Source organism: Arachis ipaensis, chromosome B3 (genome assembly GCF_059453495.1).
Source record: "Arachis ipaensis isolate K30076 ecotype BB chromosome B3, ASM5945349v1, whole genome shotgun sequence".
NCBI lineage: Eukaryota > Viridiplantae > Streptophyta > Magnoliopsida > Fabales > Fabaceae > Arachis > Arachis ipaensis.
The window spans coordinates 129,421,778-129,493,866 of record NC_142438.1 but is presented as its reverse complement, the minus strand read 5'-3'; the positions used below and the strand labels follow the sequence as shown (position 1 = coordinate 129,493,866).

Here is a 72,089-nt window from a genome sequence, read left to right as displayed (position 1 = left end):
TATCGCCGCCGTTCAGAGGTCGTCAGCGCCGTCGCCGTCCTCAAGTCCTCAGGAGCCAGTAAGTCAACAGGTTTCTTCGTCTTCGCTGGCTTCTCGAACCCAGGTGAGTGCTCTTCGTCTTCATCTTCTCTGAGCTTATTCTTCAATTTTTGATCCATATTGCTTCAATTCTTCTTGGGTCTTGGCTTGAAGTTTGGTTCTTCTTCTTCTTCGGTCTTCAGTCTTCGTTCTTCGGACTTCAATCTTCATTCTTCGTTCTTTGTTCTTCGGTCTTCCTTGTATGTATGGTTCTGATTGCTGTGGAAATTCGTTCTTTGTTCTTCAATTCCTTGTATCTATGGTCTTCCTTGCATGTATGTTTGGGTTGGTTGATAATGCTAGAAACTGTCTCTGTTATGTGATTTGTATCCAGATTCCAGAACACCTAATAGGCTAATATTACTGTTTTAGTGTTTTGCTATTTTGTAATTCTAACTGTTACTCTGTTTTGGTCCAGAAGACCTAATATGCTGGAAAATTGTAATTGTTACTCTGTTTTGGTCCTGTTTTTAATTGCTGATGGCTCCTGCTTTAGGTTAAGAACATGGTTAATCATTGTGTTGTGGGTCCTGTTTTTAATTGCTGATGGCTCCTAACTTGTTATTGTTCATTGTGTTGTGGGGCTCTTTTTAATTTCATATCTATTTTTCATTGTGTTGTAGTTGCTGGTTTTGCTTTGATTTGTAGTTGCTGGTTATGTTAGTTTTGCTAGCTTTGTTTGTAATTGCTGGGTGAAGGTTTAGTGTTTTGTAATTGCTGACTTTGTTTTCTAATTGCTGGTTTTGCTGATGGCTCCTAATTTTTTTGTTCAAATTTGCTAATGGCTTTGATTTGTAGTTGCTGGTTTTGCTGGCTTTGTTTGTAATTGCTTGCTAAATTGCTTGTTGAATCTGAATTTGCATCGATTTTGGCCTCTCTTTTTTCTTGAATTTCTGTTGATGTTGCTGCGAGTCTTGTTCTGTTGATAGCTGAGATTTGGTTGCCGTTGTTGCCTTAGTCTAGCTTTAATCTCTTCCCACTCAATTTTCCAGCAGCAATTTCGAATGTTTCCAAATTGGCAAATGGATTGAGCGCCTTCCATAACTGAAACCATTTTAGAGCTTTCCCTTTCAAACCTCTTTCCACCTCTATGAATCTCTGCTCCTCAGGTGTCCATCCATAACCATCTTTCCTATTGTATATTGGAAATGTATTTTCAGATTGTTGAGTTATTTGTTTTCCCATGAAAAATGGAAGAAACCTCTCAGCGAGAGCACCAATGTTAGAACTCATTCTATGAATTAGGGAGAGAAACTCCAAATTGAACCAAGTTCAATATCAATTCATTAATTCCTTTAAGCTTTAATACATTGATAAAAGTCTCTTATCTATATTCTTAAAAGACTAAGTAATTCTATTGGGCATAACTAGTACCCTTCCTAATATTAAATAGTAACATGTAGTGGCCACATGAATATCAGAAGTATGCAAAATCAGCAGAGGATGCTGTTGTTGATGTTCTCAGAGCAGGTGTTTTATTTGCCATTTTCATTTCAAGTGGATAAATGGTTAACTGAATTCAATTTTTGTGCTGTTGAATAAGGCAAGGGATTATGAATATAAATGAATGTGATAAAATTGTGAATATGAATAAATATGATTGATGACAAACTTGGACGTTGGCATTTTATGTTTAGTTGGTTGTTTTTGTTATTTGACTTGAGTTTGTATTTGAATGAGATCATAATATTTTGGTTTTATTTTGGATGATATTTTAAAGTTTATATTAAACTATAATTATGTTTTAATGTATTTATTTATATTTTAATTATTATTTTATTACAAAACAGTTTTTTCGGTTCAACTACAGTCGAACCGGTTGAACCTATGAACCAGTGAACCAGTAACGAGAACGGTTCGATGACCGGTTCGGTTTTCAGAACCTTGCAATTAATTGCTTTCTTTAAAATTTCTGAACTTAAAACAAAACCCATTCACAACACTAATTATTAATCACTTTAATACATAAACTAATAGTACCAGAGACCCAATTGAACACAAGCAACGCAGAATAAGACAACCAGGATAATCATAGAGAAAATACAACAAGCAAAACACAACTAAACACAAATACGCAAACAATATGATGCATGTTTGTCCTAAGCAGGCCATGAGCTCACGCGTCGGTTGTCTATCCACAACGCAACGTTACTCGGGGCGAACCTTGAATATGGTTTCTTTACTGTGTCAGTCAGGCACAAGTATCATCATGGGTATGTCAGTTAGGATATCTTGGCATCACGGTAGAAATAGGCTATCAGTTAGACAAACATTCCCGCATTAGCAATCTCATGCTATTAATTAGGCGGGCCCTTTTCCATTATCAATTTGGCACAAGGCCCATTCACATTCCATATGCTATCAGTTAGGCAGACATTCCCGCATTAGCAATCTTAGGCTATCAGTCAGGCAGGCACTTCCACATTAACACTTTGGCACAAATCCCATTCAACATACAATTTTCACGATTCATTATCCGTTTCAGTTATCTCTTTTATACATAGCTTCTCATTTTCTTTCTCTTTATTATGCCTCCACATCACCAATTATATACACGTACTTCCTAGGGGTGTTCATGGCCTGGCCCGGCCCGAAGACCCAGCCCGGACCCAAACCTTTTAGGGGCTAATTTGGTGTGATTTCATTGGGTCTAGGGCCGGGTAAGGGTCTCAAAAATAGACCCAGTCATTATTTCGGGTCGGGTCTGGGCCATAGCTCGGGTCACCTAAACTCGGCCCGATGGCCCGGTCATCGTACACAATTAATATTTTGTGTTATTAGTGATGGATGATGACTATTCTTATGTGAAATTTAAGTATTATAAACCTTAATATTTTGTGTTATTAGTCATTATAAGACTATAAGTTAATGTTTTATGTTTAAAATGCATAAGACTTTAGACTAATGCATAATATTATGTTATTTATATTGATTTAAATATTTGGTGTTATTAGACAATATTAGTATTGATTGTGGTTATGCTTTAATTTTAGAGAATAGTTGGTTCTTGTTATATTTTTCTAAGTGAATTTTACTATGTGAATTGTGAAATCATGGTTGAAGATTAGGTGATTTTTACATGCTAAAGACCCGATTTTCACCCGATTTTTACCCAATTTTCACCCAGCCCGAAGATGCATAGGTTTCATCGGGTTTAGGGTCGGGTTAGGATCTAAAAATTAAGCCCGGTCTATATTTCGGGTCGGATCTGGGTTAGGCCAAACCCGGTGTGGCCCGACCCATGTACACCCCTAGTACTTCCCTATGACCTACATTATTAAACGTACCTCCACATCACCGCTTAATTACACATACCTCCGCATCACCAATTAACCTTAGGGTGAATCTGTGGTGCGAACTGTAGAAGTCAACATGTCAAGTTGACACTACATGGCGAGCTGTGATTTGGACGCATGGAAGTAATCTTTAGCTACGGTCATGGGTTTGAGAAAACAACTGTTACGGATGTATCTCATTTTCTGCTGGGGGAAGGAGGTTAATTAAGTGTGATTAGGTGATTAAGCTTAGGAAGGTTATGGGCTGAACTTTTGACACACTGATGGGCCAACAGTGATATGGCATGTCTTCCTTTTTGATAACTTTCATAAATTAGAATGCCATACCAAAAACATGGTTAGATAGGACGGAACCATGTATTATTAAAGAATTATCTTACCAAAAAAAATGTAATATATTATAGACGTTTGAATTAATTACCATTCATGAAACAATATAAAATAAATATCTATAGTAAGATGTAGTTGTTATTTAAAAAAAAAAAAAAACAACGATCATTACTCATTATATGTTTTTTGAATTAGTTACCATTCATTTATAAATTCATTTATTTATTTATCGTTGAGTAATAATTTATTATTTCAAAAAGATTATTATTCAAATAAATAAATAAATAAAATAATTTTTTATTATATTAAATTTACTTGAATAATAATTTATTTCTCTTGAAAGATTATTACCAAATAAATTAAAAAATGAAAAAGACATTTTTATTATAATTGATTTATTTGAGCCATAACTCAGCAAAAGTAATAAATTATTATTCAAATAAATTTATTGTAATAAATATTTATTTTTCTTTTTATTTATCTATTTGAGTAATAGTTTTTTAAAATAATAAATTATTATTTAAAAATAAATTAATAAATTATTGATTAATAAATAAATAAACAGTAATTAATTAAAAAATATATAATGATTAGAGCGAGTTATTTTCTTGAAAAATAATAAGTATATATTATAACAGATATTTATTGAAGTGCTAGGAAGAGTTAATATAATGGAACTCTGAAGTACCCGTTACAGGGATTTTAATTCAAAAAGTAGTTAAATACATGTTAAAATTAATTGAGAATTTAAGGCTTTACCACTGAATTATAATATAATTATAAGGTTAGTAAAATGTTTAGTAATAGATTATTATTTATATTCTTGGTGTATTCGTGGTCCATACGAATAATTGCAATATGATTATAAGGTTAGTAAATTTTTTGGCATGGCATATCACTCCTGGCCATCAACATGTCAAAAGTTCAGCCCATCAACGTTCTAAGCTTAATCGCCTAATCACACTTAATTAACCTTCTTTCCCCAATAGAAAATGGGATACATTTGGCTGCGTCAGAGTTGTTTCATCAACCCCATCGCTTTGGTTAAAGGTTACTTGCACGCGTCCAAATTACAGCTCGTCACGTAGTGTCAACTTCACATGTTGATTTTCGCGGTTGGTTTCAGTTGTGGAGACACAAAGCTTGAAATGGCCGTTGGTTTCAGTTGTGACTTGGTAGTTGGTGCTTCTGCAGTAAAGAAATAGAATTTTCTGCAGAAACCATCCATCTTCAAAAATTCGTTTCTCTCAAACTAGTTATCAATAAACTCTGAATTTTTTATGAAACGCTCAAAACACCTTAAAGTTTCATGGAAAAATAGTTTCATTCAAAATTATGACTGGGACTATTCCCAGAAACTGATTTACTATACTGTCAATTATACAGAATTTTTGCCTTGAACTTTTTCAACAACCTTACATACCATAATTCGTGTCCTATGAAACTAACATATCAATGGTTGCGTCTAAGGATTGCATGCGATGTCGAAATGAATTCAAATTGTCCGAAAGAATACCAGCTTAAAATAGAACAATTAACTTTGAAGGGTATTCGTAAGGAATTGAAAAGATGCATTGTACTGTGATCAGATAGGGTTGTAGAAATGAGAAAATGCACCAAAAATAGAACTAGAGTGCACCTCAGGAAAAGAAATTCCAAAAAAAAAAAAGATCTTTGAAAGAAATAATAAGACACATTGAATAATATGTCTCTGCTGATGATTTATCTCAATAGTAATGTCCCTCACACTTGATTAGGTCAAAGCAGATTTAGTCTCAGGTCAAGGAGTACGAGTTTCGTGAAAGGATACATGCAAGCAGGGTTTGATTTTGGAAACGTCCAATTTAATTATCAAGAAAGGTCACATAATAAGGTTCTTCAACGCGGATTACAAAAGAAAGATAGATCAAATCACAAGCATTTGTTTGTAATCTCTCTCACGTTTGGTCTCCCATTACTATCCTCCTTCACTCTAGCTCCTCGCAATTGATCCATTAAGTTATCTATCCTCGGCAGCAGATACTGGCTCTTCACAGTCACTTTGTTCAACCATCGGTAATCCCCGTAGAGTTGCATTCACCACCAAGCGTATATAACCCTTAGCTACACTATCCCTCTTTCCTTGAAGTGTTCTGCTACTTAATATTGCCAATCCTGACTCAAGTTGTTACAGCATTTCACCTTTCATAATTCTACCGTGTCAATGCTTCCTCACCCCTTCCACAGTGTCGCTCTATTTGTTTGTCATTAATAACTCAAATCGCTTGGTTGCGCCCACCAGACTTATCCTTTCCCATTAGTTCTTCTGACGCTAAGTTTGACCAGCCTTAACGGCAACGTCCCATAAAATAAAACTAAGCTAAACTCTGGTCCTAAGCCTGACGTTTAATCTAATCTTCCTAGTTCTAAATCCTTGTCTTCGTCACAAGTTATTAAGAAAAGTCAAATTACAACCCACTATAATGTGATTAAAATTCGGTTATCCAGTTTATCGTTACCTCAAGTTGGAGATACTTAACCATGTCACTGGGACCGGTCTGCACCTTGGTCCTTTTTGTAAAGACAACGCCTAGAGATATGCCCTGGCAATCCGCAGCGGTAACATCCACTGAACCCAGCCATGCACGACTTTTTCGGATGGTATCTTCCACACCTCGGGCACTTTAAGTCCTCTTGTTGATCCCATTCCTGCTTACCTCCTCCTCTCACCCGGTGATACTGGTCGGTTAATACCTCCGATATGTCCTTGAACTTGGGATTGCTGAGGGGCATGTCTACCGTTCTTGAAGTTCTGGCCTCTTGATGGGACATACTTCTCACGACCACTGCTACTAGTACCGCCATGCTCATCTCTCATCAAAACCGCCTCCTTGACATAATCTTCAACAGTTGTTGCCTTGTCCACTAATTCAGAAAATATTCTAATCTCTAATGGAGTCACATCATTCATAATATTTTCACTCAGACCTCCTTGGTACCTTTCACACTTTCAACCCTCATAGGACTCAGGGGCTCCTCGACATACCTTTGAGAACCTACAGAGCTCCTCGAACTTACTCGTATACTCATCCACATACATTGAACCTTTATTCAGCTGCATAAGCTCTAACTCTCTGGCCTCCCTTACCGATTCAAGAAAATACTTCTTGTAGAAGGCAGTCCGAAACAGCTCCCACGGAATATTCATATTTTGTAGTTGCAAAAATTGACACTCCCTTTGCCACCAATGCTGAGCTTCTCCCACTAATTGATAAGCCACATATTCCACGAACCGATTATTCGGGACTTGCTGAGTCTGTAATGCACCCTCCACAGCTTTGAACCAGTTGTATGCTTCAGCAGGATTTGTCGATCCATTGAAAGCCGGCGGGTCAACTTTCAGAAAAGCAGCTAGAGTTCTTGGAACACCACCTAAGCTGTCCTCCGCACCCTCTACATTTTTGTTTCCAACTGATGGCCTTATCCGCCACAAAGCATGAGTAGCCATAATAGTGCCCGCTTGAATCGTGTTAGACAAGTTAGTCATCGCCGCCACGAGTTCAGCGTGATTATCCATCGACGGGTTAACCTCATAATCTCTCCGTATACCTGACCGACCTTGTCCGCGAGTAGCCATTAGGGTTCCTATCTACACCAAACGGTCGATATCAAGGTGATTAGTCTCAATATCAAAGTCTAGTGCTTTAATTATCCCAAAAAGGTACTCACAAACAAGCATGCTATGAAATATCAAGTAGATAACCTAAATAACATGAAAGAAAAATGACCCAGAGTATGCAATGAAGCACAATCGGTCCATCCCTCAGGCTCACGAGGATGAACCGCTCTGATACCACTAAATATAACACCGTAATTAGCTTAAGCTTTACCTCGCGTCATAAAGCGAAAGTTAATTGGAGATTACGACAGTTCTAAGCTCATACATAATATATATATATATATAGAAAGAATAGTATAATCTAGAAGCCCGATGAAGGATATAGCTCAAAATCATAGATTTGAAAAGCGCAAAACATACTAACGAAGCTACTAGCTTAAGGTACAAGAAACAGATAAGATATAATAAGAAATAAATATATAATATCATAGGAAACTAGCCACGGCTCGCGAAGTTTAAGCCGACTAGCCACATACAGTTATACAGAACCATACAGAAATCTGACAGTTTAAAAACAGCTTATACAAGTTTTGTTCTCTCAAATGTAAGCCTCTAGGCAAAACAAAATACAAAAGGAGAGATGTATACACAAAATAAACGAAAAAGACTCTAAAAGAATCCAAGATCCTCCGCTTCTGTCACCATCCAAAGCAACTCACCGAGGTGGGTTGCGACCTGCATCTGAAAAACATAACAGAAATATGGTATGAGAACCAAAGGTTCTCAGTATGGTAACAGTGCTCAGTGATGTAGGATATAAGACCCCGGGATGCCAAAGGCAATCCTAAGCTCCATATCCATCACAAGATTCAACTTAAAGCATTTTAAAACAAATAAGCATAATTATATGAAACCTTAACATAACTAAACAAGGTACTCTATCTTAGGGGAAATACTATTCTAACCAAACACCGCTATCCCACAGCCTTTACCAACCTATCCTCCATGCGATCACATCGCCACCGCCTTCCGAACCTCCTCAATTCCAGTAGAAAGCACAAATAATAGCAGTATAAGTAATTCACAAGTAAAAGCATACAAGGCAAATAGATCAAGTAAGCAAATAGGCATGTTATTCAACTAGGCATACAATTACAAGTCGGCAAAGCAAACAAACAGATAGAAAATGCATATGATGAATGCCTGCCCTACTGGCTGTGATATCACATTGTTGGTTCAACTGCCAACCCGACACATCTCCATGGAGACGTCGCCCTTCGGATTTTTCATATGGGAACCCCCGAGATATAGTGCCTGGATCACTGTACAGGTACCGGCGCCTGCACGCCTATAGATCCGAAGGGATGCGAGCGGGATACTCTTGCCTCAGACCTCACATCTCAACACAAGCGGGACGAACCACCCCCTTACGCTGCCGCCGCTACCTCGACAGGCGGGATCCAACCGCCGTCCCTGCCGGGCGCATAGCGTCTTATATTCTCAGTAAAACAATATTTCAGTGGTTTTCAGAAAACATTTTCAGTATACATGGATCCATCATCTCATTCAGAGTCTGCGACTCATCTCAACTACTACCCATTCATAATTTAGTTTCCAAATATCAACAGTTCATCATTCCTTATCTCATATATCAATCATCCTTCACCTAACGTCAAACCATTCTCAGCATGCTAGAAACCTAGGTCTTCGTTTTCTAATTTATCATAAAATCTTCTACTAGAACCCTTAAGTTATATCCCATATTCTAATACTCAAAACTAGGCCCAAAAGTCTTAAAATGGTGTTATAGAAGCTTACAATCTTGTTGGGAAGGCAGAATAGTTGAAAAACCAGTAAAATTTGAGAAACAGGACGTCTGCGGCCGCACAGGGGTGTGTGCGTGCGCACGCCTAGGAGATTTTAAAATGTGTGCGTACGCACAGGAGTATGCGTATGCACAGGTGGCAAAACTTACAGAATTTGTTCACTCGCACAACCTGTGCCAGCGCCCCTAACAGACTGGCCTTCCCAACGTGTGCGTCCGCACAGGTTGAAATTCTTCCTTAGATATGTGCACGCACAAGCTGTGCTAGCACTGCAAACAGAACGCATTTTCCTGCCTGTGTGTGCGCACAGGTCAAAATTTTTGCAGGGTGTGCTCTCGCACATATCAGAAATCATGAAATTTTGCAACCTTGCAGAATTTTAGATTTTTAACACCGACTTTGAATGATCATAACTTCCTCTACAAAATTCTAATTTTTACAAATTTTATATCGATTTAAAGGGTTTTCAAAGATCTTTAATTCTAAACAAATTTCAATCAATTTTGAAAGCTGAGGCAAAAGTTATGATCGAACAAAGTTCACAAAAATTCTCTTTTTACCCAATTTTCATATGTACCCAAATTTACCAAATTCACAAGCCACATCTAACTAGATCAATACCAAAATTTCACGCACAATCTACCCTTTTAAATCATATTACACCATTCTCAATCATCAAACACAAAATATGTGACACTAAGCTCAATTGTTCCACCAACACATTTACCAACCATCAATTTATTCCTATCAATTCTCATCATCAATTTCATTCACACTTATATCAATATCCCACCATATACAATCATTCAAATCATCAAACATCTCAAATCAACATCGTCATTTCTCAACCAAACAACATCAATTTAGCATACAACTTCAACCAACTATCATCAACAACCATATAAATCCAACATATCCTATAGGTCACTAGCCTAAGTGTCCATGTATACTACATAGAGGAAACCAAAACCATACCTTGGCCGATTCTCTATATGCACCAAAACCCCAAATGAGTACAAGCAAGCTTTCAATCACAATCTAAGCCACCAAGAATCTTCAACAAGCATCAACAATCACCACAAGCTCCAATACTCAAGCTAATATCACATATAATTTACAATAATTCAACCTAGGGTTTCATATATACACAAAATCACAAGAGATCAAGTAGGCTCACCTTACCCAATGATGATTGGGACAAAATCCAATAATAATCAAGTATTAGAGTGTACCTAAATAATCAAAATCACAAGAACTATTCATTCACCATAGCAAAAAATCGAATCTGTAATGGAAGGAAAAACTGGGCAAGAAATTGGAAATCCCTTACCACTTTGTTTAGATTAAATTTAAGAGCTCGATGAGAGTTTCGCGTAGCAACTGACGGCACGCGAATCGGAGCTTCGTAGCTCAAGTTATAAGAGAAAGAAGGAGAAGATGAATAGTGAATGAACCCTCACCTCTCATCTCTTCTCTTTCACGTTGCTGCTACTAGAAAGGGGTGAAAATGGCTGAGTTTGCCACTTAAGTGGCTTTATATATGTTGGGCTTGGGCCCAATCCAACCCGTTAGCTTTTTAACCCGTTTAGCCCGACTTTGGGCCAAACCTTTAAAATTAACGCCCGGTTTTTGACTTCTAATATTTTTCTAAGGTTTTTGACTGTTTTAAATTTTTCTCACACAGTACCGGGCAGACTTAAACCGGTTCAATCGGTTCAACCGTTAGTTCGCGATTTTTCGCGGTTTTTCGCAGAAAACACATTTTCTGACTCAGAAAAACCTACTGAGTCCAAAAATCATATTTACATCCTCTAGTTCTCACTCTAATTTCTGAAACCTAATTTGGGCAATATTAATTACTTAATTAAATAGGTAATTAGTCGCGGTTCTTACAATAATTCATAATTCTCATCAGCAGACACAGCCACAGTTTCGACAATTCTCATTACAATCAGCTAGAAATCAGAATTTTTAGCATCCTCAAACATTTAAGGAACCAAACACATATTCATCAAATTCAGTTATTTTCACAGTCACAAATCCAACACAAATTCATCATTCAACTAGTCTAAACAGTTATAAATTATTTTCAATTACTCATTAAGCTTTTGAGCATTCATAAATTAAAAACTTGTAGTTTTAAAAATGAACTCCCTACCTCCGTACGAAATCAAAATTAACGAAAATTTTGGAGAAATTTTTTGACCAAGCTACTGAAGAGAAAAACGTCAGAAATCATCTGTGCCTCCTAGAACTTCAATTGGCCGAACTCAAGGAAAAGAGGAGCTACGTCACTATCAACTTCTACCGGATAAAAATAACGCCAATATATAAAAAAGAAGGATACGAACATTTTTATCAGATTAGATTTTTTATTAGAGTAACGAATTTTAAAAAATCGAAGTCAAAAGCTCTGGTGAGGGTCACGATTCTATGAAAGCTCACATTCTCTCTCTCGGTCTTTCTTTGTTTTTCTTGTCCGTGACAAAAATGAACAAATGAAAAGGATAAGTGAATGTTATGATTAATGGGGATTTATGATGTAAATCTTATTTGGTGGCATGGCCAATTAATGAAAGAAAGCATTTGATATGCTTATACATATATATTTTTATGCACTAAGCCACGTTTCCTAATTTTCTTTTCCTTTTGTGCATGATTCGGTGGTGATGATGATGAATGATTTAGAAATGACCAATTAATGTAATGAATGGTTATGTGTATATATATAAACCATGTTTAACTTTCTTTTTCCTTTGTTCCATTCAATGGTTTCCGCTGGTTGCTTGAAACCAAATAATAATAATAATAATAGTAGTAGTAGTATCATAAAAATGATTTAAAAATTCTAATAGATTTTAAACTTAAAATATCATAAAATTTAATTTAATTACTTTTAGAAAAATAATTTTTTAAATAAAATAATAAAACATGAATAATTCACTATTTAATTTTTAAAAATTTGGATTATTATATAGGACACCAGAACAAGCATAACTAGATCTCAATCTTTGCCATTTTGCTGGTGGCTATAGAAATTGCGTAATCAAAAAATCGTCACCTATGCTAGTAAGCGTCCACAAAATCCAGTGACTTTTATTAGGTAATATGTTGTTGAGAATGAAAAGACATTTGATAAAAATAGAATTTTTGGGAAGCAAAGAAAAAGAACAGAGATCCTTATAGCTTGGACGCCTTCCCCTGAGGGTGGGTCAAGTTCAATACGAATGGAATCTTTGCTGACAACACTGGAGATCATGGATGTGGTGACGTGATTAGAAATGAAGAGAAAAGATGGGTAGCAGGATTCATCATGAATATTGGACATTGCTCTGCTTTTGAAGCTGAGTTATGTAGAGTCTATCAAAACATAAAATTGGTGAAAGACTTGGAGTTTAGAAGGATAACAGTAAAAACAGATTCAAGGCCAGTTTGACAAGTGCTAAGAAAGAAAAAGTGGCGAAAATAGCAAACAACTTCTCTTGTTAGAAGTATAAAAACTCTGTTCGAAGACAATCAGCAGATAACACTTTCACATATCTATAGAGAAGGGAACTAAGTAGCTGATTGGCTATCTAAAGAAAGTATTAAGTGTATGTTTGGGCGTCATTATTTTGTTAAAAAAAGATCTTTTTTCAATGAAAAAAGATCTTTTTTTATTTTTTAACGTGTTTGGCAAATTTTTAGTAGTAAAAGTAAAAGCACTAGTAAAATCAAAAAAAGATCTTTTTTGAGAAGCTGTAATTTACATCTTTTTTTAAAAGATCTTTTTTCTTTAAAAAAAAGATGTTTTTCATGTAATAAATAAACAAAAAAGTACTTTTATATTGTTATACCCAAACATAATTGATTGATAAAAAGACCTTTTTACATGAGATATCCAAACATAAAATTACTTTTACTTCTCTATAAGATCTTTTAAAAAAAAATAATTCAAAAAAAGATCTTTTTTTAAAAGCTCACCCAAACAAGCCCTAAATATTCAATCGGCATTCATTTTTTAGATAACATTCTTAGAGAAATGAGATAATTTTTGGTTAATGATGCAAGAGCGGTCTTATTACCCGGTTCTATAATTGTTTAGCTTTTTTTCTTTTGGGCCTTAGGCCCCGTTTGTAAAAACAAAAGTTTAATAGTTCTAATTAATTTTTAATGAAATTTTTGTGTTAGGCCGGTTACTAAAATTTTTCGATTGAATTTGGAGACTAACCTTCTACGTTAGTTCAATTTTTTGTTGCCGTGATAAAAAATTTTATGTTTAAAAGTTATTATTAATTAATAAAATTATATTAATTTTTTAGAAATTTCGTTTTTTTTTTTTTTTTTTTCTCAAAGACATCTAATTTATTTTATTCATCAGAAGAGGAATAAATAAATATTGTCCAAAGTGAAGGACATAAGCGGACAAAAAAAGAGAAGGATTCTCCAAGATATTTCACTCACAGGTGAGATGAGGTAATTAAATAAACTAAAGAAGAAAGGGAAAGTTGAAGACGGAGCTAACGTTCGTTTTTATCAATTTGAATAATATAAATTTAATTTATCATGTGTAACAAAAAATACTATGCGTTTGGTAAATTTTTTTAATAAAATTATTTTTTTCTTCGTGCATAAATTTAATGTAATAGTAGAGAAAAAAATTTAAAAAAGATAGTAATAACTCTTTTGATATAGAAATATATATTAGCATTTAATTGAAGAAAATATCAAAATATATATTAGCATTTAATTGAAGAAAATTATAATAAGTCATGTAAAAGAGAATAGACATTATATTATTTCATGACTATTTCTATCATCTTTTAAATTTTTCTTATTATCACATTAAATTTATGTAACAAAAAATATTTTAAAGTTATAGTATATTTGTACCATTATTTTTTTAAAAAAAATAATGTAAAATGCTTCTCATTTTATTTTTTGTCACTCAGGATAAATTAAATTTATATTATTTGAAATTATAAAAAATTTGTCTTTGATAAATCAATCTAATTTTATTATATATATAATTAAAAAATTTTGTTCAGAACTTTTTTTTAAAGGTAATAGTATTTTGTAAATATTCATAATTACCATATAAATAAGAATAGTAAAAATATTATATAATAAAATTTTGTTTAACAAAATCAATACAAATAATAATTTTTAAACAAAAAAAAAGTTTTATACTAACATAGAAAGTATAACCTCAAGCTCAAGTCCAGAATTTAACTAATGTTATGGTCTAACACCAAAAAAAAAAAATATTAATACTAATCAAATCCATTTATCTAATTTAAAGGAGACAAAAACAGTAAATTAGTTAATATTTTTTAGGGCAAAAAACTAGAATAAGCCAAGAGAAGTTGCAAATTACCTAAATAAGCCAAAGTGAAATTCGTTTCAGCAATGAGCCAAACCATATATTTATATAAGGGAAATTCTATGGTGGCATAGAAAGTAGTGGCTAAGAATGGCTAAGAGTTGACTAGCCTATCAAAAGAGGACAAGTGATGATACAATGGATTGAAGGTGAATCTACAACGATCTAACTTTTTGCAAGTCTACCATGCTCTATATGCTTTCAAATTTACCACTAGACTAAGATGCTTCTTATTAGTATATATACAAATTATAATATATATATATATATATATTTTATTTTATTATATTCAATTTATTTTAATTTTAAAGTCACCCATTTTAAAATTAATTATATTTTATTTAACTATAAATTTTATTAAATATATACAAATTAAAAAGATAAACAAAAAATTTTATTAATCACAATTTATTTTTTTTTTATAATTATATGATATCTATTAATATTATTTTTTTAATAAATACTTGTAGTATATAATAATAGGTAAAGACTCACATGCAATTGTTTTCATATGAAATTAATAGTTGAAAAATTTTAGATGATATGTAGTCAAATTTGTCAAATTATCTAACGGTTCTTAAATATCAACTTCACATGAAAACAACTGTACATGAGTTTTCACCTATAATAATATAATAATACAATAAATATAAACTAATTAATAAAGTATTAAAATTTGAAAATGATAATTATTTTTATAAAAATAAAATAAAAGTACTTATAATAAAAAATAATTAAATTTTATATAATTGTTTCGGTTCGACCAGTGACTCACTGATTGAACCAATGACCCAATAACCTTACACCGGTTCAGTTCTGATGTCCATTAAGCTGATGTGGATTTCTTTTGATTATCGAAAAAAAAAATTGGTTTTCTAAAAATTTTAAGTTTGGTACTTTTCATGTTCTTGAGTTCTTTGAGTCTTTAAATTTTGTTCTTTGTGTTCTTGTAATGCAAGGTAGACTTGTAATTACGTTGCCCAAAAAATATTTTTTATGTTTGGACCTTGCAAGTAAGTGGACAAACTTTAATAAATTATTATAGTTTCTATTTTTTCTTTTCCTAATACTGGTCCAATATAAATGATTATAAATTTGTGAAACAAAACTTCTTCTCCATTTACTAAAATTAGCTATCTTTTGTGAAAAAAAATAATCTATTTAAAAAAAATTTATAATTTAATTCTAATAAATAAAAAATCATTTTTAAATTAGGATTCTTCCACGAAACACAATATAATATTGGAAGGGCTCTTGGATGATCATCCTTCTCGATACAAAGTTAGTCATTCTCTTTCTTTTGTGTGTTAAAATACACAACCAATCAGGAGATTATATAGTGGAGAAATATGTTTTAGAAGATGCACTTTCAAAAGCATAAAAATTTTATTGAAATAAAAAATTCGAATTCTAATTTATAAAAAGAAAAATTAAAATTATATTATTTTAAACAATTATATTAAGTATATACTAAAATCATTTATTAATATAAAATATATATTAAAATATAAAATATAGATATCATATAATTATAAAAGAAAAAAAATGAATTGTGATTAATAAAATTTTTTGTTTATCTTTTTAATTTGTATATATTTAATAAAATTTATAGTTAAATAAAATATAATTAATTTTAAAATGGGTGACTTTAAAATTAAAATAAGTTGAATATAAGTAAAATAAAATATTGTTATATATATATATATATATATATATTATAATTTGTAGCATCTTAGTCTAGTGGTAAATTATCTTTCTTGTAACCCTTAGGGTAAGGGTTCGAACCACTTAGGAAGCATTTTGGAAAATTTAAAAGCATATGGAGCATGGTAGACTTGCAGAAAGCTAGACTGTTGTAGATTCACCTTCAATTCATTGTATCATCACTTGTCCTCTTTTGATAGGCTAGTCAACTCTTGGCCATTCTTAGCCACTACTTTCTAAGCCACCATAGAACTTCCCTTTATATAATTCGAACCCCATAGAACTTCCCTTTATATAATTCGAACCAGCTTGGTTCGAATTACACACACAATAATTTATGGTATAATTCGAATTATGCTGTTAAAAAATTAATAATTTATTAAAAAAATTAATAATTTAAAAATTAAAAAATATATATTTTTATTTCATACGTTAAAAAAAACTAACAAAATATTTAATTACGATACTTCTTTAAAATATTAATGAGCTATCAATTCGAATTCCATACAATACTTTTCTGTCCATTTTTAATAGTTCATGAATATTTTTTAATAAATTTTTTAAATTATACTACAAAAAATATTTTATCCTATGCAAAACAATTTTAAAAAAATGGCTTAAAAAATGTTAGGAGTACTATAAAAATTTGTAATGTTATAATAACTTAGGTAAATACATGCATGTACTCAAATTTTAAATAAAATACTCTACATAGTCAATAATAATTTAGAAATAAAAGAAAATATTTTATTTCATACAAAATAATTAAAAAATATATTTTATTCTATAAAAAATAATTTTAAAAAATAGCTTAAAAGATGTTATGAGTACTATAAAAGTTTGTAATATTCTAGTGATTTAGATAAATACATGATAAAAATATTTTTTCTTTAATTTCTAAATTATTAGTGACTATGTGGAGTATTTCTTTAATATTTTTATAGTACTTCTAACATCTTTTAAGCTATTTTTTAAATTATTTTGCATAGAATAAAATATTTTTTTATGGTATAATTTAAATAAATTTATTAAAAAATATTCATGATAATTTTTTAATAAAATTATTTAAATTATATGGTGAGATATTACATGATTCGAATTACGCGTAGCGAAGTTCGAATTACTCTGATTCAAATTATATGGTAAGCAATTCGAATTCTATACAATACTCTTCTGCCCATTCTTGATAGCTCATGAATATTTTTTAATAAATTTATTTAAATTATACCACAAAAAATATTTTATTCTATGCAAAATAATTTAAAAAAATGGCTTAAAAGATGTTAGAAGTACTATAAAAATTTGTAATGTCCTGATGACTTAGGACATTAAAGAAATACTCCACATAGTCACTAATAATTTAGAAATTAAAGAAAAAATATTTTTATCATGTATTTACCTAAATCACTAGAATATTACAAACTTTTATAGTACTCATAACATCTTTTAAGCTATTTTTAAAATTATTTTTTATAGAATAAAATATATTTTTTAATTATTTTGTATGAAATAAAATATTTTCTTTTATTTCTAAATTATTATTGACTATGTAGAGTATTTTATTTAAAATTTGAGTACATGCATGTATTTACCTAAGTTATTATAACATTACAAATTTTTATAGTACTCCTAACATTTGTTAAGCCATTTTTTAAAAATTGTTTTGCATAGGATAAAATATTTTTTGTAGTATAATTTAAAAAATTTATTAAAAAATATTCATGAACTATTAAAAATGGACAGAAAAGTATTGTATGGAATTCGAATTGATAGCTCATTAATATTTTAAAGAAGTATCGTAATTAAATATTTTGTTAGTTTTTTTTAACGTATGAAATAAAAATATATATTTTTTAATTTTTAAATTATTAATTTTTTTAATAAATTTTTTTAATAAATTATTAATTTTTTAACAGCATAATTCAAATTATACCATAAATTATTGTGTGTAATTCGAATCAAGCTGGTTCGAATTAGTGTGTGTGTGTTTGTGTGTAATTCGAACCAAGCTGGTTCGAATTATGTGTGTGCTTGTGTTTGCGTGTAATTCGAACCAAGCTGGTTCGAATTATTAATGATTCGAATTCGAACCACATTGGTTCGAATTATATAAATATATGGTTTGGCTCATTGCTGAAACGAATTTCACTTTGGCTTATTTAGGTAATTTGTAACTTCTCTTGGCTTATTCTAGTTTTTTGCCCTATTTTTTACATGCATCCTATTTTTCGCTGCAATAATTCAGCTAGTGGGTCTAACTATAATAATTTGCAGATTTTGCTCATCAAAGTGGGTCTCATCACTACAGGCAAATTCCAATTTTATTTTAACACTTCAAATATATACATGTAAAAATTTTTGGCCATCTACACAGTAACATTGGCCAATGGATAAATCAGCTATATATGGATAGTTACTTTTCTATGGAGATTGAATCATTAGAAATGAAAGATGAGAGATGGGAAGTTATTTTTGCCAATCCACTTATCCACATTAGTAACGGCAAGAAGCCAACAAATGCACTCGCAGCCCCGTGTCACAGAGGGCAGTATCGGTATTACGGGAGATTTTCGTCCTCATGTCTGGATAAAACAAAGGGGTGGAACAAAAACCGCAAAAAACCGTGACTTATTACAAGTACAAGTACAACGCCCAACACAAGAGCCCTAGAACACAATTACACAAGCAACGAACAGCAACCAGAAAGAAAAAAGAAGGAAAAAAAAAATCAATCTCGCGCTTTTTTCAATTCCGTTATTTTATGATTGTCTCCCTCACCTGGACAAAACATTCTTTGGGATTGAATTTCAGTTTTATCCATTACTTTGTTGGTGTTGCTTTTTTTTTTTTTGTGTTTCAGGGAATGGGAAAAAATTAACGAGCTGGGAGCGAAGGGGCGAAGAGTATAGTGAGAGTGTAGATTGCGAAATCCACTCGTTCATTTTTGTTTTGGGGGTAGCTTCTCTTTCTCTCTTTCATTTCAACGTTGCTGCTTCTCTAATTCTCCCTCTTCTCTTCTGCAATTAGGGTTTCGCGCATTAAGCAGGACAAACTTTCATGTGAGTACTTTTTCATGTTCGAATCTATTTTTATAATTATTATTTGCTTACAAAATGTGTGCAACATATTTCAATTTTAATCTTATTTTGAAGTGCCCCAGAAGGCCCCTATAATGATCATCATCGCCACCACCACCACCACTATCATATTCAATTCAATTTGTAATGAGATGAAAATAAATGGAATTGGTAATATAATCTTTTGATTGACGTTTTATTTGTTTCCTTTGTTGATTGTTTGTGGAATATAGTTTGCCACTCCAGGTTAGGGAAGCTTAGTTGATTTGGTTATAATGTCATCGAAATATCCAATTCTTGCCAATCGACCAATTGACAAGTGGAAGGTTACGGAGCTGAAAGAGGAGTTGAAGAGAAGGAAACTACCGACCAAAGGTTTGAAGGATGATTTGATCAAACGTTTGGATGAAGCCCTTCGCGTTGAAAGGGAGACTGCCGAGGCTTCAGAGAAGGATGAGGCAAATGGTTTCAACAGTGATCTTTCTGTGCTAAAAGATTCGCAGACGGAGCCTGTAGTTGCTGAAGTTGTTGATACGATTATAAATGATGAAACAGTTGAAATGGCTGAAGAGGGCACTTCCAGTTTAACTAAACCAGTTGAAACCGTTGGTGCTGAAAATATTTCAGAGGTTGTGGATAATGATGCCAACAAGAGTGACAAGCTGGACAATGTTGCTGTCCCATTTGACATTAATAGTACTGCACCTGCTGTGAATGAAGAAGTTGAACACATGGATTCATCTGTCGATATAAATTCTACAAATGTGGAGTCCTCAGAAATTGTTCATGCACCTACCATGGAGATACCCACCACTACGGTCACTGAGAGTGTTTCAACAGAAGTAGTAGTCAGCAGTCGCGATTCATATAGTGCAGAACAACAGAAGGACTATGGTGACTCGGTAACCAACCAGGAGAATAATGAGTCAAAAGAACATCTGGATAATAAGGACTCAAACTCGCAGCTGGATAATCAGGACTCGAAGCCCCAGCTGGAGTGTGACCTAAAACCTCCCGGCGAGGATCTCATGGCCAACTATTCAGTTCCAGAAAATCAGGTATCTGAGGTCAGCTCTAGTTTAGGGTCTCAAGTAAAATCTGATTCTATTTCTACTAATTCCGTGTCAATTAATCAAAAGAATGAACTAAAGGATAATATAATTGCTGAAAATGTTAAATTAGAACAAGAGATTGTTAGGCCAGATATGGTGGAAGAACCATCATCCAGATATGATGTTGCTGTTTATGACGAAATACAACCAATGGATGTTGGAGAGCTACATGAGAAAAAGGCATCTGATGAGGATAATAACAAAAGTCCAGAGTTGAACAAGATCAATAGCAATAATGAAGATGTTGGGTATCCAGAGAAATTAAACTTCGATAGAAGCTCTGGTGATGACTCCATGGAGGAGGATTTGCCAGAGATTAAACAAGTTGATTCTAAGTCTGATGATGATGAACTAAAAGACAAGGGAGAGCATTTTGAAGTTCCTAATGTGAAGGTGGAAGGTAGTACTTTAGTTGAGGGAGATGGTCCATCTTTAGAAAAAGGTGATGATACCAGCCAAGACAATCATACTCCTCCAGTTTCTCTTGTCGAGAAACGAAAATTTCATGGTAATTTTTCTTTTTTGTTTTTAATCCCCATGATGATCTGTTGAACTTTGACCAAGTGTTTTAGATTCTTTGTATTACATCGTTGAGTGTTCTGAATGTTTTCTGCATTTTCTAACCATGGAGAAGCTCGATATTATTTAGTGGTGGTTCAGTTTCATGTGAGAATGGAGATTATCCATGGACTCTCTACTATACTTAACAAAGCCTTTTCCCACTAAGTGGGGTCGGCTACATCGATCAAAGACGTCATTATGTCATGTCCCATGGATTGGGATGCGACAGAATTTTACGTTGGCTGTCACAAGCTTAACACAACCCTTCATGGAGTGAGGAGTCTCTACTATACTGTGTAGAATTACTTATTTGGAAATTGTTTATTAAAAACCAATGCTATAAAAAATATTTAAAACTATGTTGTGAATAACTATTTATATGAAAAGTATTTCACAAAATCCACTTTTGGATCATCACCATTAACAGTTAAGTTAATCAAAGATTGTTTGGAATTTTCAACATAAACTGCACAAATGGGGCACCTGCCAATCTGCCATGCTAATATAACAGAAATATAAAAATCAATTTTCTCAGTCATAGCAGTCTTAGTTTTCCGTTTGAAATTTGAGAACTGAATATAACTTCAACCTGTGTTCCTTTGTGAATAACATTCTTCTATTTTTTTTCCCTAGCTTTTGGAAAAAATACAAAATTTCTTTGGAAAAGTGGTGGAGGAATCCTGTCTTTTGATAGAGATAATTGAATGTGAGATCCATGTTCAATCTATGCTGCACTCTGTGCATGTTGCTGTTATCAGTTTATGGTAGCATTTTTATATATTCTCAGTTCTAATATGGAAATTGCATCACAGAACAATCATCAGATGAGATTAATGAGCGTGCCAAGCGGCAACGAAGTTGGAACTCTGAAACAGTTAAAAGCTCAGATCCACAAAGTCTTGCGCTCAGCAGGCCTGTTACTGCACCAAAGGATGAGCCAGCTACTTTGAAGCACATCCTCTCCAGATCTGATTCCTCAGGGAAGGATGATTCACTCAAGGAGCGTATTGGTAAGTTGATATTCATTGTAATTGGATTATTAACTGAGAAGAGCTGGTGCTTTTACTTTTGGTGCTGAGTTAATTAATATCAATTTTAAACCCTTCTTGTAATCCAAATAAGTGAAATGAAAAAGGAATCAATACACTCAAAGTTTAGTTATGCACAGTTATCAAACCACAGCTCAGGCCTATGGGATACGCATTAACATAAATTTCAGTTCTTGAGTTTTCATTTTAGCATAAATGACCTTACTGATTTATGTTTATGGTTCCAAACATTAACTAGTATTATTTGTTTCTGTTTTTGTGTCCCTCTGTATCTTTTGGATTTAGCTTTGTTGTCATACCATTAGATATAGTGTTCCGGCTCTTTCCTAGCCTAAGTTGTGTTGCTTTGATCTATGGCAGTTCCACCATCACAAAGGGCACCAACTAATTCCCTCAGGATTGATCAATTCCTACGCCCTTTTACTCTAAAAGCGGTGCAAGAACTTCTTGGTAAAACTGGGAATGTTGTCAGTTTCTGGATGGACCAAATAAAGACCCATTGCTATGTCACTGTAAGATTTTATTCATAATCATACTCATCTTCCTGACATGGAGGTTCCCTTGCGATGTTATGGTTATTAGTCATCATATAAATGTAATCAATATTTTGTGTTGTGATGTAGTACTCATCTGTTGAAGAAGCCACTGAGACACGCAATGCTGTGTATAATCTGCAATGGCCTCCAAATGGTGGACGCCTTTTGGTTGCGGAGTATGTCGATCCGCAAGAAGTGAAAATGAAGTTAGAACCTCCTCCTGTTCCGGTTGCCTCTGTCAATGATGGTTCAGCAGTTCCTCCCGTAACACCGACACCCATTTCCTTACAGCCAGAGCCTGCCGTTCGTCGCTGCAGAGAGCAGCCACCTGCTCCAACCTTCCCTCCTCCACCAACACCACAGTCAAAAACCCCTCCAGCAGCAAGAGAACAGCTACCACCCCCACCACCCCTTCCAGAGGATGTTGACCAACCTATGGTCACACTGGATGATCTGTTTCGCAAAACCAGAGCAACTCCTCGAATTTACTATCTACCTTTATCTGAAGAGAAAGTTGCAGCAAAACTTGCGGCACGGGGCAGAAGCATCAAGAAGTAGGGATTTAGTGCAATGATTCTTCGCTGTCAGCTTTTATGATTTTTTTTTATTTCTTACCATTTTTTTAGTTAACATGTGTTTCGTAAATGCTCATCTTGGAACTGTAGGTATGTTGTTGTTGTTATACCAATGGTAAGTATATGGTAATTTATATTTGAATGGGTTGAAACTCGAAACCTAAATTTGTCCAAATGTCACACTAATGAACTTTGTAAGGTATCCTTGGCCAAATCGAATGAACTTCCATAAGAATTTGCTTTGCTTTTTCCTTGGAATTGAATTTTGAATAATTACCTGAATGCATTAATTGTGTGCTTGGACTTGGGAAAGATTATTTACGTCAGGAAATTTGGAACAGGCGAATCTGATAAACATAGAATTATGTAGCCTTAGCCCTTATCATACATACAGCAAGAGGTCACTCACAAAATTACTAGTACTTTGTAGTGTTATATTTGGTAGCGACGAATAAGATACTTTTGTAAAGCTATATTCATGAAATTTTGCCTTTTTTCCTCATATCTTCTTTTGATGTGTAAATATTTTCAAAATGTTCTACTTTGATCGTTGTAAAATTTTTAGTTTAGAATAGGTTTAAACATTTGAAAATATTTGGCTTAGTCCCCAAAGGACTTTGTTAAAAAAGATATTGTCGTTAATATAAAACCAAAAAAATGAAAAAAAAGAATTAAGAGAAAACAAAGAGAAATGATTAAGAGCGTGTTTGGTAAATGGCCAAATGCGTTGGAAGCATATTCAATTTTTTTGAACGTCACTATTTTTGTTTGGCCACCTTTTTTTTTTTTTTTTTTCTAAACCCGAACATGATTTTAGGTTTAAACTCGTATCGTTTAGCTTTTGCGTTGAATTGATAGATTGGAAAATTTATTTTTTTTACTAATTTTGTTATTCAATTTCATTTATAATAAGAAATACCAAAAAATAATTATCAGAATTCTTGAATTTTTTTATGGCTATGCTTTACAAATAAGTAAGTTTTAATATTATTATTAGTACTCTTTATTAAGTTTTGTTTTTTATCAATTATTTATTTATTTTTTTAATAATATGGATATTTTTGTTTAGAACTTTTTTGATGTTGACTGATGTATATTATTATATTTTTTTAATAGAATTTTTAGTACTTATTGTTTATATAAATTTTTTAATCATTTTTATTAATACATATTTTTTGTTTGACTTTGTAGTTTTTTACTATGTGTTTTAAAATTAGTATATATTTTCTTTATTATTGTTAATTTCTATGATATGAATTCCATTAGAAAAATATAATTAAATACAAAAAAAATACTAAAGAGGAGTACTAAAAAATTATAACCAAGAGTACTAAATTTTAACACATAAATTTAAATTATTTTAAAAAAAATTATAGTCAAAAAGCATTAAAATAATATAGCTTTGAATAATATAAATTTATATCTTTTTTAATAATTTTTGTATAAACGTAATTTTAAATAATATTTATTTATTATAATTTATTTTGATAAAAAATCACAAATATAAATCACATTAATACCAATTCATTTTTTTATTAAAATTAAATTTATAAAATTAATTTTATATAAGAAATAATTGTTTTTTTAATTCCTGCTAATTAAATTGTTTAATTTTACACGCAATAGTATTTATGTTTGATTGTCTCGTAGAAGAAAAATCCATATTAAGAAAACGAATAGGTTGACCTGGTAATAAACAAAGAAATTAGTCAGATTAATAATTAATGATCAAAGAGAATTTGACTGTATTTGTATCCATTCATCGTTGTTTATTGAAAAAGAAAAAGCTTATTATAAAACTTATGATAATTGTCTTTTTTTTTATTTATATTTTTAAATTAATGAATTTAATAAAAAATACATATATTTTTCTTTTATCTTTCCATCGGATTGAAGAAGAAACGTTCCTGATTTCTGGTGATAGAGGAAAATGGTTGATTTTGTAGGAAGAGTCGGTGATTTTAGATGAGTGCGTATCTAAGTACTCTGAACTAAGGTGCGCCGTTTTAAGACAAACTTGTTCCACAGTTTGCGCCAAATGGACAAAACATAAATCCTAAAAACGTAAACATTTTTCTTCTTTTTAAATAAATAAAACACACTCTTCTCTTCTCTTCTCTTCTATTCTTTTAAGGCACATTCCTTCCTTCCCTGCCTCCCTCCCTGCTTCCTTCATTCACTCTCAAGAGTCAAGCCTTCACCTTTTACGCCGCGTTACAACCTCTTCGGATTCATTTTGCATTGCTGCTCTTGCTTGGTATCTCAGCTCAATTCCTCTTTCTTCCCCTTATTCTGCATTTACTCAATTCTTCATATGAACCGTTTCATTTGGATTTAATTCTCCACTCTTGCTTTAGCTCAATTTGAATCTCTTTTCTTATTGCTTCCGTTTTTTTCAAACTTGCTTCTGCTTTTGTTTCTTCCACTTTTCAGTTTCCCCCCATTTTGGGTTTTTCAATTTTAATTCTGTTTTAGGGTTTTAGTGTTTTTAAATTTTTAAATTTTCGCCTTTATATTCGTTAAATTGGTTTTTGTTTCTAGGGTTTCGTTTAATGTCATTTTTCTTTTTTGTACCGCAGGTTGGTTAGCAGGGGAGCTATGAATAGCGTCTTCAGCGAGCAGATACTCGCTGACAAGCTGTCCAAGCTTAACAGCACCCAGCAATGTATTGAAAGTATCCTTTTTTTTCTTCTTTCATTGTGCTTGGTTGATGTTTCTTGATTGAATTCGCTTTTCAACCATATGAATTCTGAATTACTTTGCCAAGTCAGATTTGAATTTTGCGGTTTACGGAGAATATCATGACTGTATGACTCTTTCTGGATGAGTTCTTGTGTGGGGAAACTGCAAGTAGAAAGCTATGGAAAGTATTATTTAAAATGTAGATTTGTTTCAATGTTTCGTGTTATCTATATGTAACTAGAAGTTAATGAACGTTCCAATTTTAATTTTGCAATCACTGTATCGATGGATATTCACTTCTTTTTATATATTTATGAAGCTCTCAGTTTTGCATCAGCTTTGTTAAGTTGAATTAAGTCCATTCTGGTTTTGGGGCATTGAAAAATTTGATCTTGAATTTTCTGACGGCATCTATATTCTTCTTGCCCATATATATTTAATCATGTTCCTTTTTTGGCTTGTGTATTTTCTATTTAGGACCTGCACTCTAGTGACACAGTTGTTTCCTGAAAAGGGTAAAGCGCTGCAGCATCCCTAGTTTATGGAAGATTTATCTTTGTTCCTATATACCTATATAATAATTGTTGCCATACTTATTTCAGTTTTAAGATCAACATCAACATGTAAGTGCTTGGTGGTGTAACTTGGAGTGAGTGTTTGAATTAGTGTTTTTCATGGCTTTTCTTTTTGTCTTGCGAAGGTCAATTTAACCGCATATTTAGATTCAGTTAGTTCTATGAAGTACATGTTTTGGTTATAGGTTCAAGATAATTTGTTATCATTAACTCCATCTATAGCTTTATCACATTGGTGTATATTTCACCGGAGCAAAGCAGAACTGGTTGTAGAAACATGGAATAAACAATTCTTCAATTCAGAGACAGCTCAGAGGGTTCCTCTTCTGTATCTTGCAAATGACATCCTGCAGAACAGCAAACGCAAAGGAAATGAATTTGTAACTGAGTTTTGGAAGGTTATTCCTGCAGCACTTAAAGATGTTCTTGAGAAAGGTGATGATCAAGCAAAGCAGGTGGCATCTAGGGTGGTAAGTCCCTATTCCTGCATTGGAAGTTTGTACTTGTGAATACAACCTTTCCCAATCAAAATGGATGAAAAAGTACGGGGTGATATGGTCATGAAGTGTTTTACTCCATATTCTTCATGCATGAGTTTTGAACTTCGCATAGAATATTCACAAATGGTTTACATACTGAGATATTGATTTCATTGTATTTTACTTGGTGCTTGCCTAACTTTAGCTTGACATATGGGAGCAAAGGAGAGTGTTCAGATCTCAGGCACACAACCTTAAAGCTGTAGTACTTGGAGAAGATGCACCTCCACCATTGGAAATCAACAAAAAGCGATCCCGTAATGTGAAAATTGTGAAAAGGGATTCTCGCTCCATTAGAACGGTGAGGCTGAGTACCTTTGTGGCTCCCCTTCCCCAAATTTATACTATAGCATTTTATGCTTTCTACATTGTTGCTTCCTTCAAACTAAGTTGCAACTGACGTAATTTTATGGAATTCAGAAATTGTCCATTGGAGGTACAGCAGAAAAAATAGTCTCAGCATTTGATATGGTGCTCAATGAACCACCTGATGAAGACGCAGAGATGAGTAAATGCAAGTCTGCTGTTCATCGTGTGAGAAAGATGGAAAAAGATGTTGACACTGCATGTGCTGTTGGTAAGCTATCTACAGAACAGACGTAACAACTGAGTTTTGAAATCCAGGGTTCTTATGTTGTTTTCTCTTTTCAGCAAAGGATCCCAAGCGAGAAACTTTGTCTAAGGAACTAGAGCAGCAAGAAAATATTTTGAAACAGTGTGTTGAAAGTCTTAAATTAATTGAAGCAAGTAGAGCAGCACTTGTATCTCAGTTGAAAGAAGCTTTGCATGAGCAGGCAAGTTATCACTTCATATTCTCAATAGTTTGTGCTCAAATTCTGCTGTTACTAGGTTTCACATTGATATTTTCAGTTCCTGATACATCTTGCAATCCTCTGTATACATTTTCAGGAATCTGAACTGGAGAATGTTCGAACTCAAATTCAGGTATATATCATGATTGTTTAACTCAGAAAACTGTCCTATTTGGACTAGCTTTGTATTGGTAGTAAGTGTTATTTATTTGTCATCTATCTAGGTTTGTTACCGTTTAGTTACTTCTGTGTTTCTACCACATAATCTTAAGATTTTATGGGGCATCATGTTGAATTCAATAATGTAATCATAATTAGTGTAAGCTTCAAAAGATTTAGTAGAATAAAATGCAATGAATGGATGAACTTCCATTAAGTTAATGTAACTCCCGTAAGTCATAACAAATGCATTTTCTTAGGCAGTATTTGGTATCCCTTAAAAAGTTCAGATGGAAAAGGCAACACTAAATTTTCTTGGACCTAAACCAATTATATTGAATTTCAAAATATATGTTTCTTGAGCAAATTTAAACTGGTTAGCAGAGGCATTTGCCTGATTAAAAAGTTCAGCATACGGGAGTTCAGTAGTTAACAAAACTAGTGTGCTTGCATAATTTTAGTAAATCTCAAGTGTTTCCAGCTTATTTAAAAAGTAAAAGTTTGGTGGTATCATTAAAGAAAAATGTGCAAGTGTTGAGCATTGAATTCCATTCTAATTTCAGTATGCTTTCGATTCGAAACTTGAAGATGTTTTTGCTGCTAATGATGATACTTGCAAATTTGAACTTTATGCTCGTATGTCTCATTAAATGACTTTTAGGTAGCACAAGCACAGGTAGAAGAGGCTAGCTCCATGCGAAAGCGACTTGACAATGAAGATATTTTATATAAAGCATCAACTGCAATGACTTCAGTTACCAATGCAAATGTAAAATTAGAAGCAGCAACTAAGAGGTCAGCTGCTGCGATTGCTGCTGAGGTTGCCGATAAGCTAGCAGCTTCTTCATCCTCTCAATTGATCATGAGTTCTGTACTCTCATCATTTGCAGCAGAAGAGGCCAAAAATGCTGGTCTAGCTTCCGAGTCCACTCCACCTGAGAAATCAATACCTACATCAGATCGAAATGTATTTATGACCTCACAACAGTTACTCGCCACTCAAACTCAGTCATATCCTTCAGTTGTGGTACCACAACCCACCACCCTAAATCCAGCTACCGCATCACAAGGTCAATATCAGATGATACAAAATCCCCCCTCCCAGCAATATTTGCAGTCAACAGTAGGCATTGTCGCTCCTCCTTATGCCTATGGTAGCGTCCCACCATTGCCACCAGGACCACCCCCACCCCATATGATGGGGTCAATGGTTCCTATGTCGCATCAGACACTGCAAATAAGTCAGCAACCCCCAGCACCTATAACTCAGCATCTTCCCGTACATATGCCTCAGCAAGCCCCAGCACCACATGGTTTCCAACCACTTCAACCACCTGGAATGGTGTACTATGGTAATCATCAACATTCTATGTGAGAATAGCAATAGTAAAACTGTAATCAAAATTGATCTCTGAAATAAATTTGGATTCTTAATTTATTGATGGCTGGTGTTGAGCTGGCAAATAGTTGGGGGGAAATCTATGAAATGGCATTATGGCACCCTGGTCCCCGGGATTAGAAGGGAGTGTATCTAACTGCAACATTCTAAATTTGCTAAACAACTTCATCCAAGACTGATAGGAGACGCCCCATCATGAACAAAAAATATTTAAGAGATCTCAATACAAATTTTGATGATGATGTACTTTACTGTATATACTGATGAGGAGACCAATCAATCATGCCGCGGCCTTTGATTCAGCCATAGTAATCCCTTGATAAAATAATCCCCAGGTATAGATTTTTATTTGATTTGATCCCGTTCTCCTGTGTATTTGTTTAGCTATGTTATCAAGTTTTTCAATTTTGAAATGATGTATTTGACAAACATGAGCCAACTTTTTGCTATTCTACCACAAGAGATTAGAATTAGAATTAAAATTTATTAAATTCTGATGTTATTTTCTTATATATCTTTGGTAAGTAATGTGCACTTATTTAATTAATTAATTCTTTTTCTCTCTTGGGTTTCAACATACTTGAGTTTGCATAATCTTTATTTCGCTTGCTTTAAATATCCTAATAATCCTAATCTTTAGGGTTTAGGGTTTGCTATATATATATATAGATCGGGTAATACTAAATCGAAAGATTCTGCGGTGATAAAATTGTATGTGATTTTTGTTATTGACAAAATGATTCTCGAACGATTTTAAAATTTGATAAAAGTGACTAACCGTCAATTGAATTACCTGTAGTTAAAGTTTAAGGGGGACGTGTCAGTTTAACAATTATTTACAAAAATGATCCACTTTTAATTTTTATAATTTTAAAAATACCCCAATTTCAATTTTCCTTCTTCTCTTTTGTCACTCATCCCGATTTCCTTCGGCGGTACAAGGTGCCCCAGATGCAGACTCAGACTTGCTTCTTGGTTGCACTTCACTCCGTTCTTGCCTTCTATCACCGCTTTCTCCGAATTACCCTCGCACTCATGGATTTTCCTTTTACAATCCGTTTCATTGCTCAGGCTAGCGAGTTCAGTTGCGATTTCATCCTCCTCGGTTACGTTTCTATAATCTTCAACATCCTTGGTCTCGTCTTGATCCTCTTCACCTTCAAGATCTACCGCATCTCATCCTCATTTGAAGGCTCTCAAGCATTTCCCTCCATACTATCTCTGGTTACACAGAAAGTTTTGATTTTGATTCTTTAGACTTTGAAACTGATTATTGTTATTACTGCTGCTGCGGATTCCTATCGAAATTCTAAGTGGAACCTTCTGCGTGGCTAAGGATGGCAGATTTGAGGGCGAGGTTAGGGATCACGGTGGAGAAATTAGCGGTGGTCCCATTAGAGAGTCGAAGGGTAAAGTTGAGATCTTTGCATATGATTGTATGGACGCTCGTTTAAAGGATTTGTTAAGGTATTGGTGTTGGTGTTGTTAAGGTGAGGAATTTGAAAAGAACATGGACTCCATATTTCTATGGTTCTTAAATTTGTTAGAATTAAGGAGAGAAGATTAAGGAAATAATAAAACACAATAGGGGTAGTTTGATTTTTGAGGAAGGGATTGATTGAGTTTGGGTGAACGAACGAGGATGGAAGTGGGTTTTAGCCTTTCAAGGTTGGAAGTTGCAAAAAGTTTGAGGTGGTGGGGGTGATCAAGGTTTGACTGACACGTCACTCCTAAACGTTAACTCCAGGTAACTCAATTGATGGTTGGTTACTTTTGTCAAATTTTAAAATCTTTCAAGGATCATTTTGTCAATAACAAAAATCAAGTATTATTTTGTTAGCGTCAGAATTTTTTGGGTACCAATTTGGTATATATATATATATATAAACTCCGATAAGTAACCAACTAGCCAGCCAACTACACAATGGGTTGCAACAAAAGGCCCAATAACATAAAAAAATATCCCACAACCTTACCATTCCTCTCCCACTACCACTCACGTTGTTCACCCTCTCCTTCCTCTTCCGCTCTAATCTCGTTATTGCACTGCCTTCTAACCAGTGTCGATCACTCTCCGTTGCAGCAAGGAGCTGCGTCTCCTCCCGTTGAAGACGATGTCAACAACAAGTCTCCAGAGCCCGTCATTGTAGACACTCTTCCTCTTCCTTCCCACTCCCATAGCAGTGTCGTACACCGTTGTCTTCACTTGGCTCAGCCGCTGCGCCACCCCACCACCGTGTCGTTATGCCGCACACCTCGAGACTGCTGGTGAGTACTACCTCGCGTGAAGCAACAGTGTCTCCTCCGCCTCGAAGGACATGTGAAACTCGCTGCGACAACAACACCGCAAACGGCTCTCCAAATCAATGCCATTGCAACGCTAGGCCAACTGCCGAATGTCGATCAGAAGTCCTACGCTATAAAAGACGCAGAAGAACCATGCTGTTTTTTTTTTTTTTTGGTTACTCGATGCTTGTCTGAGATGGAATCAGATGTTTCTTTGTGGCTCATTCGAATGGTTCTTTTCTACATTGGTAGATGTTTCTTTTGTGGCTGTATCAGTTCGCAGGTCTGGCAATTAGCCACGATGGACGACTGGACGTCAAGGATCCAGCGGCGCGGCGAAAGGTGTTGCATGGAGAGCCGCACGCGTCGCCGCAATCAGGATTGGATGCGGAGGGGAATGGAGGAGAACGGTGATGCGGTGGCGCTGGGAGATGTTGCCTGGGTAGTAGCGCGTCGCAGCGATGAGGATTCGACGCAGAGGGACCGGCGCCATGCAGGGATCAGTTACTGTCTATGAATGAGGGCTTCAGGAAGCACCTTACTACAAAGCCAGTCTGGACAATGCAGGAGATCCAGTGCGTGGCTAAGGAGTATATCAACGACGAGGAAGTAAGCCGGGTCGTGGCTGCCAATAAACAGCAGCCTGCCTACAATCAAGCCCGGCACTACGAAGGCAGAGAAAAACCAAGGGAACACGCCAGGGACGGCGGCCCAAGAAAAGCCTCGAAGCCATTCCCCCGAGTCGGGAAATTCACCAATTACACCCCCCTCACGGCACCGATCACGGAAGTCTACCAACAGATAGCAGAGAAGGGGATACTGACGAAACCCCGACCTCTGAAGGGCAGGACGGGGGGAGACAAGAGCCTCTACTGCGAATATCATAAGGGATACGGACACAAAACCCAAGACTGCTTCGACCTAAAAGACGCCCTGGAGCAGGCAATCAGGGACGGAAAACTTGCCGACTTCTCCCATCTTATAAGGGAGCCGAGGAGACGCAATCGCGATCACGAAGGCGAGGACAGCTCCCGGGCGGCAAGACAACGCCGAGAACCAGAGGGGGACGACCACGGTCTCACGGTGGTGAACGTAGTAACAGCGAGAAAGTCCGCCCCAAGGTCGAAATCGGCACAGAAAAAAGATGCCAAGGTCCTCGCGGTCTCCTCCTCGTCTGCCAGAAGTTCCCGGGGACTCCCATCCATCTCCTTCGGCCCCGAAGACCAATGGTTCGACGAGATGCCGGAAAGTCCCCCATGGTCATCACGGCCAGGGTCGGAACCGGCCTCGTCAAGCGGATCCTGGTGGATACGGGGGCAGACTCGAACATCATGTTTCGAAACGTTTTTGATGCCCTGGGACTACGAGATGCCGATCTGGCGACCCACCAGCACGGTGTGGTAGGATTGGGAGACCACTTCATCAAGCCGGATGGAATCATCTCGCTCCCGACCTCCGTGGGGCAAGCGCAAAGGCGAAGGACTGTGATGGCCGATTTTGTAATCTTACGAGATTCCACAGCTTACAACATTATCTTGGGGAGGAAAACCATCAACGACCTGGGGGCTGCCATTAGTACGAAGCTGCTCGTGATGAAGTTTGTTGCTGATGACGGATCCGTAGGATCCATCAGAGGAGACTTGGAAACGGTGGTCGCCTGCGACCACGCCAGCCTCTCTCTCAGGAAAAAGTCCAAAGAAGCTTCAGGAGTTTTCCTCGCCGACCTAGACGCCAGGATAGAAGATAAGCCCAGACCTGAGCCAGAAGGGGATTTGGAAAAATTTAGGGTTGGTGATGGGGACGAGAAGTTCACGTTCATAAATAGAAACCTTCCCCATGAATTAAAGGAGCCTCTGATGTAGATGATCAGAGCCAATGCCGACATCTTCGCTTGGACGCCAGCCGACATGCCAGGGATAGATCCCCAGCTCATGTCACACCATCTGGCCGTCAAACCAGAAGCCAAGCCAGTGGCCCAGAGGAAGAGAAAGATGTCACAGGAAAGGGCAGAGGAGGTGGCCAGGCAGGCGGCCAGCCTCCTTGAAGCAGGGTTCATCCGGGAATTGGACTACTCGACCTGGCTGTCGAACGTAGTTTTGGTGAAGAAACACAATGGGAGGTGGAGAATGTGTGTAGACTACTCTGACCTCAATAAGGCATGTCCTAAGGACTGCTACCCCCTGCCCAACATTGACGCACTCGTCGACGCAGCGGCGGGGTACCGGTATCTGAGCTTCATGGATGCCTATTCTGGGTACAACCAGATACCGATGCACCGACCCGACGAGGAAAAAACGGCGTTCATAACGCCAGGAGGGACCTATTGCTACAAAGTACTGCCATTTGGTCTGAAAAATGCTGGCGCCACATACCAGAGATTGATGAACAAGATATTCAGTGAGCTTATAAGCAAGACAGTGGAAGTCTACGTGGACGACATTTTCGCAAAAACCACACGACCAGACGATCTCCTGAGCGACCTGGGGGGCGTATTTGCGTCCCTCTGGTAACACGGCATGAGGCTTAACCCGCTCAAATGCGCCTTTGCCATGGAGGCCGGAAAGTTCCTGGGATTCATGATCACCCAAAGAGGAGTAGAAGCCAACCCCGAGAAGTGCCAAGAGATTCTCCAGATGAAGAGCCCGGGTTGTATCAAAGATGTCCAACGATTGGCGGGGAGACTGACGGCATTATCCCGTTTCCTCGGTGCATCGGCAGCAAAAGCTCTGCCCTTCTTCAATCTGATGAAAAAGGGAATAGCATTCGAATGGACCCCGGCGTGCGAGGAGGCATTCAACCACTTCAAGGAGATCCTAGCAGCGCCTCCGGTGCTCAGGAAGCCCAAGGCCGGAGAATCACTCTACCTCTACCTGGCAGTAACAGAGGAAGCGCTTGCAGCGGTGCTTGTAAGAGAAGAAGGGAAAGCTCAGCAGCCGATCTACTTCGTGAGTAGGGCTCTACAAGGAGCCGAGCTGAGGTACAACAAACTGGAAAAACTGGCGTTGACACTCCTAACTTCCTCCCGAAGGTTAAGGCAATACTTCCAGGGTCACCGTATAGTCGTGAGGACGGACTAGGCAATTCGCCAAGTACTCCAAAAACCTGATTCGGCTGGTAGGATGATGACCTGGGCCATCGAGCTCTCCCAATATGACTTGCAGTATGAGCCCCGGCATGCAATCAAGGCCCAGGCAATGGCAGACTTTTTGGTTGAGGTCACGGGTGATCCCCCCGAGGAAACGGGCACACGGTGGAGGCTCCACGTGGACGGGGCCTCCAACCAAACGTCCGGGGGAGCCGGGGTCATCTTAGAAAGCCCGGCAGGAGTCATCTACGAGCAATCGACCAAGTTCGAGTTCCCTGTGTCGAACAATCAGGCGGAATATGAAGCTCTCCTAAGCGGACTAATACTAGCTCGGGAAGTCGGAGCAACGAAGATCGAAGTATGCAGTGACTCACAGGTCGTCACCTCGCAAGTAAACGGAAGCTACCAAGCCCGGGACCCCCTCCTGCAAAAATACTTGGAAAAGGTTAAAGAAATGACAAGTCAGTTCCAAGAGGTCACGATCCAACACGTCCCAAGAGAAAGGAACACACGGGCGGACCTCCTGTCCAAACTAGCGAGCACGAAGCCAAGAGCGGGTAACCGGTCTCTCATCCAGGGCATGGTGAAGGAGCCAACGGTCGCCCTCCATCTGACGGAGTCAAGCCCCTCGTGGTTGGACCCCATCATAAACTTCCTGGAATTCGGCAAGTTGCCTGACGATGAGAAGGCGGCCAAAACATTGAGAAGGGAGGTGGCCAGATATGCAATCATACAAGGGCAACTGTTCAGAAAGGGGCTCAGCCAGCCCCTATTGAAGTGCTTGCACCCCGACCAGACGGACTACGTACTTAGAGAAGTCCACGAGGGATGTTGCGGCCACCATATCGGGGGCAAAGCCCTAGCGAGGAAGCTCATTCGAGCTGGATACTACTGGCCATCAATGATGAAGGACTCCAGGGAATTCGTTAGAAAGTGCGTAAAGTGTCAACAAAACGCCAATTTCCACAAGGCGTCGGCCTCCGAGCTGAGCCTTCTGACGACTACACGACCTTTCGCTCAATGGGGAGTCGACCTTCTAGGACCCTTCCCGGTTGGCCCAGGACAGGTCAAATATCTCATAGTGGCCATCAATTACTACACCAAATGGATAGAGGCTGAGCCGCTGGCCAGCATATCTTCCTCTAATTGCAGGAAGTTCATGTGGAGACAGGTGATAACCCGGTTCGGCATCCCGGAGGTCGTCATCTCGGATAATGGAACACAATTCACTGACAAGAAATTCACGGAGTTCCTCACCGGCCTAGGGGTAAAGCAAAAATTTTCCTCAGTTGAACACCCCCAGACGAACGGACAGGTAGAGTCCGCAAACAAGGTCATCTTACTTGGCCTCAAGAAACGCCTAGACAACAAGAAAGGCGCATGGGCCGACGAGCTCGCTTCGGTCCTGTGGTCCTACCGAACAACCGAGCAAAGCACTACGGGGGAAACCCCTTTTCGCCTAACGTACGGGGTCGACACCGTGATACCCGTCGAAATCGGCGAACCGAGCCCGCGGCTACTGCTCGCAGGTGTGGACGAAGCGGTAGAAAAGGACCTGGTTGAGGAGACGAGGGAGATGGCCCATTTGTCAGAAACAGCATTGAAACAAAGAATAGCCCTGCGCTACAACGCTAAAGTCCTCAGGAGGGATTTTGGGGAAAGAGACCTCGTCCTGTGACGCAACGACGTCGGTCTGCCGACTCCTGGGGAAGGAAAGCTAGCGGCAAATTGGGAAGGTCCCTACAGAATTAGAGAGGTGCTTGGCAAGGGTGCCTACAAGCTCGAGAGACTTGACGGCAAAGAAATTCCTAGAACATGGAATGCAGGTAACCTGAGAAGGTTCTACTCCTGACTCGGGTAAACCGACCCGGAGGCCTAACGGACTTATGTATGCTTGCTCTGTTCACATGTTAATTTTTAGTCACTTTTTAGCTATTTACTCTTATTGAATACTTGCCATATTAACAAGCTTGCCTAGCTGATGATTAATTCTCACTTGTCAAAACATTCTCCTACTTATCTGTTGCTTCCCAATACGCATTTCACACGATTGCGTCCTAAAACGGCAGCCCGTGACTGATCACCCCGAGAGCCAAATGGACCATAGCCATAATTAACACGGCGACAACACGACCAAATCTGTCCGAATCGTTACCAACGTAAAAACAACAAAACGGGCACAAGCAATAAGCTCACCACGAAAAGGCGGTAACAAAAATAATACGACGAGCAAGGCGAAAGATAGTAACGGCCACTCGGCCAAACAACTAACCTATCACAAATGTTACGAAGTATCAAATTACAAAACACGCAACAAACATTCAACAAATCTACATCAAAATGTTTAAGTTACAAGAGGTCACTTCCTAGGCATGTCAACAATCTTGCCGTCTTGGATCGTTTTGAAGACCCCAATAGCCGATGTGTCGAAATCGGGTGCCATGATCTTCACCTGAGCCTTCAGGGCATCCTCAGTCATAGAGATCGCGTTCTTCCCTTGCTCTTTGGTCGCTTTCAGCTTCTTCCTGAGCTCCTTGACCTCAACTTTAGCGGCTTTAGCCGACGACACGGCTTGGTCCCGCTCCTTTTCCAAGGCCGCCACACGCCCCTGGGCGGCGTTCAGCTGGCTCTCCAAGTTCATCTCTCGCTCGGCCAAACGGGCCACCGTCTCGTCGGAAGCCTTCAATTTTTCCTCGGCAGACGTCGTCCTTTCCTCGGATGCCTTGAGCTTCTCCCCCATCTCAGACAGCTGACCCTGGAGCAGCTCAACCTGTGCCTTGAAGTCATTGTTTGCTTTGACAGAAGACTCGAGCTTCCTCCGGAGGGCCTGCATTCCCGACAACTCGAACTCAGCCTTTCGAGCTATCACGGCCCCCCGGAGCAAAGTCCGATACATCCATCTCGCCTGCCCGGCTAGGTCAGTCCCGTGGAAATGCTCCTCTGTCCCAGGGATCAGCTGCGAGTCAATAAAAGTTGTGGCATCGAAATTCCTCTCCATGATGGTAAGAGCCCCCTCCGGGCTCGAAGACGCCCTCCGCCTCTTAGGGGTGTGGATGAGTTCCACATCGTCATCCACCTGAGGAGCAGAGGGCGAATGACCGCCAACGATGACCTCGGGATGAGGAGAAGCTTGCACCCCCTCTGGGTTCACACCGGACATATCGGTATCCTGGGGAGGAGGCTCAGTCTGGTCCTCCTTCTCCCCAGAAGGTCCAACCGATTTTCCGGCATCCTTCTCCTCAGCTTTCTCGTCATCGCTTTTTTCGAAGAAGGTCTTCATCAGGTTCTCGAGACCCGTCACTGTAGCAGACATTTCCACTGCGGCAAACAAACAAACACATCAGCCGTTAGATCGCGTAAAGTAAACAATAATAAACAACACAAAAATAGAAAACAAGACGACTCACGGATATAGCTCCTGGCGGCCTCCCGTTCACCCATAAGGAGATGAGGATTCACAGGGTTCTTTTCAAAAAGAGCGAATAGCACATCGGCTATTTGCTTATCTACCGAGGACATCCTCTTATATGTTACCTTAATAAAAGGATTCGACCCCGCCCCAAAGCTCCAGTAAGTGGGGATGAGACGCTCCCCCTCTAAGGATAACCAAAAGGGATGGCGACCTCTAACGGGACGGACTTTGAAAAACTTATCTTTAAACCCATGGTAGGAGTCCTCAAACAGACCAAATATTCTCCTACCCTGGGCAGACCGGAAAGAAAGGAACCCTTTCCTCACTTTCCCTTGTTTGGAAGGGTTGGTAAGGTTGAAGAAGAAAAGGAAGACATCCACCGATACCGGCAGCTCGAGATACTCACAAACCATCTCAAAACAGCAGATAGAAGCCCAACTGTTTGGATGGAGCTGTGACGGAGACACGGATATCCGATTTAAGAGCGACATCTGGAATTCGAAAAATGGAAGGCAAACCCCAACCTGGGTGAACATGGATTTGTAAAACCAAATCCAGTCGGCAATCCGGGGAGAATGAAGATTGACCTCGTACAGCCGCTCATGGGGGGCAGGCACGAAGGTCTCATAATTGGCCTCTTCGTCTGTTCCCCCGCACAAGTACCCGGCCTGCCGGAACTCCGTCAACTCCGCCAGATCCATCTGGTTTGGCGAATCCTTTACATCCGAGGTTACCCAAGCGTACGGATCATAGCTCGCCGCGGAAGGGGAAGCCCGGGAGACAACACGAGGCATACCTACAGCGGGGTACCATTCCGTTAGTCTACGAGATCGGGAGCCCGGAAAACACCCAGAAACTATGTTCGTCCTACTGAGCAGTTAAAATCAAATATGAACCAAGCAAGCCACCTAAAAACCTACCCAGGAATGATACCCCTCCCCTAGTACTCTACCTATCATCAGAAAGCCATGTAGCAACAAAACCCAAAAAGGTAGCAAAAACAAACACACACAAACAGCAAGCATACAATGACAGAACGAAGAAGAGGAAGGTCTGAGGATTACCTGGATTTTGTTAAAGACTGGAAGGACAAGAGAAAGATGTTCGTAGAAATTGCAGTGACACTCTGGAACTTTTGAGGGAAGAAGAAGGAGATAGCAAGGAAATGGGAGAGGCAAGAGCGTAAAAAAGAAGAAAAAATGGGAGATAAACTATTTAAAACTGCCTCCCAGGAAGCGCGAAAGACTGAGGGCAAAATGGTCTTTGCATACGGGGTTTTCCAACCCATTATGAGCATTCAATGCTCAGCACGGAGAACGAAGCGATGAGCGGTTACCTCAGTAACCAAAAGACACGCGCGCAGGGAGCACGTCCCCCCACGGGCGGCCGATCTGATGACGTGTGGAGAAAGAAGACAAACGCGCCACCAATAGTCCTCACGGCTACCACTGGCGCGTGGGGGCACTGTTACGGCCCGGCCCAAACCTTCCGCTGGCTTGGGCCGACCCGAGCTCCACCCGACCCGAACAGTCAGGGGTTAGGACGCTCCGTCACCAACCCGGACACGCGTCCGTGACAGCTCACCAATAGCTGTGAAGGGAACGTCTCGGAAATAGTGGGCCTGCCTTCACAGGGCCCACCTCTGACAATATATAAGGGGAAGATTTACTCTTCCCCAGAGGTACGTCACATACTCTATCACCCTTTCCGCCTGCACACCTTACTGACAAGAGCGTCGGAGTGTCTTTGCAGGTGGCACCCCCCTCTCACGCGAAGTACTCGGGACCTCGCGTACCGCTGACCGGCAGTCCACGACTTGACGAGCCCCTACCATCATCCCGGATCACAACCCGAACCGTTCAGCAACCGACCTACCGAACAAAATATATATATATATATATATATATATATATATATATATATATATATATATATATATATATATATATATATTATGTTTTTCTTAAATTTTAAGTATTAACATCAAAATGTTAATTTAGTATTCTTTTACATCGACTCTTATTCTAGTACTCTCAATAATCTTATTCTTAATATTATTTTGGAATCTAACGTTTATGATTTTATTATTACCTATGATTAATTTTTTATTTAATTTGTCTTTTTTAATGAGATTATAATTTATATTATAAAAAAATTACACTAAAATATAGTACACAAGAATTACAATTATAAAAGTGAGTACTAAAATTAATAAAATTTAAATATTTATCTTGATAGTGATGGAAATAAATCTAAAAGTTTTTTTTATCATGTTTTATATAGATATTTTTAGTACTCTTAGTATTCTTTTTTAGTACGCTATAATTTTATTATTATTATTCCATACAAAAAAATAAGAGGTAAAAAATTTATATAAACAAAAAATAATAAGAATTCTATAAAGAATAATAATATCCATATGAGAGGGTACTTAGAGAAAAAATATTATAAAAAAAATCAACAAAATTAATCATATCAATAATAAAGGATAAAATTGGTAGATAGAAAATAAATTTCAATCTAACGTGAGAATGTAAACGCAAAAACTATAATTTTTAACTCTGACTAAACTTGGGTTGGACAGCAGGATCACGTTTATGTTTAGAAGAAGAAAAAATAGCCAAACTAAAAAATAAAACTTTCAAAAAAATTAAACGTACGATTTGATATTTCAAACGCTAAGCCAAATACACTCTTAATCATTTGAAAAGAATGTAATCTGTCTTTATTTTTAATACACTTAATATATTAAAGATGTAGTAAAAATATAAAAATAAAAACTTTTTTTTAGTTTTCTTAAAAGGTGTCATAAGAGTGTTAATCAAATTTTTAAAATTAAGAATTTAGTTAACTTATATTTTAAGAATATATTTTAATAACAATATTTTTTATTTTTAATGTAAGAATTATTTTTCAATAATTATGATAAAATATTTTTTATGATATTTTAAAAATGTGATCTTAGAAAACATATTACTAAGATTTTAAAAGTAATCCTTACATTATTTTTCTTCTACTAAATTTACGAGAGAATTTTTTGTTTTGAAGAGATGAAACCTAAACTAAAGAATCAGTCAGTCAGAACCCAAAGAAAGAAAAGGATAATTTTTACAAATTATTCTTCACATACAAGCTTTTTACTCGTATAAGTCATAAGTCCATAAATTTTATTTTACACCAGACGCCCCTTTTCTATCTTATCGATTTTATGCGCCTCCTAATTTAACAGTTTTTTTAATCAATGTGTGCACGTTCTTCTTCTTCGTGTTGCTGCACATTCTTCTTCTTCTTTTTCATTATTTTTCTTTTCTGTTATCGTTGTCATCAACAACACCTCTTCCTCCTTTTTTAATTGGATTTCTTTCTCCTCCTTTCTTTTTTTCTTTCTCCTCCATCATCAGTTATCTTGTTGTTGAATATAACGAATAATTCAAGTTCAGATTGTTAACTGAATCAAAACGAAATTGATTATTGTTTTTGAATCCAATCAAGTGGCTGAAGTGTGGTTCAATTCAGAAGAAAAAAATGCAACATTAGAGGAAACATTTTTTTGTATTATTTGGAGCAAATTTAGGTGTAATACGAAAATATTTGTGGTTTAAAACGAAGATATTTGTGTGTATTTTTATTCTGATAAGTTTTGCATAATTCAAAACTCTTCCTCTTCTTCCTCCTCATCTTCTCCTGCTGCTTCTTCTTTTTTTCATCATCATCACCATCTTCTTCTTCTTTTTTTCTTATTCATCTTTTTTTTTATTTTACCTTCTCAAGTTTCTTCTTGTTTTACTCTCTTAACAAGAATAAAAATAAAAAAATCAAACAAAGAAGAAGAAGAAACACATAATGCTATAAAATTATTTGGAAGAGAATGAATTTACATTCATTTAACTAAAAGAAAGAAAGAAATAAGGAAAAGAAGAAGAAAAACAAAATGCAGCATCAGAGGAAATATTTTTTTGTACAAAAATGCTATTTGTACACTAAAATCAGCAACCAATGTATTTGTGTATAAATACATGTGTGGTTTAATTTATTTTCAATGTATATTTGTATTCCAGTATGTATTTTATACTGGTGGCTGATTTTGGTGGTTGATTTTAGTGTACACGTAGTATAACCCATTTCTATATTTGCAGCAAATTTGGGTGTAAAACGAAGATATTTGGTGTATTTTTAAATTTTGGGTGTCTGATAAGTTCTGTATAATTCAGAACTCTTCTTCCTCCTCATCTTCTGCTGTTTCTTCTTTTTTGTTTTCATCATCATCACCATCTTCTTTTTTTTCTTATTCATCTTTTCTTTTTTGTTTTACCTTCACAATTTTCTTCTTATTTTACTCTCTTAACAAAAATAAAAACGAAAAAATCAAATAAAGAAGAAGAAGAAACATATAATGCTACAAAATTACTTGGAAGAGGATGAACTTACATTCATTTAACTAAAAGAAAGAAAGAAATAAGAAAAAGAAGAAGAAAAAAAATGCAATATTAGAGGAAATATTTTTCTGTACAAAAATGTTATTTGTACACTAAAATCAGCCACCAATGTATTTGTAGATAAATACATGTGTGGTTTAATTTATTTTCAATGTATATTTGTATTCCAGTATGTATTTTATACGGTGGCTGACTTTGGTGACTGATTTTAGTGTATACGTAGCATAACTCATTTCTGTATTTACAGCAAATTTGGGTGTGAAACAAAGATATTTGAGTGTAATACGAAGATATTTGGGTGTATTTTTAAATTTTGGGTGTATTTTTATTCTGATAAGTTCTGCATAATTTAAAACTCTTCCTCTTCCTCCTCATCTTCTGCTGCTTCTTCTTCTTCATCTTCTTATTCCATATTCTCATAATTCTTTTTGGGAGAAAAAAATCAAACAAAGAAAAAAAATACATAATGTTGCAAAATCAAAAGAAGAAGGAGGAAAAACACGACGATGAAGATGAAACACGCGAAGAAAAAAGAGAAAAAACACAAAGAAGAAGGAAAAGAAGGAAGAAGAGGAGGAGGAGAAAAAAACGCGAAAAAAATGACAGTTATGATTTTCATCAAGGAAGAAGAAAAAAAGTCGTTCATAATGGTAAATGAGCGCTTTGAAAACGTGATGCGCGTGTTTACACGCTTCTGTGGTCTGTGGATGACCATAGTTTTTGTTGGGTTAGACCCAACTTGTAAGACTTGTAAGCCAAAAAAATTTGTATGTGTAGTATAACTGAATTTTTATTTTTTAAGTTTGTTAAAAATTTTAAAAATATTTTTAAGTATTATTTTATTTTAATTTTGTCTTATAAATTTTTGAATGATATTAAATATATCTTTGACGGTTAATTTTTTAAAATATTTAAAATTAATTCAGCAATAATTTTATAAGAATAATTTTTAATACAAATAAATCATACATAGATATCATATATTATTATTGGATTAATTTTAATTTTTTTAAAAATTTAACTGTCAAGATATATTTCATACAAATTAAAAATTTTAAAAACAAAATTAAAATAACATAAAATTTAAAGACATTTTAAATTTTTTTAACAAATTTTAATAAATAGAAATATACTTTGTCCAAAAAATAAATACAGGTAGCGTTATCTTTTTGGACAGTAAAAAAAATAAAAGAACAAAACAAAACATTGGGTAAAGTATAAAGGGAAAGGGAAGTGAAAGCATTGCCCGCTAGGCTCGTAAATGAGGTGGAGCCCAAAGCTCATGGTTGAGGTTGACCGCCTCCGCCGTTGGAGCTTTCAGCTCTCCACTCATCAATTTCTGTTAAACTGATAAGAACAGACTGTCCTAAAAAAAAAAAAAAAAAAATCTGATATGAACAGCTGCTACACTTGATCTTAGCCAAAAGACCCAAATTTCTATACAAATTAGTAATTACACTACTTGCTAGTTGCCACTAATCAATTGATTTTCGTTAAAAAGAAAAATAGGTAACACGAGGACATGAATAAAGATATATCATATATGTTAAGTTTATGGTTAAGTATGATTTTGGTTTCTAAAATAAGAGTTAATTTTTTTTTTGTTTTTAATTTTTTTTATAAAATCGTCCCTAAAGTTTAACTCAATTTTAAAATCATTCTTTGGATCAAAATATTCTTTTTCTTCTTCTCTAAATTCAACCAAAAGCAGAAGTAGAGATAGAAACAAAAACAGAGATAGAAGCAAAAATAGAAAAAGAAGCAAAAGTAGAATTAACAACAATGAAACAACAACAATCAAAAGTCAAGAACAACAATAATAATGAATAATGGAATTAGAGCAGCAACAAAAGCAGAACCAGAAACAGAAGTAGAAGTAGAAAAACAACAATAAAACAACAACCAGAATCAGAAGAACAACAATAACAATGGATAATGGAATCAGAACAACAACAACCGACAAGGAGGACAAGGAGCAGCGGCGACCGGCGATGAGCATCGACGACCGGCGATCAAGCGAGGAGGAGGAGCAGAAACGGCAAGCGGTGCGCGACGTCCAACCTCGCGGATCTGCTGGCATCGACGTCGAGCGAGAAAGAGGAGCAGCAGCGAAATCTGACGGTGAGATCCAGCGGCGAGGACCGAACGACGAGGAGCAACGGCGGCGGATTTCCTTCCCCTTTCCTTCCCCACCTTCCCTTTCCCTTCTTCTTCCCTGAAACCCTCCCTCCCTCCGAAGCGTGATTCTCTTCCCCCTTTCTCCCTTAACCCGTTTTTAAAACTAAGTTAAATCTTAGGGACGATTTTGTAAGCAAAAAAAGGTTGGGAACGAAAAAAATTTTAACCCCTACCTTAAGGACAAAAATTATACTTAATCCTTAAGTTTATTATCAGTTAAATTTTTTAAATTTTATTCTTTTAAACATATTAGATTTTTATAAAAATATATTTAATTAGTAATTTTAATATGTATTCTTAAAATACATGTTAGTTAAATAAAAAAAAAACTCTAGTATTATTTACACAACTTATATATAAAAAGACATTTTAAGTAAAAAAAATTTCGCGGGATCGGTCTCACCTCATAGGAATTTTATAAGTTACCGTTAGCCTCTTCGTCAAGGATAATCTTTGCGGATATCTGCTATTGCAGGTTTTTTTGCCATCCTTAATCGAAAGTGTAAAATCCTAAACCTAGACCCTAAAACATTTTATATAGTCGTCCAATTATATTTGTTCTTTTGTATAATCATTCATATAATCCATATAAAACATAGTTATTATATAATTGAAGACATTAGCTCTACAACTAAGTAAAATACATAACCAAATCCAACCAAGTTGTTATCAATAGTTTTAAATTCACGCGCCTCTTCTTCACCCATGTTGTTGCTGCATTAAAGAAGAGTTAAAAGAAGAAAAAAAATGCAGTATTAAATGAGACAATTTTGTGTTTTTGTAGCAAGATTTTCGTATAAAAATTAAGAAATTTATGTTATTGCTATGAAATTTCGGAATTATTTGCTTTGATAAATTCTGAATAATTCAAAGTCTTCTTCTTCCTCCTCTTCATTTTCTGTTGTTTCTTCTTCTTCTTCTTTTTCTTTTTCATATTTTTTTCATCTTCTCCTTATTTTATTTTTTCATAATTCTTCTTGTTTTACTCTCTTAAGAGGAATTAAAAAAAATCAATGCTACAAAATTACTAGAAAGAAAAGGAGAAAAAAAAAATACAGCAACAATAGCACCAATAAAAGAATGACGATGGAAAAAAAAACGCGAAGAAGAAGAAACGTGAAGAAGAAAGAGGAAAAATGCGAAGAAAAATGATGAACGAGAAGAAGAAGGATATGAGCATTCGCGTTTACGTTAATGGCTGGGAGTTGGAGCGTGTATTCACGCTCTCACTAATGAAATTGATTTTTGTTGGGTTTGACTAATTTAGTTAGACTTGGTTATAAAAAAAACTTAGATATGTAATAAGATTGGTAATTGAATACATACCTAAAATATTTTACACTAATAGTATATCAAAATTAAATTGATAAAAGTAATGCATATAATATTATTTTTTTGAAAGGATCATTGGCCAAACTATGCCGGAGATTGTTTGTTTTACTAACTTTAGTAGAATAGTTTTCTAACTTCAAAAAGGAAAAATCATTTTTAGAGAATTTCGGACTTCTTTTTTTTTTAAATAAAAAAAGTAAATTATTTTCAATAATTGCTAGTTCTACACTACTTTGTACTCCATATTTAGACATTGAAATGAATACTATTTATAGATACATCCATAAGGAAAAAAAAAAAAAAAGGTCCATAGAATTAGAATTTAGAAGGTGCAGAGAGCAGTATAAGAAGTTATTGCTAACGTACTATTATACTGAACCTGACTCCATTGATTGCAATTTCAGAGAAAAAAAGAGAAAGCAATAACAGAAACATAAACAAAAAAAGAAAGCAGAGGCATGACAGGAATATCAGAAGTGTTGTATCAGCTGTACGCTAAAGCAATAGTGCTATTAGCATACATGCTCATAGAACTTGTCCTTCTTATTCAGTACCTCAAATCAGACAAACGCAGCAGCACCACAATCACCACCACTCAGTATCTCAGATTCATTGAAGAGAAGAACCCCACAATTCTCTACACCAAGAGCATGATGCAGCAACTGGATCCTGTTGAATGCAGAGTGTGCTTGAATGAGTTCCATGAAGGTGATCAATTGAGGAACCTCAAGTGTCACCACGCTTTTCATAGGGATTGTTTGGACAAGTGGTTGCAACAATCTTTTGCTACTTGCCCTCTTTGCAGGATCAAGCTGTTACCTGATTATGTTGTTGCAAAGTATCAGAATAATAACCATAATCATCATCAGAACAATATTACTGAGGTAGAGTATTATGAAGGCAATGATGATCAGCTTATTCTTTTTTTATCTTCACTGAGGGGTAGTAATCGTACATTGCATAGATATCTCTGATCATTCATATTTTGTAGAAATTAAATTTGTTTTTAAGGTTTAATAAATTCAAGGTATCTCAAATGTACAGACGGATTTGGTTATTCTAATTACTTATAGTTAGTAGTTAGTACCCTTTTTGGGATTCTTATTTCTCTGATCTGAATATGTATATGCTATTTGTCCTTCTGATTCAATGTTCCTACTCATCCTATGCTTGCATAATTCATAAGAGAAACTTTTGGGGCATCAATTTTGGATAATTTCGGCCATAGAAAAATATAGGTAAATAATAAAAATATTAAATAAAAAATATAATTAACTTTAACAGATAAATTCTATTAATTTATGTATAAATTTTAAAAATGTAAATACAAATTGTATTAATTTATGTATATAAATTTTGATAAATATAAATATAAATTATATATTTTTTTATATATAATTTGTTTTGTAAATATAAATATAAATTATTATTAAATAAAAATAATAATATTTATTGACATGTAGCATTTTGCATTCAATAATTCATAATCATTGCTAAATATTTGAATTATTGGAATTTCGGTTTAAATTATTAAGTGATGATATGAACTCTAATCTTGATAGATTAATGATGAACATGTTAAAAACTTTTTTTTGTCTTGGAGTAAACGACTGATATAAATATCTAAATGAGCAGATATTTTTGGTGAGAAGCCGCCTCTCACTATATTGTTGGAGTCTTGGAGAGAAAACTCAACTAATAAAAGAAATTGCTTTCTTCTTAAAGAGGACACTATCTGTCTATCTCCAATAAGTAGTAGATGGATATTGATAGGAATAGGAACAGGATAGGAAAGACTGTAATGATACCCTAATAAAAAATAGAGTCAATTCTAAAACGGATTTCAGACAATTTTAGGTATACGATGTTTGTAAAAATAGTCAAATTTTAATAAATTTAAAACAACTTTTAAATAATAAATTATTGATGGTTAGTCCAAAGTTTATATATTAAAATTAGAGTTTAATTTTAATATATTGATAGTATAAAATATTTTATATAATTGTACAATTACATCTGTTTTTTTAGATAATCATTCACGCAGTTAATATGAAAAATAATTATTTTTGTATTATATAATTAAATGTATATGTAAAATTACTTTATATTGATAATATATTAAAATTAAATTTTTAAAATTAATTATCATTTTCTTTTATTTTTTTTATCAACGTCTAAATATTTTGAAATTAATTTTTGGTACTCAACTCTAAAAGGTAAAAAAACAGATGGGTAGGTGAATAAGTTTTTCTTTTTTGTATTATTTTTTTGTCATGGGTAGGTGAAGAAGTTAAAGGACTTGTTGTGCACGAAAAAGAGCCACCTGGGCCCTGGCATTTAATGCTGGTAATGTTGTATCATATTCATGTGTCAGAACTACGTTTCTGTTTTAATGTGATGAGTGCTCAGTTCTCAGCCCACAGGCACATGCTAGAGCAAAAATGCATGGGCATAAATATGATTTCAATTAACCAACTTGAGCTGATCGAGTAGTCAACTTACTCGTTCGCTTAAACAAGTGTTAAAAATTTGAATTTCGCTTTATACATGTAGCAATTCATTGACCAACAGTAAACTTTTAAATGGAGCTCAGATTCATGACGAATTATCATGAAGTTCGCCGTACCACTGGCGATGAGTTCAGCGCACTATATATACCTAGTGGGACCATTTTCTTTTTTTTAGCTTAGTTAAAATTATTTTTTTTTAGCTTAGTTAGAGTTATTGTTTACATGTTAAAAAAAATTACTAATTATAAATTACATGTTACCTAGAATTATAGTTATAGGTTGCATGTTACCTAGAGTTACAAATTTACTGTTTAAATATTAGTTAGACTTACTGTTAACTGATTTTAATAAAATAGATTTTTTATATTGTTATTTTTAAGTTTAGTTACTGTTTGTTGCCTATAACATGTTAATTAGTATAACAAAATAAATTGTTAGTTAGTTTAGTCATAATAATTAGTTTAAGTTATGAATTAGAAAGTAATTAGTAGAATAATTAATTAGGTTAAGTTAGACTAGAAAAAAACTTGAATAGTTAAATTTAGGGTTCAGTTAGTTATTAATTAATGAATTAATTGATGGCGTCAGTTAGTTGGGGCAGAATTAAAATTAGTAAATTTATAAGATATTTTGAATTTAAATATTTTTTAAATAATTTAGTTAAAGTAAAAAGAACTGAGTTCAGTGTGTAATTTCATTTTACTAGATTGTGTTTAGATGAAACAGCAGTTATTGGATTATGAGGATAAGATGTATAGATTGGATCACGTTGAGCACATTGCTATCAGGTTTGATCTAGTCGTACATTTTTTTCATTATTTTTTATTTTATTGTAATTAATAAACAGTAAATTTGTTATTTTATGTGTTCAGTTTTTTAAATTTCTTATTTCCGTTTGGTAGGCGCTTCAGATCTTGCGCACCAGGCGAAAATCGATAACACGGCCGCCGTAGCAGATTAGACCATATCTCAGACTGGCCGGATTTGAGTATGTGACCTATATTGTGCCTATCCGATCCGCTCTCCAACAGGCATGCTTTTATTTTGGAAACCTAACATAGAGTTCGCCAGGAATGCGTCGAACTCCATGTTTTATATAGAGTTCGCTGGAGGTGCGGCGAACTTGCCTTTAGTACAAAAAAAAATCGTATTCCGAAAAATAAACCTAAAATATCTGATTTGGGAAATTAAATAATTTTTTTATTTTATTTACAAAAAAAATCCAGAGACTTCTTTCTTCATAAATGGTTAATATTTTTTTTTTTTTTGTAAAATGAGAAATAAACGTTATTCACGACTACTAATACCTATTTCGTACTAGTACATTACACTATTTAATCCAATATTAACGTATTAAAATTAATTTGTGGCAATGCATATATTTTTTAAAAAAAATTAGTAAAAATATTTATTTTTTACCTAATTTTTTCACCAAAAAAATTTCCTGAACTGAGTTATATGAAATTTTCTTTATTTATTTCCATATTACCATAAACTTAAATTTGAATAACTTTCATAATTTTGTTTTATAAGATTTTGCTAATATATATTTTAGGAATATATTTTAAGAATATTAAATTTTTTTATTACATACTCTTCTTAAAAGGCATATTTTAGAATACAAAATAGCAAAAAAATTAATAAATAATGAATATATATGGAAATAAAAATTTCACTAACTTATATTTTAAAGACATATTTTAATCGGTCATTGTATTAAAAGATCACTCATCATTTCAAGAAATGAGAGGAAACAAATAATACAAATTTAGGGAAACAAGAGTTGAAGTATAGCTTCCATTTTAAACAAAAGTAGCCAAGTATACTTGCATTGAGCTCCTACTCTCTCTTTGCCTTGAATTGGGTGGTTGGTCCATACTTTAAACTCTGAAATGCATGCTTTTTAATGCCTAACTACTTTCTTGCCGCTATACGCTGAAGAAACTATATATTGTCAATATCATTTATATAAAAATTCTACTAATCACTATAATTATGAGACAAAATAAATTGGTAAAGCATTTAGAACATGTTTTACCTACAATCCAATCACAATTCAACAACGCCCACTTTACATTTTCTTTCCACCACCAAATAAAGGCAAATACAACCCTAAACTTAAATTAGATAAAAGAAAGATTTAGCTACTAAATTGTGGGATCAACTTCTCGAAAAATTTGAAAATGTTTAGTAGAGATAAAGAAAAATTCTATATTAAAGATACTTTTATTCATTTTTTTTTCTCCGGACACTTTAAGACTACTTAAGAATCAATAAGACGCCAAAAAAAAAAAAAAAAAAGAGTCAATCATCATATTCCCTTGCTAAGGTATTCATAATTGATGATTCTAACTTTCTCCAACTGCTTATATTTTAATTTTCAGTGCCGGGCCACGTTCATTTCCCTCTCCTTTTGGGATTGCTTTAGCTTCATTTTTAGCTTTTCCAAGTTCCAACTAAGTAAATAATGAGTTTTTTTAAATAAGTATAAGCACTATAAGGATAATAGTTACAAGTTTCAATAAAAATAATTAAAATACTAATACTTTCATGGGTTTAGCACTTTAGCTATGTTAAGGTTATTATTAGTAAGGTATAAATTCTTAACTTTTTTATTTTAATAAATACACAACAAATATATTTAAAATTTAAATTTTACATTTTTTATAAATTTTTTAATTAATAATTTTAACATATTAGTTAAATTCTAATTTAATTAATAATGTAATTAACATATATTCTAAGTACACATATTAATATTATCATAAGTAGAAGTTTTTTAATCTTTTACTTTAATAAATATATTAGAAAATTAAATTTTATATATTTTTTATAAAAACTTTTTTATTGGTAACCTAAACATGTGCCCTATGTTAAGTTGTTAACTAAATCCTCTAATAAAAAGAGAATTTAAGTTACTAGCTGAATCCAACATATAATTAACAATTTCATTATACTAAAGAGAAAATTAATTTTTAGGGTTGTTGATTTTCTTATGTTACATTAATTACATGTTGGCTTAGTCATGTATACAGTATCTACATCATTAAATGAGCCGGTGCAAATTGAAGCATCAAACCATGCATACTACACCATACCATGCATTGATGCATATATATAGAAAAAGAAAAAAGACAAGGGAATTGATGTCCAAAGACCAAAGCTATGGCTCCAAACTTCACAGTGCAGAAATAAATTCATTTTCATCATTTATCCCTTATCTGAAAAGAAAAAAAAAAGCGACTATATATGATGATAATAACAAATTAAAATGACGACCAATCCCGACTCACGACTGAAGCGTGTGTTCAGAAAACGCAATTTAATTTTTGCAAAAATATTTGATAGCAAACAAAAAATTAAAATTTATCTTATTTAACATTAACTAATTGTTATTAAAATTAATAAATATTAAATAAAATAAATTTTAATAATTTTTTTTAGCGAAAAAATTATTATTTATATCCATAAATTTTATAAATTAAATACTGACAAAAGTACTTATACAAGACAAAAAGTGATTCTATACTTATGAAAAATTAGGTCTGTCTATTAAAAGTATCCGAATATCATTAACTCGTTTATTCCATTAAATTAGAGACCAATCTAGCACGTTAAATGCCTACCTAACTATAAAAAAGCAATATGACGTGTCCAAGTATCTTGTTACCGTTATAATATCACTCATTTTTTAAATTTATCCTTATCCTCAATTGTTTCCTAAATTTAAAATTGAAAATTCTAGAATGTCTAGGCAAAACAGAGATAACCATTGTTCTTCAAATGCAAGTATCAGCGGAGAGGGGACTTCGTCTTCCAAAAAGGGTGAAGAGAAGACTCTATTTGAGAGATGCTTTTGTGGGCAGGATGTTGTGTTGTTACAATCTGAAACTTTGACAAATCCTAGGAGATGATTCGTTAGGTATCTTCTATGGAAAGTAAGTTTTTGTTTTTGTGCTTATGTTTAGGGTTTTTTTTTTTTTTGGGAATGATTCCTTATTACTATGTTTTACACTGCAGACAATGGGTTACAAATATTTTGTACGGGTGGATGAGATTGATAGAGACTGAGAGGAATTGGCAAGAACCCTTGTTAGAAAAAAAAATCAAGATAGTTGTTGTGCTATGCATGAGGTCAATGTTACTGGACAAAGAAGAAAGATTCGAGAGAATAGTTTGAAGATCTTGTTAAAGATGGGAAAGCTCCACGATGAAATTAGAGCTATTAGGTCATGACTTATAACAATTTTCTTTAGTTTGTTGCTTTGTGTAGGCTTTAATTTATTCTAATTAATCAATATGTAATTGTGCGTATGATGCATCTTGTTTTGGAGCCTTTTTGTGACTATTTGGTTTCAATGACGATGAACTTTAAAATTCTGTTAACATCTTCATTGCTATAAAAAAGTCAAGTTGTGTTATGACATTGCCCGTAATTGTTGATATAATTGATATTTCTAACCTTGGATGTAATTTGTGTTTGACAAAACAAGACATATGAATGTCGTGAATTGACAAATATAGCCGAAAATCTGATATTGTATACTAAATAACAAAAATGTGACCTGAAAACAGAATTAAATAAAAGACGTTCATTTTATATACTATAATAAACCTCTTAATTGACTTGGTAGGCCTTACGAGAGTAGGTTGTGGTGGGATAGGTCTGAGGAAAAAGGTTGTGATGGTGGTGGCCTCTTAGTGTTTCTCCTCTTAATTGGTCGCTCGGATATGGTGGCTTCATGATAGGCTTAGGTGGCAAATGTGCAGTAGAAGACCTAGAAGGTGGATGTCTTACTGCCATAGATTCTTGGGTAGGGTTCACAGAGTTCACCACATCAACATTCACCAATGTAAGCTAATTGCATTAAGTCAAATCTTTAGTGCAGGATAAATTGATTTCATGCCAATCATTAGAAGAAGTGAGTGAATACAAAAAAATTTATATTAGGTGAATCTGAAGCTGATGCTTCAGTATCTGTAGCCTCCAAAGTCTCTTCCTAATCCATCTCTTGCTCCCTAACAGCATCCTCATCAAGATCATCAACAACCATACCTTCAGTTGTTGCTGCTGCACCATGATGCTGACTACCACTACCTGCTGTAACTTTTTTGCTAGATATAATTTTTTTTCGTTACATCCTCTGCTGTTATGACTAGTCTGAGAGCACATGAGCAATTTCAATAATTTTAATTTTTTAAAAAGACAACCAATATGCATAAAGTAAACAAAATGAGACATGAAATGTTAAATTATACCTTCAGACAATATTTACATTTAATGAGATCATATCTTCTCTTTTTTCTATGGGGATCAGGATTCTCTCTAGGACCATCTCTATGAGCGTCTCTCTTTTTGGTAGGTCTCTTAGTAAGTTTTTTATACATAGGAGGCAACAATGGATGGTGATTTCTCTTCTCCCAGTATTCCTGGTTTAGGACAGGTTGAACGGTCCACTGATATACTACGTTGTATGCTCCCATAGTAAGCCAATTGTGCACAAACTCTTTGGCCCTGCGATTTTGGTATGAAATGGCAGTACAAGCATCCCTATATAGAAGCCGAGTAAGCTGCCACAACATGCATGAACAAGTCCTTATGTCCAAATCCACACTTACCTTCACAGGTAACCTTTGAACCTCGTACACATTCCCATTTTCATTACCTTATAGAAAGGGCTTCCAATAGTTGCAATGGACACTTCATCACTTGCAATGCTATGAAGGTCCTCTAACTCATAACAATGGACACCAGATTCATCATTTGAGTATTTTCCTCTATCAAATAAAATGAATACCAATGGAGGTTGATTCGGATCCGCATTATGGATAAATGTTTGTCCAACTGGAGGGGGTCTCTTAGTAGACCTCCTTATATGTTTCCTTTTAGTGCCTCTAATAGCCTCCTCTATGTTGTTATTATGTGTTTCTAGAGCATTGACTGTGACAGATTGATTGGTAGAAGGGGTGTTAGCTGTGGTTCAGGCATGGTTTGGGAGAGGGATTGATTCTGTGGTAAAGAACATATTGGGTGAGCAATTCGTCTTGTGGATTTTCAAAGTTAGAGGGTGGTTCTATGTATGTCGAGGACTTTGGCTAGGCATTGTTGTTAGTGTCAAACTGTAAAGAATTTTCTCCTAAGTTGCCATGGTCAGGGGGGATAGATGTTGTTAGAAGTATGTTTGGTGTAGCAGATTCTTTAGATACAGGTTGTGTAGGGGGCTACACATTTGGTTCAGGGGGTTGGAAAGGTGTTTTTGGAGATTGGGAGGTGACAATTGGTGGCTGTTTTCAATTCATAGAGTCCTCAAAATTCTGCTTGTTAGGTTTAGGTATAGTAGTCGAGGCTAATGGATTTGGAGTGGCATCTGATTGGGCCTTATCTGTAACATTGGCTGCCTCTAGCCCTCTACACTTTGGGCCTCAGTTTGTACTCCTCCCAATTGAAGAACTCTTCTAGGACTTTTTACCTTCTTTGGAGTTGGAGTTCTCCAAGCACAAGTTTTTACTCTCGTCTTTGATGGAGTAACATCAACCTCATCAGCTGCTCCTACACCAACTTTGTCATTTATATCTATAACATCTGCTTGGCTGATGAGGTGCTCTGGGTATAATTTAATTTTATGTCCATTCTAACAATATCCATGTCAAATCGTAGAAGTCTTAAGCCACCATCAATTTTCATTCCAGGCTGTCACAAACAGAAATCGGAGATAATTGGATATCCAATGTCTTTGAGTAGTTTCACTTTGTACATAACACGACTTGCCATTTGATCCCCTTTCAAGTCTTCTTTTATGGTGTATCACTAACGTGATAGGTGTGGTGGTGGCCATTTCTATGAATAACCAAAAATAAAAAATATAACCATATCTTCTAACATTACTCAACACCCAAATATTCTCAAAATTAAGAATACATGAATAAACCATCAAAAAATATATTCAATCTATAATATTATTGATGAACTGAATATTGATAGTCTAGAATTCACAATAAATTCTCGTTGCTAGTATAGTTTTTAAACCAAGCAATAATCCTTTCATACAAAAATTTTGGTTGTCACAAGTAACAAAACCCAATAAAGTTTGCAACCAAAGTATTTAAACCTCGGGTCGTCTTCTCAAGGAGTTGCAGGGCAGTATGATCTATTATTGGTTATGTAGAAAGATATATTTTTGGGTTTTTGAGAATAAGGGGCAAGTAATTTAAATGACAAGGAAAATAGATTGATAATAATAAAATCTCTTGGCAACGTATAAGAAATTGAGATCCTATCCTAGTTATCTTTATCAGGTGTGATGAGAATTAAATTTTTGCTCCCACTTTTAATTAACCCTTACTAAATAAAGAAAAGTCAAGTGGACAAATTAATTTGATCCTCAGGTTCTAGTCAACTCCTATGGAGAGACTAGAGTTATTGGAGTGCAAATTAACCAGCTAAGAATTCCAATTTCAATCAACAGCTGAGTTGATAACTCAAGTGTTATAAATTACTTAACCAAAGCCAAAAGAGAAAAATAAATCTAATTTGAATTGAAATCATTCATAAATAAATTAAAGCGAAATCAAATCTGAAATACCTCAAAATATATTAATTAAGAAAATCATAACATGAATGGTCCATAAGCCAAATCTGGAAGATAAATATCAATTAAAGTAATGAAGTAAATAAAACTAGAAAGTAAATTAAAGGAACATTGAACCTGTGATTGAAGAGATCATAGCTTAAACATAATAGAAATCCTAAATCCTAATCCTAAGAGAGAGGAGAGAACCTCTCTCTCTAAAAACTACATCTAAAACCTAAAATTACGAATTATTCAGTTGTTCTCTCTCTCTCTTTTGATTCCTCCATTCTTTGACTTATATTCTGTGTTTCTGGTTTGGATTTGGGCCGAAAAAAGGGTCCAGAAATCACTGGGAGCGTTTTCTGCAGATTCCTGTACGTGGCGTCTGTCACGCGTTCGCGTGGATCACACGTTCGCGTCATCTGGGAGTTTTCCTTGTCACGTGTACGCGTCGATCACGCGTACGTGTCAATTGCGTTCTGCTCAAGGCACGCGTCCGCGTCATCCACGCGTTTGCGTCGCTGCATTTTCGAGCTAGGCACGCATTTGCGTCATCCATGCGTTCGCGTCGCTGCCCTTTTCTTCAAAAATCCATTTTTGTGTTTTTCTTCTATTTTTGTATGTTTTCTTTTTGTCCTTTGAGCCATTCCTGCCCTATGAGATCTGAAAATACTTAACACACAAATTACGGCATCGAATGGTAATAAAAGGGTGATTAAAATAAATAATTTTAAAGCATAGGAAATATGTTTTTCACATATATCATAATATAAGGAAGGAAAAGTAAAACCATGCAATTTACATGAATAAGTGGGTGAAGAATTGATAGAAACACTCAATTTGAGCACAAATTATATCATAAAATATGGGTTTATCAACCTCCCCACACTTAAACAATATCATGTCCTCATGCTAAATCCAAGAGAAAGGGTAAAGTTAGAATGGTGGAATCTCATGTAATGCAATCTATTCTAAATGCAATCTACCTACATGAATCATGCAATTTTAATTATCACCCACCTATATATATATAGAGCTTACATGTGGTTAATCTAATTCATATTTTCAAGGAATTATATATGTATAGCCAAACCTAAATCATGTTAAAGCACTGTCACAATTGAGTTGGGTTAAAATATTTCATAAGCTTGCAAGATAATTAAATATTTAAACAGAGATATATGGTGATGAGCTATTGAACCCTCACTGGATTTGTGTTTACTCTCTAGTCACTCAGTGTTTGGGGTTAATCACTCTACTCTTTTCTATTCTTGCTTTCTAAAACTTTGTTCTTCATCTAACCAATCAACAAATATTGAATACAGACATACAAAGATCATGAGGTCTTTTAAAGGTTGTAATGGGGCCAAGGTAAAGGTAGGGGTATATATATAAGGCTACGTGAGCTATAAGTTGAATCCTTAATTAGTCTAAGGTCTCACCTAACATATACATACTTTATAAAAATTCAAAACTATCCTGGTCTTCCCAATTTTTCCCACTTGTGTCACATACTCATGTACCAAATTTGTTTTTGATTTTACTTCCATGTGCATTGATCTCTCTACTAAACTTATTATTGGGGTAATTTTGTCCCCTTATTTATCTATTTATATTATAAAAAGGATTTTTTTTAACATAAGCATATATCAATGCACATGGTGTTTTGGTTTAATTTGATTTTACATGAGCATGCTCCCAAAATCCTTATTATCTTATTGAATTAATCCCTTCCTATCAACCCATGTTTCCGTGTTTTCCCACACTTAGTGGATACACAATCTCTATCTTAAGCTAACCAAGAATTCAACTTGGGATTTTTAATTTGTTTTTCTGCTTAAGGCTAGTAATGTGGTTATAGAACAAGAGGGGATTAAAAGCTCAAGGGGACTAACAAGGGTGACATAAAAGGTAAGCTTATTTGGGATAAGTGAGGAAAAATTTAAATGATGGCCTCAATCATCTCTTGGTATGTATCTATATTCTATATTAGACATATAGATTAAAACAAAGTAAAGATTACCAGAATAAAAAAGAAGGACGAACACACAAGAATGAAATAATTATGGTTAAATAATGTAACCATACAAATAGGTTCAAAAACTCACAGGTTGTGTGTTCTCTGGCTCAAAAATCATATATCAGTTATGTATGTCATGCAAGTAGAAATCAAAGGTTCCCATTATTCTCACTGTGAATCTTAGGGTGGCTCTTAAAATCTTAGTGTTCTTTCTTGAAAAATATTGTGTAAATTAACCAATCATTTATTGCTATATATATACAGTGTGTGGATTGTTGTGATTCCGTTATACTAAAGTCTTTAGTTTACTCTTTTTTATTTTCAATTAATCCAAGTTATCGTATGCATTAATCCATATATTCTATATCACAACTTAATAACTAAAATTGCAACTAGACTAAACTAAATATCTAAGATAAATATATAAACTAAAGTGCAAAATGTGGGAATATAGTGAAAATACAGAGAAAATGTGCAAGTACTGGAAGACAGGATAAGATAAAAATAAAAATAAAGATAAAAATATAGAAAAATAAGCAAAATAGGATAAAAAAAGAGTGTCTGAAGAGTGGTTCACCAAAATAAAGTACGCTAGAGATGGCGACCTCCCCACACTTAAATGATAGCATCGTCCTCGATGCTCATTCAAGTTGGGTGTGAGAAGTGTCATCTCCGAAAGGATAGGCTGCTGCAGTGGGGGCTCTGACTGTAGAGGGATCTCGGGATCAGCCGGCTGTATCTGATGTGGCTCCTCATGGTGTGGTGCAGCCTGCTCCGGTCCTCCCTGCGCATCCTGGGCATGTGCCTCCTCCGCATGATCATCTGCCTCCGCATCAGATGGCTTAGAAGCGGTGTCAGGCTCAGAGGGAATGTCGCTGCCGGATCGGATCATCAACTTTAGGTGTTCATAGCGTCGCTTGTTGCGACGCTCCATGTGATCCCAGTGTGCGAAGAGTCAGTGCACAAGATGATAGATGGGCTCTGAGGCAGGTGGAGGTGCGGTGGATGGAGCTGGTGCAGCAGTGGATGCAGAAGGGACAACTGAAGATGTGGCTGCCTCACCGGAGGCAGTGAGAAAAGGAGGTCTATACCCTAATGCCAGAAACTTTCTGCTGTGAGGAATGATCTTCTTGCAGTCTGCAGCAATTGGCTTCTCATCAGCAAGCTCCCAAGGCACGTCAGCTCGGCGGCCTAGCTGGGTGATCAGATAAGGGAAAGGGAGAGTGCCTCTGACATGGACCCTGGCCATATAATACCTGATGAAACGTGGAAGATACAGGTCCTTACCCTCCATCACACACCAGATGAGGGTGATCATAGCAGCGGACACCTCTGTCTCATGAGTGCTCGACATCACGTAGTTGCTCAGGATCTGCTGCCAAAGCCGAGCCTCATCATTCAAATATATCAGCTTGATTCCCTTAGGTATCACTGTATTCTTTCCCATGACCCATGGGGCAGTAGGATCAAGGGCTATTCTCTGCTTGACTGCATCCCAGTCAAATCTCATGTATCTCATATCCTCTTCAGCCTTTTGGTAACCGTCAGGTTGATCTGACTTAGGCAGGAGCCGGAGGATATCCTCAATAGCTTCCTCAGTGACTAAAATCTGTTTCCCTCTGAAGTGCACTGCATCCAGGGAGGTCTTGAAATAGTTACAGTAAAATTCTCTGACCCAGGATGCATTGACCTCTGTCAAGTTCCTTTCCATGAAGAACCAGCCTCTTTGTTTTATCTGGTCGAAAGTGTACTGGGTGAGTTCTTTTGGAATTTTAAGAGTTCTCTCCAGGTAGAGGTTCCTGGCAGTGGCAAACACTGAATACTTTAGCTCACAGTATCTGTTTACGAATTTGACTTGATCTGTGGCAGTGAGGAGCTGGTCGGCCTTTTCCTGCGGGGTAAAGTTCTTCTCCCGCCAGGAATCATCGTGAAGGAGATCTAGGATAGAGGTAGAAGATTCTCCTCTTTTTCGTTTGCCTGTAGTTGCCTTGTCTTTTCCTTTGTTTTTAGGATCAGACATCCTAAAAAGCAGAAATTCCAAGATATAATTGAAGAACCAAAGCAGGAAAACAAGTAGGCAAGTAGGGTTTTGTCAATGTAAGCATAAAGGCAAAAGAGCAATATAAGCAGGAAATGAGTTAAATATATGAACATTTTGGATTGAATTCGAGTTAAAAGTCTGAGAGTAAAAATCACAATCCAAAATATAATAGAAGTGGAATTCAAGTAAATTTGGAAAAACAGTAATCATGCCTTGGGTTAGAAAGTTAAAGTAGTTAGGTAAAAACCAAAAAGAGAAGTTAGAAAGCTAAACTGGTTAGGAGTTAAAAAGGAAGTTAAAGTGAGTGGCATGAGAATGGTTTTCCTAGTTACCAAGAAATTCACAAACTTGAAGAACAATCAACTCATATTCAAGTAAGGAATGCATTTTATTGATGATGATTCCTAAAGATAGAGTAAGTGTAAAATGAGAATAAAATCATCAATAAGTAATTTAGTACTCGGGGAACAAAAAGGAATAAGGATGCTAGCCTGTGCATTCATGAATTGGTTTGGTTGTAGCCAAGAAATGCAAAATAAGGAGTTTTCAAACCAATACATGAATGGAGTAGATTAAACAATAAATTTGTAGAAAATTAGGCAGCATTCCGGCTAAAATTGGATGTTCCCGGGTAGTAAACAGTAAGAAAAATCAGTTCATATGAAATTAAATAGTGCTGAAAAGATTAACAATTAATAAGAATAGTAAAGAACAGTTCAACAGCAACATCAAATATGAAGAATAACACATGAACAGAATCATCACAGCAAAGTTAGAATTGCGAATTAGATAAAAACAGTTAGCACAAACGGTGCAATTATCAGGCCTAAATCCACTAACCACATCCTAGCTACCTAACCACCTAAAATCCACTACAATCATGCATCTCTAACTATCCTATTTCGAACAAAAACTGTAAAGTATGCAACTAACTGACTAATTGGAAAATAAAATCGGTGTTTGGTGGAACCTGGTGTGTAGAAACAGAAAGTAGGCTCAGAGAGATGGTGGTGGTGTTGGTGACGCAGCGGCAATGGGTGGCGGCGTGGTGGCGGTCCGAGGTGGAGGCAGGGGCGGTTTGGTGGTTGTGGGTAGTTAAGGTTGGGGGGGGGGGAAGAGAGAAGGGGGTGAGGATTGGGTTGTGGTGGCTGGTGGTGGCGTGGTGGTGGTGGCTCGGTGATAGGGCGGCGGCAGTAAGGTTTGGTGGTTGTGGAGGGAGGAGGAAAGGGGAGAAGAGGAGGGGAAGAAGGGGAGGGGGAGAAAAAGGGGGGTGGCGTCAGCGGCGGTCCGGCTGGTGGGATGGTGGTGCGACGGCGGGTCTAGGTGGCTGGGAGAGGTGGTGGTTGGGGGGGGGGTGGGAGAAGAGAAGTTGCAGAGGGGGTGGGGGGTTTCGAGTGATGGGGGTTAGTGTTTTTGAATTCACACGAATGCGTGGAGTACGCGATCGCGTGATTTGGGTGAAAAGGGTGTTGACGCGAACGCGTTATTGACGCGATCGCGTGAATTGGGTAAAAGGTAAGGGACGCGTACGCGTGAAACACGCAAACGCGTCGCTGAAAATTGTGCTAAACGCACAGTTCCAGCGTCGTTTTTGTGCAACTCTCTGTTTCCAATGGGGTCCATAAAATCCACGCGACGCGGATGCGTCGCTCACGCTTTCGCGTGGGATGTGCGTAGTGCAGTGACGCGTTCGCGTCAGGGACGCGAACGCGTGGGCTAGTTTGTGCTAAAGGCACACCAGCCGCACGATTCCAGCCCAACTTTCTAGGCATTGGATCTTTACGCCGATTTCCAGTCAACGCTCACGCGTGGCCTGCGCGCTCGCGTGGGGTGATTTTGATTTTCTTTATGCAATTATGCAGTATGCAATATGCAATATGTAATGCTAATGTAGATGCTATGAGTAATTCTAGGTTCAATGAAAATAAAATAAAATATAAATAAACAAAACGAAATAAAATTGAAAAAGGAACGATCATACCATGGTGGGTTGTCTCCCACCTATCACTTTCAGTTAAAGTCCTTAAGTTAGACATTTGGGGAGTCCTTTGTTATGGTGGCTTGTGCTTGAATTCATCCAAAAATCTCCACCACTGTTTGGAATGCCAACAGCCTCCGGAGTCCCAAACTAGGCATGTAAAGCCTTTGAGTAAATTCAAACAGGTTCTCAGGTTCCCGGGGTGTTGAATGTCAGGATAGATTCCAGGATCCCAAACCTTGCTTTTATATCCGCCTTCGTCTTGATTTATATTTTTCTAGCCGGGCGGTTTGGAAGTTGCATTCTCACCAAGATGGCCAATCATTCTCTGAGACCCATTCAATCGAACTCGAAACCAATCCTTACACTTCAGATTGAAGCGTGGAACCTTATTGAATCTTGCATACCAGCCTTGAGCGCGAACCATTTTCTTTTTACTCTTAAAGCCGCAAAGAGCTCTAAGCTGACCATCTGTTTCAAGTAAACCATATTCAAGTGGAAAAGTAAAGATAAAAGCTAAGGATTTTACCCACTTGAATTTAGTATTGGGTGGTAATGGCCTTGGGATAGGTGTTTCCAGTGGTTTTGCAAGCTCTACTCCCTCGTGTTCTTCTATGAATTCCTCCACTTAGTTGCAAATTTCTTCAATTTCAACCACATCTTGATCCAAGTCTTCGATATCTTCCTCATCACTCAAGTCATAAGTTGGAGGTTGCGAAAAATCTACCTCTGCATCATCTTCGTACTCACTTGGGGAAGATTCTTCTATCTCAGAGAATTCACTTGCAGATGCAAGTTCATTGCTAGGAGAATTTGACTCGTGATCTTCATTATCAAGGAAACTTGCTTGTTGAGGTATTCCGTCCAGTTCTTCATAGGATACCTGCTTCGGGGGCTGTGCACTATCCTCCTCCGCATCAACTGCACTTTTCCTGATGGAATTCTCCATAATTCTGGATTCCCATGGAGGTTCAGCGTCTCCTAAGTCTTCAACCAATTCTTCTTCTTCTATAATTTCAGCCTCCTCCACTTGTTCCAGTACAAAGTCATGCTCCGTGCTGTCCAGTGGGGTTTCTAGTATCTCCTTCATACTGCGTTCTTCATTAGATTGCCCACATGAAGCCATGGGGGTTTCTTGAGTGTCCGAACGTCGGAGAGGTAGTCTATTTATTGCTTGATTCAATTGGTGAAGTGTGGCGTGAAATTTTTCAAATGTTTCCTTGAGTTGCTCCCTAGATTCTTGGAGTGATGGATATGGACGTGGTGCATAGGGAAGTTGTGGTTCTTGGGAGTAATTGGGTTGGAATTGGGGTGGATATGGGTTAGGGTCATATGGAAGTGAATGGTGGTAGTTGGCTTGTGAGTGTGGTGGTTCAAAGCTGTGTTGAAGAGGTGGTTCATAGGCGTATGATGGGGCTTGTCGGTAATTACAAGGGGGTCCACCATAACTATTGTTCTGACATGCATTATTGAATGGTCGTTGTCCATGATAGTTTGGAAGGTATTGTTGCCTACAGGGTTTATCAGATCCTCGTGGCTCCATCCATCTCTGATTGTTTTGACCTTGATGCATGTTCCTGTTATACCTTCCATTCCTTTCAACATTATTAGAACCAAACTCAAAGCGATAGGGGTGAGAATTCATAGTAAATAATAAAAATTAAAAGTGAAAATAAAAAGAAATAAACAAGCAAAAGAAAATATTTACAATAACCAATAATAAGGCACACAGTTGCAACTCCCCGGCAACGGCGCCATTTTTGATGAACTGAATATTGATGGTTTATAATTCACAATAAATTCTCGTTGCTAGTATAGTTTCTAAACCAAGCAATAATCTTTTCATACAAAAACTTTGGTTGTCACAAGTAACAAAACCCAATAAAATTTGTAACCGAAGTATTTAAACCTCGGGTCGTCTTCTCAAGGAGTTGCAGGGCAGTATAATCAATTATTGGTTATGTAGAAAGATATATTTTTGGGTTTTTGAGAATAAGGGGCAAGTAATTTAAATGACAAGGAAAATAGATTGATAATAATAAAATCTCTTGACAACGTATAAGAAATTGAGATCCTATCCTAGTTATCTTTATCAGGTGTGATGAGAATTGAATTTTTGCTCCCACTTTTAATTAACCTTTACTAAATAAAGAAAAGTCAAGTGGACAAATTAATTTGATCCTCAGGTCCTAGTCAACTCCTATGGAGATAATAGAGTTATTGGAGTGCAAATTAACCAGCTAAGAATTCCAATTTCAATCAACAGCTGAGTTGATAACTCAAGTATTATAAATTACTTAACCAAAGCCAAAAGGAGAAAATAAATCTAATTTGAATTGAAATCATTCATAAATAAATTAAAGCGAAATCAAATCTGAAATACCTCAAAATATATTAATTAAGAAAATCATAACATGAATGGTCCATAAGCCAAATCTGGAAGATAAATATCAATTAAAGTAATAAAGTAAATAAAACTAGAAAGTAAATTAAAGGAACATTGAACCTGTGATTGAAGAAATCATAGCTTAAACATAATAGAAATCCTAAATCCTAATCCTAAGAGAGAGGAGAGAACCTCTCTCTCTAAAAACTACATCTAAAACCTAAAATTACGAATTATTTAGTTGTTCTCTCTCTCTCTCTCTCTCTCTCTTGATTTCTCCATTCTCTGACTTATATTCTGTGTTTCTGGTTTGGATTTGGGCCGAAAAAAGGGTCCAGAAATCACTGGGGGCGTTTTCTGCAGATTCCTGTACGTGGCGTTTGTCACGCGTTCGCGTCATCTGGGAGTTTTCCTTGTCACGCGTATGCGTCGGTCACGCGTACGCGTCAATTGCGTTCTACTCAAGGCGCGCGTCCGCATCATCCACGCGTTTGCGTCGCTGCATTTTCGCGCTAGGCACGCGTTCGCGTCGTCCATGCGTTTGCGTCGCTGCCTTTTTCTTCAAAACTCCATTTTTGTGTTTTCCTTCCATTTTTGTATGTTTCCTTTTTGTCCTTTGAGCCATTCCTGCCCTATGAGATCTGAAAATACTTAACACACAAATCACGACATTGAATGGTAATAAAAGGGTAATTAAAATTAATATTTTTAAAGCATAGGAAACATGTTTTTTACATATATCATAATATAAGGAAGGGAAAGTAAAACCATGCAATTTACATGAATAAGTGGGTGAAGAATTGATAGAAACACTCAATTTGAGCACAAATTATATCATAAAATATGGGTTTATCAATTATCATACACCAAATGTTTTTAAAATTGAGAGTACACAAGTCAATATCAAAATATATAATCAACTCATAACATTATCCAACACCCAAATCTTCTCAAAATTAATAGTACATGAATAAACCATCAAGAAGTGAATAACGCATAAAAAAAAATAATAAGCTTATAATAAAAATCAACACCCAAATATTCTCAAAATTAAGAGTAGATGAATAAACTATCAAAAATTAAATAAATAACAAAAAAATATGATCAACTTATAACAAAATTCAACACTCAAATATTCTCAAAATTAAGAGTACATGAATGAACCATCAAAAAATGAACAAATTATTGACAAAACATAATAAGCTTATAACATTATCCAACACCCAAATATTTTTAAAATTAAGAATAGATGTCAAAAAGTGAATAAACCATCAACAAACATAATCAGCTTATATCATTACTTAACACCTAAATATTTTCAAAATTAAGATTAAATGAATAAACCAGCAAAAAATAAATAAATCATAAAAAAACTACTATTTCACCAAATTTTTTAAACTGAAATACAATCCCACAGTGACAAGCTCTATGCGATCAGTGAAAAAAAAACCTAACTTCAATTAACAATTTCATGGTGTACGAGTTTAGTGAAAGGAAAAATTGGTAACTAAAATAAGAAATTGGACACCAAAATTATAGGTAGATGGCTTACCTCTAACTGTGGAGAGACGACTGTCTTCCAATCGTCGTTACACACTCACGTGACGGAAGGATCACTCCATGATTGTAGATTTTGGAGTGGTTGTCTTCAACCTTCTAATCAGTTTTGTTAGAGCCCAATAGGTGATTCAGGTCTCTCTGCTAGGGCATGTAGATATGTTGTGAAGAAGAAGATGGAATGGCACAAAGTGAACTCTAACTTCTCTCTCCCTTTCCCATATCTACCTAGAACATTTAAAAAAAAATTAAAAAGTATAAATCAAAAGTCAGGTAAGTACTTAGTGTGCCACATTGGCCTCTAATTTAACGGAGTAAACAAGTTAATGATGTCTGGGTACTTTTAATAGATGGACCCAACCTTTCATGATACAGAGTCACTTTCCATCTTGTATGGGTATTTTTGTATGGATACAAATAATAGTTTTTCCTTTTCTAGCATTACCATTATTTCTCTCTTATTGATAATAACCATAGAAAGGAAGGCAGCACAAAGAAAATTCACATATAAAACAATACAACAATTAATATCCCAACATAATAAATTACGACCACAATTTGATGTTAGATTTATAGGGTATTTTGCTTTAAAGTATTATTCAACTTCAAGTGTTTTGGTGATCAAATAAAAAATAACATTATTATGCATGGCATAAACACTAAATAAGGTTTGTTCATAAATTGAAAGTGATATGCAAAATTTATTCCCATAAATTTTTTAATATTAAGAAAAAAAGAGATAGATGAAAAAATTCAATATGAAAAGGACATAGAGCTGTAAATAGGGCACTTAAAATACTGCCAAGTTCCCTAAAAATTACTACCAACAAATCAGTTGGACTATCAGCTACCTTTTTAGAATCTATTATTTTGACTATTTCTATGTCAAAAAGTTCTTTTTTGGAGACTACCGGGAATCGAAACTGGAGGCCTAGTGGCTTCTACACATTAATATTAAAGTATTGATTATCTTGGTTATATTTTTTAGATTTATCTATCTTATATTTTAAGAGTATATGTTAAATTTATAAATTAAAATTTTTTTATTAAAAATATAAAAATTTTAATTTTAATATATTTATTTTATATTTATTGAATGAAAATATTTAAAATGTTTCATTAAATGATAATGTTAGCTAAACCTTCTTTTTTTTCCTTTGGCCATGTATTCTTGTTAATTAGTTGTTATGGTTGATTTGAAAATTCTGTAGATTACTAGATTTTATGGATGAATGACGACCCCAATCAGACAAAGAAGAGCATGCTTTGAAACCTATAAAAAAATTAACAAAAAAATAGCTATGAAATACGGATACTTCTTCGATTTGTTATGTCTGATACTCGGATATATTTTAGATACGATACTCATTGACACTCATTCGATATACGTATTTTTTTGTGTTCAATTGTGTTCTAATAAAAAAAGTTTTTCTGAACACGTTTATACATACCTAAATATCATCATGTGTTAGCGTGTCCAGTCTTATTCATAACATATATTCTTAAAAATGAGTTTAGAAATAATATATATTATTAATTATTAAAATAAAAAAATATTTTAAATACTGTATATAATTAAAAGATATATTAAAAATAATTAAAAATAAATTTATATTTTAATATCAATAAAATACCAAAAAAAAAAAATATTGTGGACATAAACCGTGGTAGTCCTTCCACGATTTATGAGTAGCTATATATACAGGCGCGAAGCTACTTATGATACAGGGGAGGCAGTGGTCCCCCAAAAAAAATGGTTTACAAAATTAATAAAAATAAAAGAGTGGCCCCCTTAAAAAGATATATGGCCCCTCCCTTTGAAAATTTGTTCCCTTGTCTGTAATATTCATTCAAAAAATAGGTGTAGCAAAAAATAATTAGAAAGTAGTGTATTATTTAGGCTATGAATGAGTCATATGCTTAGTTAAAAAAAAAGTCCTAATCCATATTACAAGTGAAGAATTTGAAAGGGCAGCAACAATAAGCCAACAAATCACTTCTTCTATTCTTTCCTCTTCTTTCAATTAGAAAACAAAACATCACTCTATATTTCTATTATCGGTACAACTTAAAAGATAGCAAGTAGTCTTTGGTCTTCCATTATCATCTCTCATTCTTCTTTTTTTTTTTTGTAAGTTATTTTTTTTATTTATTTTTTTGAATAATTTATTTATTTATTTATCTAGTTTATAATCTTATAATAATAATTTATATTTTTAAAAAATTAAAGATGATAATCATGTAATTATAATGTTATCCTTGTATTGTTTTTATTTTTTTTCATTATTAATTGTTTGTGACATTGATATTATTGATTTGCAAAAAATAAAATAAATTGAGTTTAGTTAAGTTACATAATGTTTATCTTGTTATCTATGTAAAATTTTCAATTGTAGGAATTTAGTTGAATCATGAGCAAGATGAAAACAATAGACACTTTTTTTTTAAAAAGACTAGCCAAAAGAGTAAAAATGTTTCTAATGTTGTTACATCAACACCAACCTCTTCAATACTTGAGGCATCAAACATGAGTACTTTAGTTCCTCAACAAGTTAGTTCAAAGTTAAAGCACCCACGACTTAATCCTGACAAATGGAAGTATGTCATTTGGTAAGAGATCCAGAAATTTGACCAATGATTTGGAAGTTTAATCCAAGTAAAAGAGATGAAATTCATCGAGCTTATCTTAGAGCTAAACCAAATCAACCAATACTTGATAATTATCCTTTCTCGAGCGATACAAGTCATCGTCGTCGTTTTCAAGCTTCTTAGTTTGAATTATACCCTTCATGGTTAGAGTATTCTATTGAAGATGATACTGTATATTGTTTACCATGCTACTTATTTGCTATGGAATCTTCAATCAACACAAGTTCAAAGTGCTATCTTCATTTGAATTTGTTTTTACAATACATTTGATGAAGGAAATTATGGGGATTACTAATATTTTGTGCCAAGCATTACAAAAAAAATCCCAAGATATTTTGAATGCAATGCATATTGTTTCCATATCAAAACTACTTCTTCAAAAAATGAGCAATAATGATTGGTGTAATTTACTTGAGATTGTTAAGTAGTTTTGTGAGAAACATGAAATTGACATCCATGATAAGAGTGCACAATACATAGTTGGAAGAGGTCGATCTCGTCAACTAAAGATAACAATCGAGCATCATTATCGAGTAGATGCATTTTTGGCAGCAATTGACTCTCAAATTTAAGAGTTAAATAGTAGATTCAATGCGAAAAATATGGAACTTTTGACTTTAAGTACTGCTTTGGACCCTAAAGACAATTTTAAATTGTTTAATATTCAGAATATATGCAAGTTAGCTGAAAAGTTTTATCCTTCAGATTTTTCTGATCATGAAAGGATTCTTTTGAATGCTCAATTGCAACATTATGCATTTGATATACCGAATCATCTAAAAGATGTTGAGACACTTTCTAAGTTATGTCAAAGATTGAAAGAAACAGGAAAATTAAGAACTTATCATTTGGTTGATAGACTGATTCACAATGTCTTGACTCTTCCAGTATCTACAGCAACAACAGAAAGAGCTTTCTCGGCAATGAAAATTGTTAAAACAAGGCTTTAGAGTAAAATGACAGATGAATTTCTTGTAGATAATTTAGTCATCTACATTGAGAAAGAAATTGCAGCTACTTTCAGTACGGATTCAATAATAGATGACTTTGAATTAAGGAAAAAACGTCGAGCTCAATTGTCTATGTAAGTTACAAATTTTAATTTATTTCAGCTCTAATAATATTATTGTTAATTTTTTCATTCCATAAGTTATGTTTTTGATTTAAATTATTTACATGAAGCGTAATACATTTTTTTAATAATTTTGCAGAAAACGTCTAAAAAGGAATTAAATAGTATTTGAATATTCTAAAAGCAAGTATGTAACAACCTATATTTACAATATTTGAAATTAGTTTTGAGATATTTGTGTTTAAGTATTTTAATATACAATATGTTCAGTTATCTTATAAAAAGTAAATTTTAAGTCTTAGTTGTTATTTTTAATAAAAATTATATATATAGTTATTTTTAATTTTTTTGTTAAAATAAAAAACTAAACAAAAATATTAGTCCCCTAATAAATATTGTCTAGCTTTGCCCCTATATATATATACATAATTCGTGAGACCAAGTGACAGATTACATTGTTGGGGGTTAGAAATTGTTGGAGGTGAGTATTTAGGACAGAATCCGGGGATAGCAAGACTCTGAGGTGGTGGAGCCATGGAAGACCAACATCGCATGTACCGATTGAATGGCGTTGGTCACGTGGCTGAAAACATCAATCAAGAGGTTAGTTTTTTATATGTTAAAATTTCATTAGTAAGGAGTTAATTTTTTTTAATTTATATGTTAGAATGTTATGTGTGCTTTGTGTAATTCGTAAGTAATTTATAGTGTAGTGATGTGTACGTTAAATTTTGATTAGTATCGAATTAATTTTTTCGTTAATGAACCATATTTTTTTAAAATTTGATTTTTTGTGAATTAATTTCTATATTAGTGAACCAATTTTTTTAAAAATTTGATATGTGTGGAATTAATTTTTTTCGTTAAAGAACCATATTTTTTTAAAATTTGATTTTTTGCGAATTAATTTTTTCGTTAGTGAACCATATTTTGTAACAATTTGATATGTGTCGAATTAATTTTTTTGTTAATGAACCGTAATTTTTTTAAATTTGATGTGTCGAATTAATCTTTCCGTTAATGAACCCTATATTTTTAAAAGTGGAAGAGTGTCGAAATAATGTTGTTTTCTACATGTTGCAGCCGACTAGGTGTATTTCTTGTGTTAGGAGACAACAGAATATGCCTCTACATGAACAGATCATACTGTATTTGGAAACTGCGGGTTTGTATCACTTGGCTAGACTAAACAATCAGTGGTTCTGGGTTTATGAGCCTTTACTTAGCGCATTCATTGAGAGGTGGCGTCCTGAGACGCACACCATCCACATGCCGTTTGGAGAATGCACCATCACTCTACAGAATGTGGCATATCAGCTGGGTTTGTCCATTGATGGGGAGGCCATTAGTGGGTGCTTTATTGACTTTGAGCATTTGATGGACAACAGAAGACCAGCATGGGATGGTTTCAGAAATTGTTTGGCGAGCTACCGCCACCGAATAAAGTCAAGCAGATGACGGTTCACTTCACATGGTTCTATGAGAGGTTTCGGGTTCTCCCGCCACCGTATAAAGTCAAGCAGATTACATTAATGATGGTATTAAACTAGTACAATGTGGTATACTACCGGATAGGATGAGCACAACATCTAATATTAAACGACTTAAACATACATCATACAATGAACCTAACAACAACAAAAAAATCATCATAGCATCTAAGCATCCCTGGCAGCACTATGTCCTCGCTGGTCACAATTCCTACGCGTATGACCGGGCTGGCAGTAGAGTCCACAGTGCTTCGGTTGTTTAGGAGCAGTCTGATCCATGCTACCCCGGATTATGGTTGATCTTGGCCATCCATCTTTTACACGCCTCATATTAGGGTCTGGGATGACAATGGGACCATCATATAGCGGCCAAAGTCCTTCTGGGATAGGGGGGCACAAACCCGTCCTTGTACACGTTGAACACTTCAGTCATATGATAGACGTTTATCATAACTGCAGCATCCGCTCTAACCAACAAATAGATCCTTGCACAGATAACGTGGTAATCAAGCTGCTGGTGGTCACTGGAAATCGAGGTAGGCCAGCAAGTGTGTGAACCATTATACCTTTTCACCTCCCAAGTGCCCTTTCATGCACGAAGCGAAATGCGAATCAACCAATTGCAACCTTTGCCAAACTCCTTGCATTTCCCATGATACTTCAGATGATCTGACTCTAAGACTCTGTACTCAACACCTCAACGGATGCTATAATCATTCACACTCAAAATAGCTTCCTCTTTATTCTGGAATGATTGCCCAATCTGAAATTCTGTAGAAGAACTCTCAAAGGCAGCATCTCCGTCCGGTTGTTGCC

General features: G+C 35.3%; 4 protein-coding genes across 4 annotated transcripts; 3 read left to right on the top strand and 1 right to left on the bottom strand.

The window, feature by feature from the left end:
- Positions 1-18,617: 18,617 nt before the first annotated feature.
- Positions 18,618-23,351, top strand: LOC107631117 (SAP domain-containing protein). Its single transcript, XM_088507842.1, has 5 exons — positions 18,618-19,253; positions 19,505-20,891; positions 21,757-21,954; positions 22,354-22,505; positions 22,617-23,351. The coding sequence occupies exons 2-5, from the start codon at positions 19,547-19,549 to the stop codon at positions 23,085-23,087; spliced, it is 2,166 nt and encodes a 721-aa protein (XP_088363968.1). The 5' UTR covers positions 18,618-19,253; positions 19,505-19,546; the 3' UTR covers positions 23,088-23,351.
- A 1,728-nt stretch (positions 23,352-25,079) lies between these two features.
- Positions 25,080-29,845, top strand: LOC107631118 (ENTH/VHS family protein). The gene is made up of 8 exons (XM_016334453.3): positions 25,080-25,361; positions 25,684-25,778; positions 26,584-26,831; positions 27,046-27,201; positions 27,321-27,477; positions 27,552-27,694; positions 27,810-27,845; positions 28,533-29,845. The coding sequence occupies exons 2-8, from the start codon at positions 25,703-25,705 to the stop codon at positions 29,244-29,246; spliced, it is 1,530 nt and encodes a 509-aa protein (XP_016189939.2). The 5' UTR covers positions 25,080-25,361; positions 25,684-25,702; the 3' UTR covers positions 29,247-29,845.
- A 7,155-nt stretch (positions 29,846-37,000) lies between these two features.
- On the bottom strand, positions 37,001-38,160 carry LOC148572444 (uncharacterized). The gene is made up of 2 exons (XM_088507495.1): positions 38,049-38,160; positions 37,001-37,959 (listed from the first exon to the last, which is right to left on the bottom strand). Exons 1-2 carry the CDS (start codon positions 38,158-38,160, stop codon positions 37,001-37,003), a joined length of 1,071 nt encoding a protein of 356 aa, XP_088363621.1.
- Positions 38,161-46,282: 8,122 nt separating this feature from the next.
- Positions 46,283-47,149, top strand: LOC107634655 (RING-H2 finger protein ATL51-like). The gene has a single exon (XM_016338082.3). The coding sequence runs from the start codon at positions 46,458-46,460 to the stop codon at positions 46,971-46,973; it is 516 nt and encodes a 171-aa protein (XP_016193568.1). The 5' UTR covers positions 46,283-46,457; the 3' UTR covers positions 46,974-47,149.
- The last annotated feature ends 24,940 nt before the right edge of the window (positions 47,150-72,089 follow it).

Bases quoted from the DNA above. Each gene is read 5' to 3' on its own strand.
- LOC107631117 (XM_088507842.1), top strand. From the start codon at position 19,547: ATGTCATCGAAATATCCAATTCTTGCCAATCGACCAATTGACAAGTGG. The intron at 20,892-21,756 runs GTAATTTTTCTT...ATTGCATCACAG, and splicing joins CGAGAAACGAAAATTTCATG to AACAATCATCAGATGAGATT. The intron at 21,955-22,353 runs GTAAGTTGATAT...GATCTATGGCAG, and splicing joins TTCACTCAAGGAGCGTATTG to TTCCACCATCACAAAGGGCA.
- LOC107631118 (XM_016334453.3), top strand. From the start codon at position 25,703: ATGAATAGCGTCTTCAGCGAGCAGATACTCGCTGACAAGCTGTCCAAG. The intron at 26,832-27,045 runs GTAAGTCCCTAT...GCCTAACTTTAG, and splicing joins AGCAGGTGGCATCTAGGGTG to CTTGACATATGGGAGCAAAG. The intron at 27,202-27,320 runs GTGAGGCTGAGT...TATGGAATTCAG, and splicing joins ATTCTCGCTCCATTAGAACG to AAATTGTCCATTGGAGGTAC.
- LOC148572444 (XM_088507495.1), bottom strand. From the start codon at position 38,160: ATGTCCTCGGTAGATAAGCAAATAGCCGATGTGCTATTCGCTCTTTTT. The intron at 37,960-38,048 runs GTGAGTCGTCTT...TGTTTGCCGCAG, and splicing joins GGCCGCCAGGAGCTATATCC to TGGAAATGTCTGCTACAGTG.
- LOC107634655 (XM_016338082.3), top strand. From the start codon at position 46,458: ATGACAGGAATATCAGAAGTGTTGTATCAGCTGTACGCTAAAGCAATA.